The 65,887-nt window shown below is 48.6% G+C and overlaps 2 protein-coding genes across 4 annotated transcripts; one reads left to right on the forward strand and one right to left on the reverse strand.

The window, feature by feature from the left end:
- Window positions 1–2,386: 2,386 nt before the first annotated feature.
- Window positions 2,387–48,827, reverse strand: NET1 (neuroepithelial cell transforming 1). 3 transcript variants are annotated; one of them, XM_042051813.1, is made up of 12 exons: window positions 48,706–48,827; window positions 25,929–25,995; window positions 21,929–21,988; window positions 8,797–8,904; window positions 7,885–8,052; window positions 7,075–7,137; window positions 6,562–6,658; window positions 6,378–6,454; window positions 5,681–5,938; window positions 5,271–5,441; window positions 4,323–4,509; window positions 2,387–4,135 (listed from the first exon to the last, which is right to left on the reverse strand). In XM_042051813.1, exons 1-12 carry the CDS (start codon window positions 48,810–48,812, stop codon window positions 3,744–3,746), a joined length of 1,755 nt encoding a protein of 584 aa, XP_041907747.1. In that variant the 5' UTR covers window positions 48,813–48,827; the 3' UTR covers window positions 2,387–3,743. The 3 variants fall into 3 exon arrangements, with proteins under 3 accessions (XP_041907747.1, XP_041907755.1, XP_041907765.1); XM_042051821.1 differs by lacking the exon at window positions 48,706–48,827 and adding an exon at window positions 26,390–26,478; XM_042051831.1 differs by lacking the exons at window positions 21,929–21,988; window positions 25,929–25,995; window positions 48,706–48,827 and adding an exon at window positions 12,985–13,125.
- Window positions 48,828–59,163: 10,336 nt separating this feature from the next.
- On the forward strand, window positions 59,164–65,339 carry TUBAL3 (tubulin alpha like 3). The gene is made up of 4 exons (XM_042051954.1): window positions 59,164–59,212; window positions 61,905–62,148; window positions 63,281–63,429; window positions 63,935–65,339. Exons 1-4 carry the CDS (start codon window positions 59,210–59,212, stop codon window positions 64,916–64,918), a joined length of 1,380 nt encoding a protein of 459 aa, XP_041907888.1. The 5' UTR covers window positions 59,164–59,209; the 3' UTR covers window positions 64,919–65,339.
- The last annotated feature ends 548 nt before the right edge of the window (window positions 65,340–65,887 follow it).

The following is a 65,887-nucleotide window of genomic DNA, read 5'->3' on the forward strand; positions in this document are numbered from 1 at the left end:
CCATCCCATCCCATCCCATCCCATCCCATCCCATCCCATCCCATCCCATCCCCATGACCAGCACCCACTGTCATCACGCGTCACCTCTGCATCACCTCTCCATCACCAGCACCCATCCTATTCCCACAACCAGCACTGTCCCGTCCCATCCCATCCCATCCCATCCCATCCCATCCCATCCCATCCCATCCCATCCCGTCCCGTCCCCTCCATCTTTGGGAGAAGGTCAGAGCCTGCCCTTGATTTTAGCTCTGTTTAACTGTGCCTCATTTATCAGGATAAATATCCCAACAAAACTTCCTGCTGGCCCATAAAATCCCGTAATTTATGGCCTAATCCTATTTACAGCATCTGAGGGGGGCTGTGGGGTAGGACAGGGAAAGGGAGACCACCCTGGTGGGATCAGGAGCACGCAGCCGCCGCTCCCGGCTTTTTGGCAGCTCAATTTCCCGGGATGTCTCCACCTGGAGCTGGAAAAGTTGGTGCTTTGATGCAGGAGGGCCCCGTTAAAGCCTCACACGGAGTTTTCCAGGCGCGGTGTCTGGCTTTGAGGGGCCTAATCCAGGAATGGGGGAAAAACTCTCCCAGTCCAGAAGGTGAAATCTTCCAGCTGGATTCTCCCGAGGCGGCGCGGCTGTGAAGGCCAGCCCAGATGTGCACAGATGTGTCTGGGGTTGCAGCTGCAGACAGGGCAGGGGGGTGTGGGAGGGGGATGAATTCATGGAAAAAGGGAAAGTTGGAGGCGGGGAAGGAAACGGCTCCGACAGGGAAAGCTCTGTGGGGCCCCCCGTCCCTGCACGAGCCCAGATTGATCCCAGGAGCGTCTGTGGGGATGGGCAGGAATCTCCACAAATCCCGGCATAAACTACGCTGAGGTTTAGCGTGGAAAATGGGATTTTGGAGAGGATGAGCTCAGGGTTGATTCCAGAACGGCTGCAAGGGGCTCCAGGGGCTGTTGGAGTGAAATCTGGGAGTTGGTGGCTTGTGGTTTGCTTCACACTTTGCTTCCTTGGAGGTTCCCAAATCCAAGGGCAAACTGAAGGGCAGCTCCTAAAGCTGGAGCAAAGGGACCCTGATCCCAGATGTCCCCATGCTGGAGAAGAGGCTGGGACTGGGATGCTGGGAATTCTTGGAGAGGAATCTGCCCCACAGTGACCCTGCCTCTGATCCCGGCTCCGGGAAGGTGCCACCTGGAAACCCGGGAGGCGTCGGCTCCCAGGAGCTGGGTGGATCCCCGAAGGCAAACACGGATCCGGGGAGCTGCTGACCCAGGGCAGAGCTGCCACACATCCATGGGCACGGGCACAGGGATGGCACCACGCAGGATGCAGGAGCTCCTCAGGGCTCAGGTTCCCCCTCTGCCCTTGGGAATTTTATCCTGCTGTATCCCAGGGTTCCACACCCACGGGATAGGGGGGTCTTGGCTCGGCAGAGCGATGGAGAGAGCCGGCTGGGATCCCATGGAATTCAGCATGGGAGGAATCCAGGGGAAGCCTGGATTGTTTAGTCTGGAGAAGCGAGGGCTGAGACGGCTGCACATTCCTGCCGGAGGGATGGAGCAGGGACAGGAACCACCAGGAGTCAGGGAATTACTTCTAAGGGAAATTAAAGATTTTTGGCTGATTTGCCATTGGCTGCAGGATGAGGAGACAAAGATTCAGCCCAGCCTCACTCGGGGAGGGCAAGCAGACGATCCATGGGATTTCTTCTCCCTGTCACTGACACGTTTTTTGCAGGAGGAGCCATTTTTCTAGCTTCCCCCTGCTCGGGAAGGGCTGAATTCCCTCTGGATCAAATCAGCTTCACAGGTCAGAGCTCAGCTGTAGATCCTATCCCTAAAAACCCGAGCTGCTCCTTCCCTCCCGGGGGCCCAGCGACAGCCTGGAGCCGGGATCGCTCTCCCCGGGAGCTGTGGTGCCTGGACACCCTTGGACCAGGTGAAGCCACAGGTTTTTGGGAAAGCTGGGAAGACTGGATGGGTTTATCCTGGTACAACAACCAGGTGCTCCCTGGAAACTTCCCGGGAATCAGCCCAGCAGGATCCCCCTTCCCAAGGATCCTCAAGGATTTAACATTTCCTAAATGAGGACCCTTCCACTGCTGGGGGCGGATCATTTTCCGTGGGGGAGGAGAATCCCACTGCTCCCTTTTCCCAAGAAACTGAGGAGAATCCATAAACTGTCAGCTGCTGGCTCGTGTCCTGCCTGGATACAGTGGAATAACGACAGGACATGGAACCGGACAATGCTGGCTTGTCCTGCCTGGACATGCAGGAATCCCGGCAGGACAGGGGTTCCTCGGAGCAGATCCGCATTGATCCGGAGCCGACGGCAGCTCCCGAGCACGGACACGTCCCTCCCTCCCAGGCAGGACTCGGATGAGGAAGGAGAGAGGCCGTCAGGAATTTAATGGAACTTGGCACTGGAAACTGTACAACATTTACAGAGAACCACACGCTGTGTCTATGTACACCCTCTGCCCGTTCCCAAAGCTCCTGGCCGGACACGGGACAGGCACTGACAACCCCTGATGCGGAGTCACCGCTCCCCAGTCCTGGATGTCAGCTCACAGGGATTGCAGGATGCCACTCCCCAGTCCTGGATCTTAGGGATGGAAGGATCGCTGGTCAAGGATGGGGCCACCCCGTTGTGCTCAGAGCTGTCACCACTTTGTTTCCCAAGCTGGATCTTTCCCTGGATTTTTCCCTGGATCTTTGGACCACTAGGAGATGGCAGTGCTGCCCCTCTGAGTATTTACAACCACTCCCTCTCCCTCTCCTCTCCAACAATTCCTCTCCTCTACCTTTCTACCACATGCAAGAACCCCTTGGTTGCCTCCAAGTCCTGCTTCCCGTTGGGAAGCTTTTCATTTCCAAAAGGCAACAAAACCACGGAATCTACCTTCACTCCCTGCTATCCCCTCTACTCACTGCTCCCCAAACCCTTTTACAACGTGCCTACAACCTTCCTACACCCTGGAGTAAAGCAGTTCTCTTTCAGTAGTGTCTCCTTCCAGCCCATGGATTGCTCCAGGGTGACGTGAGGGACGGTTGGGACGTCACCCCTCGGAGCATGAAGGATCAAGTACTTGAAAGGAAATGCCAAGTCTGAGCAACAAAAATACAAAAATAAAAAACCAACCAAGCGAAGGAAACAAAAAATAACCCCAAAAGCCCAATCCCAAACTCAAAACAAAACTAATAAAAAAATTAAATAGTTGGCAGGATAGAAGAGCGAGACTGAGGAATGTACAAAGGACACGCAGAGATCAAAGATTCCAGTAGGTGAATTGAGAACCTGTTGAACTTGGGGTCTGCTTTTTTTAGGATTTTTTCCTCTTTAATCATGCAAATTTGCAGGAATTCCCAGAACCACACACCAGTGTGACTTCAGGTGTTGAGTCCTTTAAAGGACTTTTGCAGTGTTGATCAAAACTGCCTGCTGCTGCCCAAAATTCCACTTTATTTTTTTTCCAGCCTCCACCACGGCTGTGTGAAACTTTCAGGACCCCCGACTTGCTCTTCAGATCTGCCACAAGGGTTTTGGAAATCCCTCATGGATTTGAAGTGTAAAAACAGACCCCAGTTCAACAGTAATCGAACACCAGTAGCTGCCATTCCAATATAAACCCAGGATCTGATCCGCGGAGCGGCTCCGAAGGCGCTCCCGGTACAAAAATGTACACGGAATTATTTATAAATTAACAGTTTTCCCCCAGGGTGCCACTGGGGCTCCTCTTTTTCCTTACACCAGTGTTTCTTTCCGCTTCCCACTGAGCTGCTTCTCCCTGGATTTTCTGTGCCCAGATGAGGTTCTGTGGGATTTCACCCCTTTGGCTTCCTCCGAGTCCAGGACGGAGCCGCACTCGGCCGCGCTCTCATCCAGCTCCATCTCGGATATTCCCGACCGGCGCTTCTGGGCTGGGATGTTGGGCACGGAGGGGTTGTTCTCCTCCGACTCCTCGCTCAGCTCCGGCAGCTCCTTGAGCTCGGAGGCGGGAATGTTCCTCTGGAATGGGGCGATGGCGGTGCGGATGCAGTTCACCCACTGCTGCTTGTGGAAGACGTCGTTGGCCTGCAGCGTGTGGGACTGGCCCAGGCTGGGATCTTGGAAACGGACTCGGAAAATGTTTTTGGCTGGAGATAAACAGAGGGAAGAGCAGATCAGACCCGAGCTGATATTTACAGATTCCATTGGTAGGTTTGAAATCCCAACAAACCCCCCCCCTAATCCCAAAATCCAGCAGAGACACAAAGATGTCTCCTTATCCAAGCCCCAGCTGGAAGTTCATGGCCACCATGGATGAGATGGTTGGATCGATACCTTTATCAGAATTTCCAAAAGCTCCTCGGAAGGAGCCTCCCATTTTGACATCTCCATCCTGGAGGTCTTCAAGGAGCAGCTCCTGGACAGGGATGGGCTGGCGGTACACCTGGAACGCCTGGCGCTCGTTCCGGCTCACCGGCCGTGTCAGCACCAGGATGTCTTGGAAGAGGAAGACGTAGAGCTTCTGGAAGGGAAAACATTCCAATATGCACTCTGAATTCCATGAGGTCACACATCCTGTGGGATTCAAGGCCACCTTATCTGCAGTTTCACCCACAGTAACTTCTGGAGTCTCCTGTGACAATGCCAAGGTCTGGCGCACACCAGGGATTACATCAGCAGCTTTATTATTTTATGGATCCCTAGAAAGGGAATTATCATTCCCAGATGCAAGGGATAGGACTAGGAGCGATATCTTTCCTGAGAGCATGGAATGCCTCGTGCAGGAGTAAAACAGCCAAATGAAACAACAACAAAAAAACCCCAATCAACAAAGCAAACATGAAAAGATAGGAGGTTTAAATCAGGACAAAAGGCAGCAAAGCCTGGATCCAGTGTGTGGGAGAGAAACTCCAGGCAGCCCAGCCCAAAGCCAAACAGGCTTTTGCAGGAACCCTTTTGTTTGGAAAAGCCAGGGCTCCTAATGGGGAATGTCAGAGCACCTGGAAGTAAACAGAGGCAGGAAATCCCTCGGGATGGAGAGCACTTTCTATGGGCACTCCGTGCTAATTATTTTCCAGCTTCCCAAAGCCGACTGTGAAGCTGTCAGCAGGAAACTCTCCCTTACATCCCGAAATGAGGCTGCCACCAAGGGATTTCTACTCTGCTTTTTTATCCAACGTCTAAACTATCCCTAAGGATGGAAGCTCCCAGTCCCGCTCCAAGAGTTTAAACCAGCTCTGAGGGAAGGCTTGGGAATTAATGAGTAAAAAATGAGGGGCTTACATGTCCATTTTTATTCTTCAGCTCCCCGTGGCACAGCAAAGCTTTGCTGCCTTCAATCCTTGGATCCTTCTGCTTCTCATCCAGGTATTCCAGCTTGTCAATGTAATACTGGCACTCGGACTCGCCCTTCTTCAGGTTGATATCAGAGAGGACTCCTTGGATTATGGATATCTAAAAACCCAAACAAATGATTCAGAGTGATTAATTGCTTTCCTGCGTGACCTCTCCTCGTGCTCCTTCACAACTCCAAAGGATGCAATCCATACGGATTGATCCCTCACTTTCCCTCTCACAGATCTGTGCCCCCAAGAAAAACCCCCAGGGAAGTGCTGAGGGCTTAAGGAACATTTCTGGAGCTCCCAAATAAAATCCTTAGTCTGAACAAGCAGAAGGAAATCAGGAGTACTCACAGCTTCTTCCAGAATGTGGATATCGGGATGGTCTTTGGGAGTGTGCCTCAGGATCTCCTTGAGGAGCAGGGGGTATTTGACCAGGCGGCTCCGAGGGATGTCCAGGAAGCTCCAGAGGTCCAGCTTGCGGCTGAAGGGAGACTCCAGGCAGCGCTGCAGGAAATCCTGGACTCTCCTGTCCTGCTTCTTCTGATCCAGGAGTGCTTTGGCTGCCAGCTGATTGCTGCAGTAGCCTTTGTAGGCGTGGAGTCTTGGTAGCTGCAGGGAACAGAGGAGATTTAGGAGTCAGATTCCCTGTGGGAAAAGCAGATGTCACTACCAAGTCAAACTCACGAAATTCTACAGCCCTCACCGGGATGTTTTGCCCAATATAAAAAGCTAAGGAAGGATCTTGTGAGGAGAACAAGCACATGGAGCCTTTGAAGCTCCCAATGGTTTGGATTTGCAGGGATAACTCTCCTGGAATCACACTGGGACAAAGAGCCCAGGAGACACAGACGTTTCAACCATAAATCAGCACATCATTCCACGTCTCCGGGATGAAATCAGGGCCCATTCCAGCCACCAGAATCCCATTGTTCCCAGCATTGCCAGAATTTCCCTTCCAATCTTGAACTGAGCGCCACAAAAACCCCAGAGCTTTGCAAATTCCGGCTTTAAACGTTCTCTAAGCTCAGATTCCAAGTTCTGAACTCACCCACTTCACAAGGATGGGCCCAATCTGCTCCACTGTTCCATCTGGTTTCGTTGCTTCTCCCAAACTTGCCAGTAAGTCTGGAATGGAAACAGAGAAAGAGGAATTGCAGCAATGCCCCAGCGAGTAACAGGAGAAAGCAGAAGGGTGAAATCCTAGTGAGCACAAACCAGCCAGCTGCTCTTACCTTCGTGCAGAGGAATGTAGGAATCCAAGTCCCCAAAGATGTGGGTGAGCTCCTCCTCAGACATGATGGAGAGTTTCAGCATGGGATCGTGGTAGGCCTGTCAAATCAAATATATCCAAATCTATTCAAATCTCCCAGGCCCCAAAGCCGATGATTTACATCTGAGGGGATCTATCAGGTGCAGGAAGTGAAGCCAACACAAAGGGTAAAATTGATTTGATGCTACAAGATTCCCCTCCATGTGGTATGGAAGACTTAAACGAAAAGGATTTTCCTGCCTGAACTATTCCCAGCTGGGAGAGGGAGTCCCCAGGCAGTTCTGCACAATCCTTTTATGGCTGGGTTTGGTGCAATCACACCAGTGCTGTCCCAGTGCTCACGTCAGCTCTCTGGGCCAGCTTTCAAACTGGGGATTCTGGGGCTGATAAAGCTCCCACGTAATGCCTGCAGGTGCAAAGAAACCTCATTGTTCTCTGGAATGTCGTCACTGACTGCAGGGAAAATCCCACTCACCTTTCTGGCCAGCTTCAGGTCTTCAATGAGGTCCTGTTCTCCCCTGGACATTTCATATATGGCCTGGGAAGAAGGGGATAAAGCATCCTGAGTTACTTTTAATCCCAGTCTTTCTCAGGAAGAGCCTTCCAGCTCCCATAATGTACAGCCTGCCCTGAATAGGGCTTTGGCCACCCCAATCACTCGGTGGCACCTGGGCATGACAACCCTGAGTAAATCTGCTTTCCTAGCCCTGAGAAAGCAGCTTTGCTTCCAACTGTGTGAAAGCCCTGACACCCCTGCACAAGCCAAATTAAATATTAGAGCCTTTTAAATCACTGCTTTTACCCAGGCAAGGCTGAAAACACAAAACCCCGAAACCGCAGAGGTCAAATCCCAGGCGGCTTCCGGCGGCTTCTGTGTCGTCTCCAAAAGATTTGTCTAAGAACTCCAGGAAAAAGGCAAGCCAAGGCCTTGCTGTTTGGCTTCCAACCAATTGTCAGGAGCTTTAGGAGAAAGACAGCTGGCTCTGTGAGGAACCTGCCGTTGGGGCGGCTGCGGAGCAGCCAGCGGGGCCGGGGTTGGGATTTCAGGAATGCCGAGCACCCCCATGGAAAGTTTGGCATCTCTGAAGGGTCAGAGTGGGGAGGTAAATTCCCCAGTGACTCCAGAGAGGAATCCACCTTTTCCCATGTCTGCTGCAGACATAAATCTTAGCTTTAGGTGCATGGGAAGATGCAGCCCCCCCAAAGGTTGTTACTCCTTTCCCAGCCAGGGCAGACACAAAGCCAAGGCTGCCTCTCCCGACCCCGTTTTTTCATGGACAGCTACCTCCTGGCGCTTGATTTCTTTGGTGCTCAGGGATTCTTTCATGTTGACATCCAACATTTCAGACCAAAGGACACTGTTCCTTCTCTTGGGGGGAGTAGGAGCAGCAGATCTGCTGCAAGACTTCTGGGCACAGCCAGGGGATTTGCTGTCACTGCGAAGGGCAAACGACTGCAGGGATTTTAAAAAGAAAAATAAAAATATTAAAAACAAATGTGGAGAGCCAACATTTCAGAAGTATTACAGAATTATCCATCCCCCTCCCAATCCTTCATCCTCCTGGTTTGTCCACGCAGGAAAACACACCCAGACACTTTTCCTCAGATAAAGGAACACTTTAATCAAGCTGCTGAGAAAGGCCAGAGCTTGGCAAAGTTTTCCATGCCCCTCTCCCTGCTCTGATCCACTGGGGAGGAAGATGGGAAGGCAAAGCTTGGGTTTATTTCCAAGGTATGAGGAAGTAAATAAATGAGGATCATAATTCTCCCTATGAAGAGCTTAATCAGGAGCCACTTGAACTTTGCTCTGGTGTTCCGCAGAGTTCCTAAAAGCCAGATGTGGTCTTATCTGCAGGTGTGAGCACAGAGCTCCTTGGAAAACACTCCTGTGACAGTGCTGGGCAGCAAGGTCAGCTCGCATCATGCTGCAGCACACGTGTGCTGGGGCCTGGGACATTTTATCAGCTCTTTCTGTCTGTCTGAAGCAGTTTATTTTATTTACTGCTTAGCCTTGTTTTTCCACAGCAGTTTATACCTGTGAACTCCTGAGGCAGCACTTCTCATTCCCAAGGCCCAGGAAAGTTCACGGAGATTTTCAAGAGACGCCTCAAAATCCCATGGGGTGCCCCTTTTACCCCATCCAACCAATCCCTTCCCCAAATCTCCAGATCCGAGGAGCCAAAGGCTCTGTTTTTACCTGGATTGTCTGCCCAAAGCGCCGAACTGCCCCATTTCTGACAGGAGAGATCAGGTTTGCCAGGGAGGTGACTCGTGCTAAAGGCCGGACCCGTTTAGTGCTTGGCTCCTGCAAAGCAAAGCAGAGAACAAATTGTCCTGGCTCTGAAATTTCTCAGGCAGGTTTCAAAAGCACAAATCCACTTAAGGAGTGGCAAACGCAGCAAGGAGAGCGTTTGGAAGCAGCCATTCATCTTTAAAGGCTATAAATATTTGTCTGAACTTTAAGGCTGCAATTAAACCGCAGAGGTTTTGCCCAGTGTTAAAAGAGGTGAGAGAACATCAGTGAGAATTCAAAATAGGGCTCCAGCAGGGACTGTTATGCTTTGAACAGAAATAGATTAAAGTGTTCTCTGACACTCTGTGACAGCTAAAGATGGAGCTGGGATCTGCTTCTCCATTTTCTCATCTTTTCCTCTGGAGAAAGAATGTGTTTTTCCACTTTATTTTGGAGAGCAGAGCAGCAGTGGGAGCCCAGCACGGCCTCAGCAGCTCCTCTAACAAGCAGCAACCAACCACAAGCTGAACATTCCTGTGAGGGACATGCACACACGGAGCAGATAAAGCTTAAAACCTTCGGTTTACAAAGTTTCCTCCTCCTGCTGCACTTCCCCACCTCCTGCAATCGCTGTAATTTTTCTTACACCTTGTTTAGATTCGAAAGTTGGAGCTTCTGCTTTTCTCCACCACTAATCCCTGCCGGGAGCTCAAGTCTGTCCCGACCCAAACGCTGCCAAGAAAGAGGAAACGCCCCTGGAAGGCTCCTGCTGCTTCAGTTTTGAAAGTTCTGTTGGCAACTCGACGTGTTTGACATCAAAAATATTGTGTGGCGAGGGCTGGGCAGGAAAGGTGTGCACAGGGCTGGGAAGAGATGGGCTCGGAGTTAAGGCCTGGAAAAGGCTGGAGGATTGCCCTGGTGCTCCCAAACATCTGGCAGAGGGTTAGACATGACTCATCCTCATGAGACTGCTCAGCACGAAGCTCAGATCAGGAGGGGGAAGCAGCCTCCTTTTGGGTTCATCTCAGTTAAAATTGGTTAATTATTGAATTCCTACTCTTTCAAAAGGCAGAGACTGTGAAGGCTGCTGAGGACGAGCTCTGCGCTGTCTCCACCCCCAGCCCAGCTTGGTGGGCAAACCCTTTGCTCAAAAGTGACAAATGTTGAAAACAAAACCAGAAAAAAAAGGGGAACAGGAACACACGGAGCTGGATTCCAGTCATGAGGCTGAGGCAGCATAAAAGCTACGTATGTGCGAGATCCGATTTCAGCAACTCGACCCGAGGAGCGGCCCTGCCCACACGCGGCGTTGAGCAATAGAGGAGGAGGTGAGCTCACCCTGAGTTCAGCCTTCAAACTTGCAGGGGGGAACATGAAAAGAAACAATTTATGAGCCGTGCAGGAAGAAAAAAAACCTCTTGGCACAGCACAAAGCTGTGCTTGAAACGTTTGGGGAGTGTCAGAATTAGGAGGGTACCATAAAAATGGGGGAAAGCTGTACAAACGTCCTCGAATCACGGGATCCTCAGCTGGTTCTAAGTGGGACAGCAGGAACTTTTTCACTGAGCTCAAGACAGGGACAGTCAGGAAAAGGTTGGAAAGTTAGGCCAGGCTCAAAGACAACAAGGAAGCTTTAATTTATTGCAGATGTTTCTGAGTGGAAGAAAAGGGAGGTATTGACTTCTAGAAAGTCACGTATCAGTGCAGTAGGATAAAGGGACATGGGCCAAGAGGAGCTTAACAAAGTGCAGGACTGAGGCAGGGAAGATCCAGACACAAAGCCACCCACGGCTCTGGCAAGGCCAGGGATATAAATAGCCTGGAAAAGCAAAACGTGACACTGAAAATGAATAGCGAGAAACCCCAGGCCACGGCGAGGCTCGAACAGGTCACTGGTGAAGGGTCAGCGCTGCAGCTCTGCAGAGATCCAGTGTCAGGGCCGGAGCCCAGGGCCATGAGGGAATGTGGGAATGCCTTCCCTGCACATCTGTGCCCGCTTGAAGCGACACATGCACGTGCCCAAGGGCTGGCAGGAGGAATTCCTGAACTCAGCTTAGCAAAAGGCCGTTTTTCCTCTCTTAAAGGAGAAAAAAAAAATTCCCACTTTGTGTCTGAGTGCTCCTCAGACATGGCTCGACTGCCAAAAAAAAAAAAAAGCATCTGGTTCTTCTCCTGAGTGCTGTCGTTTGAAGCAGAGCAGGGAGGAGGAAAATAAAATCCCTGTGCTTGGAAGCTCCCCCTTTGCTGAGCTCTGTGTTCCAGCCCGGGGTCATGTACTCCCCTTCCAGCCCGGTGTAAGCCGAGACTCCGGGCAGTTCATACTGCGGATAACTCGGGCTCAGGAGGGTTTTTTTTAGCTCTGGACTTGCAAACAATGACTCTCCTGTCTCCACGCCGTCTTCCTTACAGGAGCCAGATTACAATAAAGTCTGGGAGGTTTCTGTAACAAGCCAGGGGTGTTACAGCACCCCCAGATAATTAAAACCCCAGCGGGGTCAACAGTTCCATCAGGAATTTTTTTTTTTCCAGAGGACTCTTTATTAAAAGTGAATTAATACATCACGAGCACAGCCACTAAAGCTGATTTTGTGCCAGGCGAGATTTCACACTCCTGGAATTCCTTCAAGTGTTTCTAAGTGCAGGTTAACTCATGAAAAGATTGCACCTTGCTCGAAAGAAAACCGGGCTTTACTTTTGAGCAAGCTTTTCTTGCAGCAGCAGCAGCAGCACGCCCACAACCTTTCTCCCGTGCTGGGTAATAATTAGTGGTTTTTACAAGGATCCTTCCTCACTCGAGTGCAATGTCCTCCACCGGCCCCACACCAGCACGCACGAACTCGGTGACCAATGGCAAAACCACGCGCGGCCAAACTTTTCCTACTGAGCCAATTCAGCAAAAAGGCGATTTTAGTCAGCAGCCTGAATAATTCCTGCCAGAAATCACCAGCACCTGACCACCTCGATGGAAGATTCACACACAAGGGGCTTGCTGAGTTTCAAGATGAACAATCAGACTTCGGCTCCACACTTCTCCCAAATCCAACAGCCCATTCCCGACTAAGGGACACCCACTGGTAACTCCAGTGCCTCTTGAAGCGGCTCCGAGTGAGAAGTGTTGGCTCAGGCGATTAAGAATTAAGAGGCCATTTACTCCCCTCCCAGAGATCTGGTTTATGTTATTTCTCCCCCCAACATCTGGTTTCCCTTTTGCACAATGAGATTGCCCAAGTTTGGCTGTTGCAAATCCAGGATTTGCAGGGGTTGGTGACTCGGCGCTGAGCCCTCAAACCTCAGCGACGTCTGGAGACGCCTTGTTTTTTTTTTTTAACTTTTCCACCTCATCTCGCCACTAATCTCGGCAATAAACCCAGCCCAAGGCAGCCGGGCCCTACCTGGCTGCTGAACTTTTGCTCCTGTCGCAGCAGGAGGCTTGGGAACACCTACCAGGAGCGCAATTATTACCATCTGCATAACAACACGCGATAAAAATAACAATACTTCAATAAAACAAACCAGCCCTCAAAAGCCCGACAAACCCCACGAGGGGTTTTTTTTTCGGTTCAAGCAGCAAACAAGCATCTAATTAGGAGAAATCCTGTCAGTGGAAAGAGCGCTGAGAGACACAGGCGATTTTTTAATGAAAACAGGAGAAGTTTTAATGAAAAACCAGCTGGGAGAAGCGGGGTCAGGTGAAGCACCGAGACTGGTTTTGGCTCACTTTTTGGGGGCCATGAATATATATATATACACACATATATAAATAAATACACACCGACATATATATAATGGATATATATGTATATAAAGAAGATATATACATATACATGAACTCATATATATAGTTTTTTTTAATAGCTGGGTGAGGCGCCGAGATTGTTTCTGGCTGCCTGGTCCCACTCTTCGGGGGCTATGAACTTAAATATATTGCATATATTAAAAAAAAAAAAGCATATAAAATATATGTATACATATATATGGACTTAAATATATATATATATATAAAATTTATTTTAAATCGCTGGCTGCCCCGCGCTCTGCCCGGCTCGCCGCCTCCCCTCAGACGCGGAGAGCGGGAAGCTGAGGGGGCTGAGGGGATTCCCCCTCCCCACTCTCCCCTCAAATAAATCCCGGTTTTCCCCCTCTCCCGCTCACCTCCTGCTCCCTGAAGTGCTGGTTCTGCGCGTCGATGACCCGGATAGTCCTTTTGATGGGCAGCAGCCCGCCGAGCTCGTCGTGCGCCACCATGGCCGCAGGCGCCCCCGACCCTCCCTCAGCCCGCGCTCATCGCGCTCTGCGCCCGCCGCGCGCCGCCCGCCCAACCGCACCGCAGGGGCGGGCCCAGCGCACAGACCCCGCCCCCTCCGTGCCAAGCCACGCCCCCGCGGGTGCCCGGGGCACTCCCGACCGTCCCGGAGCCCCAAATTCTTCCACACCTCTCCCAAAAAACCCTCTCCCAAAAAACCTTCCTGCGCCTGTGCTCAGATCTGGCAGGCACATCTGGGCTCCTCAGGACAGGAGGGAGCTGGAGCTGCTGGAGCGGGGCCAGAGGAGGGGTGTGAGGATGGTTTAGGGCTGGAGCAGCTCCGTGCCCAGGAGGGGCTGAGGGAGCTGGGGCTGTTCGGCCCCGGGAGGGGACACGGCTGAGGGGGCCTCGCCCACGGTCCCGATGTCCAAAGGGAGGCTGCCAAAGGACGGAGCGGGCTCTGCTCCGGGGGTGGCACCAGAGGGACGGGCAGGGAACGATCCCAGGGAGCTCCCCCTGGACATGGGGCAGAACTTCTGCCCTGGGCAGTGCCCGAGCCCTGAGCAGAGACCAGAGAGGGGTGCAGTGTCCTCGCTGGGGATATTCCAGAGCCACCGGCACACTTCCCTGTGCCCTGTGCTCTGGGATGGCCCCGCTAGAGCAGGGAGTGGGACCAGGGGATTCCCTGGGATCCCTTCCAACCTCACCCATCCTGGGATCCTGTGAAAAACGGGACCTCCAAGAGACTCTGTTGCAAGGGAGGCAAGAGGGCTGTTCCATCATACAAAGCAAATGTGTTTCTTTGGGTTTTTTTCCCCATTTTTAGTGTTTTTTCCTGGCACTTACAGCGTGGTGGGACAAGCTCCTCCTCACGGCGGCTCTCACTGCCAACGCTGGAGCATATAACCTTTGCTGCTGCAAAATGTTTAAAAAAATAATAATTCTTGTCTAGACCTGTGCTTTTAAGTCTGCTCTGAGCTTTAAAGTTGTGCTGGCACAGCTCTGGTAGCCAGGGGCTGGGCTGAGCCTCTCCCCCTCTTCTCCCAGCAGAGCCTGTCCCGGCAGGCCCGGCTGGAGATGCAAAGGGTTTGGATTTTCTGTTTGTTTGTTCAAGTCCTTTTATTCCTGGCACTGCTACAGATCTCTGAAATAAAAGCTTTCCTGTGCTGGTAAAAATAAATGGAGTTGATTTGGCTGCTTACCTGTTCTAACCAAGCTGCTGCTTCGAGGAGATAAATTTGGGGTGGATTCCAGCTGTGGGACAGCGGAAGGTTTGCAAACAGCATTTTTTGGAATCATGAGGAGGAGGGGGAGAAGGAGGAAAGTCCTGCTGTCCCCTCCCCTGAATTTTTAATTTTTGGCTTTGTTTGCTTCTCTCAGCAAATCTGCACCCACTTAACCTCTGCCATGCAAGAGCAGGACATTGAGGATTCTCAGAAATTCAGGATACACCGAGTTTCTATCCGTTTGCTGAAAGGACAGACTGTGACTGTTTCAGACACAAAAATCCTTTCCTGGATTACTGAAATCCACTATTTTTAACACCAAAGTGACGCTGACTCTGGGGAGGAGCAGCCAAACCCTCCCCTGAGTCTGATTATTTTTTTTTAGGGAGCATCAAACCCATTTCTCCTAAAATCCAAACTCTGAGCCTTGTTAAACTTGGCCTAAAGATTCAGGAGCACTGGGAGCTCATCTCTTCCCAAGGGGATGGAAAAAAGGCCAACTAAAAATAGGGGATGAACACCCAGGAGCTGTGAGGGGAGGCGTGAACAGTCACGCACACCAAGGTGCCACTGAAACGCTTCTGGCAGCACCAGGACGTGATGTCCCATGTCCCAGAGCTCCTCATGCTCCCGTCTGAGCTGTTTGGTGACGTGGGTGTTAAATTGTCCTCCTTCCCCAGCCCTCGGGGAAGGGCCCACGTGGTTCAGCCACAGGTGATCCCTGACTTTCTGGTGACACTTTGGGAGGTGACGAATTCGTGGTGATGCAAGGCCCAGGTGAGGTCATGGTGAGGAAACATCCCTGGCCTGATGGAACAGAGCTCCAGGGCTGCTGGCTCTGGGCCAGGCAAAGGGATTTGTGTCCTGGAAAATGCCCTTCCTTTGGAGAAAGGGGTGGGCAAGGCCTTAGAGCCACAAATTCCCTAAGGGCAGCAGTTCCCAGCTGGCCCAGTTTGGAACGGGATGGCTTCTGTGTGGCAGCTGTATCTGTACAGGTCATCAACGGCATTTGGGGAAAAATCCATTCTGAGTGCTGGAGATAAGCACCATAAACTCATCCCAAAGGATGGACATGAGCACCATAAATCCATCCCAAGGGATGGAGATGATCACCATAAACCCATCCCAGAGGATGGAGATGAGCACCGTAAATCCATCCTGAGTGGTGGAGACGATCACCATAAACCCATCCCAAGGGATGGGAATGATTGCCAAAAATCCATTCCAAGTGATGAAGATAAACACCAAAAATCCACCCTAAGTCGTGGAGATGATGGCCACAAATCCATCCTGAGTGATGGAGATAATGACCATAAACCCATCCCAAGGGATGGAATTATTGCAAAAACCCATCCCCAATGATGAAGATAAACACCACAAATCCATCCTGAGTGGTGGACATGATCATCATAAATCCACCCTGAGTAAAGGAGATGATCACCATAAATGCATCCCGAGTGGTAGAGACGATCACCATAAACCCATCCCAAGGGATGGACATGAGCACCATAAATCCATCCCAAGGGCTGGAGATGAACTCACAGGGATGGCAATAAACCTGGAGAAGCCTGTAGCCAGCCAGGTTGGAATGTGACCATGGACAGGCACAATGACCCTTTCCCAGGATCACATTCTCGGGATGCCCTGTGTGGCCACGAAGCAGCTCCGGGCACGCTCCGATACCTCCACGTTCCTCACCTGCTCCACTTCTGCCATGGAAGAGGGAATATCTTTAAGTTACTCAAGGTCATTGGGATGCAAACCCATCCCGAACAAGGCTGTGGAACGTGGGAACCCTCTGACAGAAGCCAAAATACGGGAAAAGGAAGGAGAATTGTGCCTTGGGCAGCAGGAGCAACACACCAGATTGAAGGATTTCCCTAGAAACCCTGCGCTGCAATTCCAGCTTCCCTCCAACTCAGCACGCATCCTTCTATCCAAGACATCTCCCTGTGCCTTCCCAGTGCTCCCTTCCCCCTCTGCCCTGCCTCCAACCTCTTCCCTGCCTTCCCTGCCCCTCCAGCCTCTCTGGAGCCTCAGGAACGCAGCTGGGCAGGCCATGGATACCAGACCAGTTCTTGTGCTCTCCTGCCAGGGGGCATCCATAGCATTCCTGCCCTGGATTCACATGGAGATTCTCACTTCCAGGAGCAAAATCCCTCAGTGGCTCCTATCCTGTTATCAAATCAGGGAGCAGGGAAGAGTTGGAGTGACAGGGAACCACCCAATCCTCGTTGTTTTCCTCTTATTTTTAGGCTGGGATTTCATTCCCACAGAGCTGTTTTCCTTGAATCCTGGGCAGCCTCGTACCTGTGACATTCCTTGCTCCTGGAAATTATTCCTGGAAGGGCTGCCACCAAATAAAACTCCTCCCTGGGGTATTGCCGTGCCATTTGGTTATTTCAGCCCCAACGCATCATCCAGTTAATTTTAGATTAACGAGAGATGAATCCCGAAGAAAACGTGCACCCAAATTCCGGTGTGCGATTCCAGGCTGATGGAAGTTTTCTGGGATAAAAACACTCACTTGTTGAGGTGACACCTAGCATCTGGCTCGTGCCAGGGGCTGCCAAGTGTGGTCGTGCAGGAATGTTGTCCCCAACAGCTGAAAATGCCCCCAGCACCTGTGTCCAGGGTGGACACACATGAGCTGATCCTGCCTTTTCTCTTGGAAAAACTCAAGGAAATGATGTGATGGAGCCACAGCAGCCATAAAAATCCCAGCAGGATTGGGATTTTCAGCCTATCATCAAATGGAGAATCCTTATGGCACCCTGGTCTGGCCATGCTACCAATGCCAACCATTCCCAGGAAACCCTGGGATTGCTCCATTTGATCCCTAACCCTGCAGAGGGACAGGAACCAGGAATCAAAGAGCTCAGTTGTAGCCCTGGCTGGGGAGGAGGAGATTTGAGCTGGGGCACTACAGAGCCTGCAGGCAGGAGGGTATTCCTCAGTGGGCAGCTTTCCCAGTTTTCCCAGATCCTGGGATGTGCCTGACATCTGGATTCAATTCCCTCAAAGCAAGGACCTGCGACGTTTTAATCCCGTCGGCGGCTGCAAGTCTCGGGGAGAACGAAAGCATCCAGTGCATCCCCATATTCCTTTCCATGCCCAGTTTGAAATCCCATTTCCTGGGCACTGCCATGCACCTAAAGCCGCACTTTCCCGCTATTTTTACTGGGATATATTTAGTGGAAGACGCAGAAGAGTCGAGGACGGGATAAATAGGATTTTCCACTCCAGGCTTTTCCCATACATGTTCAGTGGGACCCCTACACGAGGTTGTTTACTGGCCATGAGCTGTGTTTAACATTCCACTCCTGGATATTTATATTCCGAGCCAAATTCAGAGCAGGATTCTGGAAAATGAGCAAAAGTAGGCGATGACCCAACCAGAGACCATTGGGGTCATCCCAAAACTTTAGGAGCCGCTCCGGAATCCAGCGTTTATTTGGGATGGTGACTATAATTAGCTGCCACTCAACTCCTTTAAACAGCCACAAAAAAATCAACTCTGATTTTCCTGAAATCCATCCTCGAACGTTTTGGAACTCTCTGGAGGAAAGGTAAAATCCACCTTTGAACATTTTGCAATGAGTTGCCTCGACCTTCCCTGCTCGGGGCAGAAAAGCAATTTCCATCTTATGAATATGAATGAGAGAGCAGCAAACATGGATCAGCCAATCCAGGGATATCATTAAACACAACATCTCTTTTTTTTTTTTTCCGGGGATTAATGGAGCAAGAAGCTCCAGTCGAGTCCAGCTCCCGTGCCAAGGGTTGTTTGTTGGAGCTGATGCTGTTGGGATCAAAGTCTATTTTCAAACACAGATTTGTAACTTATGCACAGGCACGTTCCTGCAGGAATCAGACACGCCAAGAAAATTCCCATAAAAGTCCTTCGGGAAGAGGGAGGGAGGAGGGAAGAACTGGTTTGGTTGTTTCTTTACAGCTTGGGGGGATGTTTGAGTAAGAGGAGATCTCTTCTTGCATTGTTTGGGAAGGATTTTTAGGCTGGGTTATCCCTGCCTGAAGCCAAGGTTTTTTGGGAGGAATGAGAAGGTTTTTGGGGGAATGAGATGGTTTTTGGGAGGAATGGGAAGGTTTTTGGGGGAAGGAGATGGTTTTTGGGGGGAATGAGAAGGTTTTTGGGGGAAGGAGATGGTTTTTGGGGGGAATGAGAAGGTTTTTGGGGGGAATGAGAAGGTTTTTGGGAGGAATGAGAAAGTTTTTGGGGGAAGGAGGAGGTTTTTGGGGGAATGAGAAGGTTTTTGGGGGAAGGACGAGGTTTTTGGGGGAAGGACGAGGTTTTTGGGGGAATGAGAAGGTTTTTGGGAGGAATGAGAAGGTTTGGGAGGAATGAGAAGGTTTTGGGGGAAGGAGAAGGTTTTGGGGAGGACTGAGAAGGTTTTGGGGAGGAATGAGAAGGTTTTTGGGGGAATGAGAAGGTTTTTGGGGGAATGAGAAGGTTTTTGGGAGAATGTGAAGGTTTTTGGGGGGAATGACAAGGTTTTGGAGGAATTAATAAGTTTTGGGGAGGAATGACAAGGTTTTGGGAGGAATGACAAGATTTTTGGGAGGATTCTGTCCATGGAATGACACTTCAAGTGGTCTGGAGTGGCAAGAATCCACACACAAGGATTTTCTCCCCCTCTCCTCTCCTTTTTCAAGCAATTTTTCACGTGATAAATAAAATTAAATCAGTGTTTTCTGCCTTGCCTGCAGCTGTTGTCCCCATCAGCTTGATCCTCACATCCTTTTCCTTTTTCCCTGCTAGGGCATTGGGATGAGATGGATTTAAGGTCCCTTCCAACCCAAACCATTCCATGATTCTGCTGCCCAAACTTGGCCAACTCCAGGGCTGGTTTGGGCTGAAATCCCCCTCCCAAATGTGAGGGACACTTGGAGAAGACACAGCTTGGGGAGGGAGGGGGGGGTCAGAAAAAGGATCCTCGCTAAGACCTTGCAGGAATCCCTAAAGCCTTACAAGGACAACCCTGCAAGAGAAAACCTCATCCAGACGGATTTTTGCTCATTACTCAGCCTGGCTTCGTTTTGCCTCGGGTGAAATTGAGTCTCTCCCCTGTCAGACACTGCCTGGTATTTATTTAGTTGCTAACAACCATCAGGATCCACACACACCCCTTCAAAAACACCCTCCTGCTTCCTCCCTGACTCAGCCACACCTCACACCGCCCTGGGGGCGATTTGGAATCGCCAACAGTCCCAAATTTACCTGAAATGCAGAAATAATTCAGCTTTAAAGTAGGAAAACCTGAGATTCCTGTCCTGCATTCCCATGTTTCTGTCTATAGTCAATTATCAATTACATCCTAGTACAGCTCCAGGCTTGATCCCAAGAGAAAATTCCTTATTTTCTCCCCAAAGAAGGCACAAGAGAAGAGGCTGAGGGGAAGGTTGGAACTTCCCACTCAGATTTTGGGAATGGTTGGAAGGTTTTAGGTTGCACCTCAAAGCAGAAGCCTCCAAGATCTGCTGGATCTGGTTGGGTTTTGAGTAAAAAAGCAAATAAATCAATCAAAATAAAGGCATGGATGATTTCCCTGGCCACTCCACATCCCACATTCCCAGCGTATGGAATAATCTGGGTACGGCAGCTCTAAAAAGCATTAAAGGATTGCTGAAGCTTTTCAGAAGAACAGATCCCAATTAACTGAAAATCCAACGATCCCTTCCCCTCACCTTCATTTTAAAAGCATTTTGGGTAGGGTGGCAAATTTGGGATGAGTTTTATCAGCACAATTATGGCTGGGAAGGCTGTGAATGAATTCTTTCGGCAAAACTCTTCCACCATCACAAGTGGGAGGACAAAACATCAGCTTGTCAGCTGAGCTAAATCTGCTGGGGGAGAGACTGCGGAGCTGAAATCCCATTTTTTGCTGCAGAGTTAGAGAGAAAAACCCTGAAAAATCAGTTTTTCTGGGGCTAAAAAAATCTATGGTCTGCTCAGAATATTATTGAATTATTGGGATTTTCTCCTGGGACTTTATTTCAGCTGGGATGAAGCCAAACTTTAGGTTTTGGGTTCATCCTGATTAAGCACAGACAGAGGAAAGAACAATTTGGACACAGCTCAATGAGGCTCACAAGTGCTGCTGATGGACTGGGAAGGCTGACAGGAATATTTGACCGCGGTGCTTTTGAAAGTTTAAAAAAACCTGGAGAGTTGGGATGAGAAAGCCTGGAAATCACAATTCCATCAGCACCATTCATGTGTTTTAATAAAAAATTGGAGGCTGTTTGCTGGGTGTGCCTCAAAATCCCACGAGTCCAGCAGAGCCTGACCCCTTTTAAGGAACAAGTTGAAAAGTCGGGTGAAAGAAAAGCTGAACTTTAAGCCCAGGGATTTCCCTTTTTCCCTTGGAAGATTTCTGTTAGAATGACTGTTGATATTTTAGTTTCACGACTGCTTTGTGGGAGAAACCATAACTCAGGGAATTTTTTTCTCCACATGAAAAGGTTGTCCAATTAAAAAAAAATAAAGAAAATAAGAAAATCCTCTTCCCTGAGGGCAGATTTTCTTGTCTGAACATTCCCATCTGAACCCAGAATTCCCTCAGGAACAAAACAATCCTAGAAAAAAAACCAGGTTCAGAGGGTTTTTGGGAGGAATGAGAAGGTTTTTGGGGGAATGAGAAGGTTTTTGGGAGGAATGAGAAGGTTTTTGGGGGAATGAGAAGGTTTTGGGGAGGAATGAGAAGGTTTTCGGGGGAATGAGAAGGTTTTTGGGGGAATGAGAAGGTTTTTGGGAGGAAAAAAAACAGGTTCAGAGGGTCACTGCCTGTTTTTTGCTCTCCTCCCATCCTGGAATTTCAGGGATGGTCCGACCTGGAACAGATCCAGGCTGGAGAGGTCAAATTCCAGTTTTGGCCTGGGCACCCATGGAAAGCATCCAGCAACGCCAGGTGAAGGGGAGGCTGATGAATAATTCATAAATGCAAATGAGGTGACATCAAGCAGGATGCTCTGGTCATGAGGTCACACAGGAAATGCCCCACTAGCAAATTGGTTTTAATCTCAGTCTAATAAACCTTAAACCCCACTTAGTTAAGCCTCAACTAAAGAGGTGTTACACAGGAAAACTCCTTTTTCTCTTCCTTCCCCTCTCCAGAGAAGGGAGCTCAGGCCAGGCGAACAGCAGGAAGGAGTTTCTCCTTCAGAAAAGCAGGAAAAGCTTCACCTCAGCTCTGTAAATCCCTTTAATCCCCAGCTTTAAGGACAGTTTCCCACCCAGCCAGTCCAGCTCGTTCTCACCCCCACCCAGGGCACTGAAATCAAACAAAAACAACATTTGAAGAGGCTTTGCACACTTTGGCTTCCTGGCCCTTGGAAATGCTGGTTTTGGGGGGTAAAGCACATTTATTTCACACACCATCCAGGAATTGCAATTGCGAGGATTGAGGCAGGAGCAGCAGCCGTGTCAGAGCAGGGCTCAGCCCACCCCAGAGGTGTTTGTGAGAGCAAACACAGCTGGGCACGGCCCCGAGCAGCTGCTGCAACGCAAACACAGCCAAACAAATCCAGCGTTTGCCAGCCGCCGGCAGGAATTGCCAAAGGAGGGGATTACACAACGCAGGGGATGCTGTAAAGTGATTTTCAGTACCTTAAAGTCGAGGCTGTTCAGGCTGACGACGTCATCGTCCTTCTCTCGGCGCTTCCTCTTCTGCGAGAAATGAAACACAAGGATGGGTTTGGGCTCAGAAATTTAACTTTGAAAGGAAGCAATGTGGAGATATTTCCTTTCTTTACAGCCCCGGCTAAGGGTGATAACTCAAAAGTGAAAAGTTCAAGGCAAATGCAAAGTGGGTTTTGTTATTTAAGGAAGTTTTTCACCTGATGGATACCTGGCAATTAAATTATTTGTCTGGAAGTTTCTTTCCCTGCACTCCCGTAATTGTGGTTGGGAATTAAATCTTAGGGAGGAAGTGGCAGCAGGGACCACTGGGAAACGATTTGGGATTCATTTAAGGTCATAAAAATCACGGGATAATTTGGATTGAAAGGGATTTTCAAGGTCATCCAGTTCCAACCTCAGCACCTCCCACTATTCCAGGCTGCTCCAAGCCCTGTCCAGCCTGGCCTTGGACACTTCCAGGGATCCAGAAATTCCTGGATTTTGTTTTTAATTTTTTTTTTTGATTTAGGAGGTCCCTGCCTGTGTGTGAGGGCTTTGGGATCACCCATTCCTTTGGGCATGGCCGTAGCCGCAGAATTCCTGCTGGGAATGCAAGGGGCTAAAAAAACGAGGCTTTTTGTGGGAGAAAGATGAAGTTTTTGGCTTGGGAATTCTCAGCTCTTTTCCCTTCCCAAGGAGAGCACGAGTGGAATCATGATCAAAGAATTTTCCCACTATTTCTGCAATATCTGGAATATTCTTTTATTATCATCCCGATGATGGAAAATCAGTTGTGGCCTCATCCTGGCCAGCCTGAAGCTGGAAAATCCACGGCTCACGAGTCACTCGTGGAACAAGGAGCGGATTTTTATCGCGAGTTGGACCCTTTTCCCTTTCCCAACGAGTCAACTTCATCCCCTCCATAAGGAAAAAAGAAATCATTTTGGATTTTTATGTCGGTCCCCACGTTATCAATTCGAGTCCAGACACGGATGGAGGTGAGAGGAGGAGCAGCCTCCCCCTGCAGCTGCAGACTCTGAAGTTCAAGTTTCAATTCTGGTGCCCTCCCACTGCAGCACTTTGGCCTCTTGGCAGGAGCAAAGGTGCAATTCCTGTTTTCTGAGCATTTAAAAAAGTGTTCAAGCACTGAAAGAGGCTTTCAGTGATGACAGAGCTCTGTTGGAGCTGCAATTTGGAAGTTATTCGAATAAAAATATTCATTAAAATTCGTTTTAAATGTTTTAAACCAGCCCAGTTTCCACATTCCTTTGAGAGTTTGCTGCTGCTGAGCTGCTTTGGAGGACCCTCAAACCCCCTTTTTGTGTTTAATTCTCCTTTTTTAGGGGGTTTTTAGGCTTTTACTTTTTTTTTTCCTGTCCTCACCATGCTATTATTTAATAATAAATATTACATTTTTGTGATTAATTCTCCTTTTTTAGGGGGTTTTTAGGCTTTAACTCTTTTATTTTGCCTGTTCACACCATGCTATTAGTTAATATTAAATACTAAATTTTTGTGTTTATTTCTCCTTTTTTAGAGGGTTTTTAGGCTATAATTTTTTTTTGCCTGTCCACACCATGCTCTTAGTTAATATTAAATATTAAATAAGATTTAATTCTTGAAATGGTGCTGTTTAACAGAAGTTCATTTACTAATCCCTCATATTTTGGGGTTTTTTTTTTCAGTTTGGGTGCTGTGTTTTTTTCCTCAGCTCCAAGTGGATCCAGGGATAAAGTTCACTCACTAATTCCTGATATTTTGGAGGTGTTTTTTTTTGCAGTTTGCGTGCTGTGGTTTTTTCCTAAGTGGATTCAAGCAGAAAATTCCTCAACGATTTCAGTTTCTCTGGGTTTTTTTCTGAGTTTGCAAGGATGAGATCCCAGCTCTGGCACGTGAATCCCTTCCCTGCCGGATTTGCTAAAGCAGAGAGGAAAAAATTCCCACATCAGACCCTTATTTCCCATATTTCTGACTCTGTCCTTTTCCAACAGAACCTCTGGGAGCCTGGAGGACAAAAGCAATCACAACCCTTTGTTTTTCCTTAGCATCAGTGAAATATCCAGGCTTGGCTTTTTATGCTCTGGCCACACCTTTCCAGGTGATTTTTCCCAGATGGAAAACGAGGATTTCAGGAATTCTTTAAGAGAAGAAAAGCTGCAATAGAGACACTCCCACCCCTTTTTGGGATTTATTGGTTCCTTATGGGGTGGAGGATTTGAGGTCTTTACCATAAAGCTCCAGCCCAAACCCCGACACAAAGGGGAGGCCAAACCCGTTGTTTTCCAGCTGGCGAGACTCGGAATTCCATTGGCTGCATCCCCATTTCCTTCACCCAATTTAGTTCTGGACAAAATCTTAGACATTGCACTCCAGAGCCAGCTGGGTCATTCCTGGGCTGTGCCAGATTCCAGGGAAAACGCCTCAAATCCAGAGGTTTGGAGCCACGGGATGGAAAAGCAACTGAAAAGTGCTGCTTGCTCCCATTGCTGTAATGATCCCGCTCATTCCCCTTCTCCCAGCCCCCAAATCGTGGGGAAAAAATTCCTTTTCCCAAAGTTATTCAAGTGGAAAAACCTTCAGGTCCAATTTAAGGGTTTTGTGGAGCAGAATTTTAAATAAAAATGTTGCTCAGGAGGGGAAATGTAAAATATTTTGGGATTTTATTTTGAGCAGGGCTGCTCATGGCATTTAAGGATTCCAAGGGAAGCTCCAGGAATGCTTTTGGAAGGATGGATTTGGATTTTAATTGGAAAACAAGTCCAGTGTTTTTCTCTCCTCCTTATTTTTTTTTTTGCCTCAATCCAGGATATTTTGGTTTTGAGGGATCAGCCTGGTTTTTGGTGCTTTTTTGCCCACCTGGAATCAGAAACCCCAATGAGGTTTTAGGATCATTAAATCCACCAAAGCTCCAGTGCCTGTTTCCCAGAAATAAATCCTCAAAAAGGAAAGGGAATGAAGGAAAACATTCCATGAGGAATTTTGCTTCCAGTCAGAGCAAGTTTAAACCCAAACTGAATTAGATTTTTCTCAGAATTATGTAGAACAAGCACTGGTCATTCCCTTAAATTCCATCCCACTTTGGAGGGCATGGAAAAGCCTGGCTTAGTCTGACTTTTCCCAAGGCCAGGATTTTTTTTTTCCAACCTTTTGGCCAAACAGCTGCACAAACTCTGGCATGAAAAGAGGATTTTTGGGACTGGCAGAGGAATATTTGGTGGTTTTAGGGCAAAAAACCCCCCCCTTTTAATTTGTGTTGTTGGAGCACAGAATTTTCAGATTTGAAGAAATCTCATTTTTAAGGCTTTGTAATATTTCCAAAGCTGGGTTTAAAGGAGTTAAAAGTTTCCAAAATTCAGCAAAACTCAAATTTACAAGGGATTGTGCTTTTGGTTGTGCTGGCAGCTGGATCAGCTCCTCCCAAAATTCCAGGGGTTGGGTTTGGGAAGGGAAATCTTCCAGGTTTGCTGACTGAGGATGGGATCACCACATCCAAGGGCAGCAACGAGCTTTAGGATGGGACAGGATCTGGAATTCCTTAAAACCCTCAGTGCTTCAAGGACAGACTTCCTAAAGCACCAATTCCAAAGGGAAACCTTTCCCTACCCGCTCTAGGGCTTGGGATAACAAAGGATGGAAAAACCAGAGTACAAGGCCTACAGCAAGAAACCCAAAAATTTGCTCTGAGGAGCTTCTCCACACCAATAAAATGCAGATTTTTTTTTTTTTTTTCCCATTTAAGGAATTTAAAAAAAAAACCCCTCATTTTATTTCCACACCTTGCCAGGGCTAAAACATGTCAGAAAATAGGGAATTTAGCAAGGAAAACACAGTGTCCAGAACCTCCTGCCTTCCTTAATCCCTGGGTGCAAGAAGCAGCCTCTGGATGAGCTCAGAAGCCTGGGAAGCTCAGGAATTCCACAGAGGAATGTGTTGATTTTCCCAGGAACCTTCACCTGGGGATTCCTGCTTTTCCAGCTGTTTCACTCACCAGGGTGAAATCCCAGTGTGGGCCTGGAGTCAGGAATGTGAAGGAGCTGCCCCGTCTCAGAGGGTACCTGTGAGCAGAAAAAAAAAATAATAGCATTAATTAATTAATTAATTAAATAGTTCCTAGGCTGCTGCAGCATTGAGAAATTCCATGTTTTCCACTGGATCAAACACCAGCAGCTCCCAGCACAGCAAAAACAAGGAATGGGGGAGTTTTTGGGAAGGAGGAAGCCAAAGGATTGCCAGCGTTCCCCAGCAAAATTTGGTATTTTGGATTCAAAATCCTGATTTTCTGCAATATAAAGAGGCTCTGAGCAAAAACTTCCCACTGGGAATTGCAGGCTGCTCTTTTTGATGATCCCAAAAGCTCCAAAAAAGAAGGAAAGAACAGCAATAATACAAAGTAATCATAATTTACAGCCAGGTTAACGAAGGTGGAGTGAAAGGAGGCAACAACAGCACCTTTGACAAGGCAGCCTTGGAGCTTCCCATGAAATTCCAGCCAGGAATTGAGCTGGGGGCTTTCCTGGAGTCATTCCCTACCCAAGGAAGTTGAAGGACGCACAAAGGGCCGTTTGTAATCCCAGCTTTGAACAGGGCTGAGCCCGAGCGGAGCCGTTCTTTGAACCAGCCCCACTTGAGCAAACAAATTCCACTTCCAACTTTCACTGTCTGCTGGCTTTCAGGAATTTTTCCAGCCATAATTTTTTTTTACAGCTTATTCCAGCTGTAAAATGGAGGAGTTTTTGTCTCTTGTTGAGTTTCTGGAGGTGGATTTTTCATCCCAAATGGGCCAAATAATATTTTCCACTGTTTTTTTTTTTTTTTTGGGGGGGGGGGGGGTGGGGGGAGATTCCCTCTTTGCTGTCTGGGATCTCCTTCATCCTGAGATCCCACAGGATTATCAAGAATTTGGGAATAACAGAGGGCTGCAAATCCTTTGGATTTCAGGGATTTGCTCAGGCATTCCTGCAAATTCACCTCACGGGGTGTTCAGTGTCAGCTTCTCCCTGTGGGAAGAGAAATCCCATTTGTCTGGAAAAGGCTTGGACAGGGTGGGGAAGTCTGGATTGGGATTTGGCAAATCTAAATCCAGCACCCAGAAAATCCTTTCTGTACAACACAGAACGAGAGAAATATCGTGTGAAGGAATAAAAAAATGCTCTTGGTGACGAGGTGAATGTTCAACGTGGCAGCTGAGGCCTGTCCCAGTGAGTTTGGCAGCACTTTTCCTCCAGAATTCCATGGTTTTGCTGCTCCTTTGCTTTTCATCCGCCTGTTAACACCCAGGATGCGATTTTGCTTCAAATTCAACGTTGAGAAGAAATCTAAAGAAGCTGAGCTGGTTCTGTGCTCATCCCTCTGGGAAGGATCAGTGTCCAGGCAGGTTTTTTGGGATGAATCGAAACTCCTGTGGCACCTGGAACCAAAATGCCAAGATTTCTACTCGCTTCATTCCCAAATTATGGGGAAGGAATGTGTCTGATCCATGTAAAAAACTGAAGCAAAAGGACCATAAGCACAAATTCCAGCTTATTTAAAACCAGAGGAAGCTTTTCCTTGGATCACACAACCGCCAGGTACTTTGGGATCAGCCTTTGGACACCATCCCTGCGGCTGTGACGCTGCTCCAGGAAGGGAAGTGGCATTTCCAAGAGCTGCATTCCACAGAAACTTCTGGAAGGGAACATTCTGCAGGATTTAGAAGAGTACATTCTGCTCAGGAAGAAAATCTGGGAATAGGATTTCTTTGGAATTTAAAATAGAGCCATTTTTTTTCCTCAGGAGAACGAAAAATCCCAACGTTTCACCTGAGGAAATTTAGGCGTTTGATGAAATCTTCCTTGATTAGAGATGGAAAGATAAAGAGAATTAATGGTCTGCCAGCTGTGCCATGCACAGCTCCAAAGGCAGAAGGGATGGAGCCTCAGACTCTCAGGAAGGAAGGAATTTGAATTCTGGGATGAAGAATATCCCAGGAATCTTCAGTTCCAACCCCAGCAGCAGCCAAATCGTGGCCTGGAAGCCCCAGGAGGCTGGAAAACCATTCGAAGAAGCTCCCAATCATCAATATCAGGATGATACAGCCACTATTCTTCCATGAATAAAAAATGACCATGAGAGGAATTAATCTGGGAACTTCATCATTTTTAGTTGGAGGGAGGAGGTGTCTGATGGGATTAAGGTTCAAAAATCCCCACAGTTCTTCCAGTCGTCCACATGAGCTGGAGAGAAATTCCTCCATCTCAAACTCCAGCACCTGAACGTTGTCCCTTGGTCACTCAGCTGAGGAGGAAATGCAGTTAATCCTTCCCAGAAAAGGTGTGGAATATTGGAATACTGGAATTTAAAAGTTCCCTTCAGTCCTCAAACCCCAAACCCCGATTTTCTGATACACCTGAGCCTGTCCAGGCAGAGGATTCTGTTCCAGAGCAGCTGCTCCTTCCTCCTCCTCATTTAGGAGGCACCGGAGTGATCAGAGGGATGGGGCAGCTCTGCTGGGAGGAAAGGCTGGAGAATTGGGAATGTTCAGCCTGGAGAAGCTTTAGGGTGACCTAACTGTGGCCTTCCAGGGGGAAGGGAGCTAAAAAAAGATGGAGAGGGACTTTGGACAAGGCATGGAGGGACAGACTGGAGCCCCTCTGCTCTGGAGCCAGGCTGGGAGAGCTGGGAATGTTCCCCTGGAGAAGGGAAGGATCCAGGGAGAGCTGAGAGCCCCTTGCAGGGCCTAAAGGGGCTCCAGGAGAGCTGCAGAGGGACTGGGGCCAAGGCATGGAGGGACAGGAGCCAGGGAATGGCTTCCCAGTGCCAGAGGGCAGGGCTGGATGGGAGATTGGGAATTGGGAATTGCTGGCTGGGAGGGTGGGCAGGGGCTGGAATGGAATTCCCAGAGCAGCTGGGGCTGCCCCTGGATCCCTGGAAGTGTCCAAGGCCAGGCTGGACATTGGGGCTGGAGCAGCCTGGCACAGTGGGAGGTGTCCCTGCCATGGCAGGAACTGGATGATCCTTAGGGTCCCTTCCCACCCAAACCATTGCATGATTCCATGATTTTCTCTTCAATAGTTTAATTAGAGAAGTCAAATGAGAAGAGAGCGAAGCAGAAATGATGACGATGATGATGATGATGATGATGATGCTGCTGCTGATGCTGAAGCCCCATTCCAGCCCTGAGCACCAGGCGAGTGGCACCAGGCTTGAGTTGGTTTTTCTCTGGCCCTTCCGAAGCCCAACTGAGTCACCTGCCCGATCCCACGTGGATTCTGTGCTCAGGGGTGACTCAGGATTGCTCAGGGGGCATCCCTTGCACAGATCTGAAGCCAGTCCAGGTGAGTTAAAGGTCACGGAGGACCTGGAACGATCCTGGAAGTTTTCCCTGCACAAATCAACGTGAGGAGAAGCAGAGCTGAGCAGTGCTCAAAACACTCTGTGATGGATTGGAACCCAGAGTGGCCTGGCTGAAATATTTTAGGATCTGAAGGGAGCAAAATAAAGCGTCCAGCTGGTGCCAGCAGCTGGCTGGAGTTAATGGCTCTGTTTACTGGGAAGCTGTTCCAGGAGCCCTGCTGTCACTGTCACCTGAACAGGCTCAGGTTGTCGGGTTGCTTCCTTGGAAAAGCTCCGTGAAGAGTCTGCAGCCGAATTTCTGTGTTTGAGGCGGGATGAGCAGACAGAGACTCTCTCCTTCTCTCAGCAGGCTCAGGAGGAGCAGAAAGTGTTAATTAGGGCAGGCTGATTCATATCCCAGAGGGATTCAGAAGTTCAGGGTTACGAAGGGCAATGACGGGAAGGCACAAAAATAAGTTTGGAGATGTAAAACACTGCGGCAAAAACAAATCCCTCCAAACTCGGGGCAGGGAAGGGCAACCTTGGTGAGCCTGGACAGAAAAGAACAAACATTTCTGTTTTGGTGCCCTCTGTTTGCTTCAAGAAATGAATGTTCCAGGCTTTTTACCAGCAAATAATGTCACTGCCAAGAGTAAATCTTTCCAGAGGTTGCCACGCTGATGATCCGTAGGGAATATTTTTAACCTCAAAATAGAGAATTCCAGTTGGATTTTCAAGTTCCAGGCTTAGAAAAGCAGCTCCTAATGCTGAGAGAGAAGCCCTGAACACAAAACCTGTTTGGCAACATAGCAAAGGAGGAGATGTGGCCCCAATAATCTTAATAGAGGAAGTTTGGGTAATTAATAGATAAGAAATCGATAAAGGCGAGCGGGCAGCTCGATTGTTTCGCTTTGAAAGCAGAGTAGGAAACGGTCATTGTTCCCCACCTTCCTTGAATAAACAGCAGGATCCTCTTGCCAGGATCCTATGGAAGCACTCACAGCACTCAGCACTTGGCCAAATTTGTCCTGGGAATTTCGCTCCGAGAGGTTGATGATTTACCTCGGAGCTGCACACGCTGTGGAGTTCAACAGTGCTGCAAAAACACCCCTAAATCTTAAAGCTATTTGTCAAAAAAACAGCAAATCTTTTTGTCAAGGATGACATTGCTCTTTATCTTCTCATCGCTTGTCTTCACCAGATAAAGGTGGGGGTTTTTGTACGTTGATTTTTGCTGTTTTTTTTTAAAAAAGGAGGGGGGAAAAAAAGCCATAAATGAGATTTTGGGGACAGCAAGAATCCTAAAGAACCCACAAAGGGCGTGCTAGAGGAGCTCCCATTAGTCAGAGGGTGAAGCACAGCAGAGCTTCACTCAGCAGCTCTGAGTAAATTCCCACTAATGTCGTTTTTCTCCCTTTTTCCTGTAAATCAGCACTGCCCAGTCAGCATCATTCGACAGCCTGCCCCCTTTTTTTTTTTTCTTCCTTATTTTTGATGATTTCTCCAGGAAACTGCAGAAACGCTTTGATCTGACAGGACTCTGAGCTTTTTGAAAGTTCCAAAATACATTCTTCAGGCTGGGCAGCAATTTTGTGTTTCCGTCCCCTCTGACTTCCAACCTCCTTTTATTTTTTAAAATCTTTTTTGGTGATTTCAGAGCAAACTGTTCGTAAATATCAACCAGTTTTAGGATGGTGAACAGAGCAGGAATAGATTAAAATTTGGGTTTTTTTCCCCAAACAATCAGGCTACACGGGTGAATCCTGCTTGGAATGACAAGAACAGGAAAGCTCCACAAAGAGTCTTTTGAATTTTAATTTAAAGCTTTTCTGCAGGGGGAGCTTAAAAAAAAAAAAAAAAAAAGGATTTTCAACTTGTTAGAGTTGATATTTCCACTCCACCAATATCCAGAGGCTTTGGAAGAGGCCTCCCAAGCACTGTGCAAACAAAGCCTGACTCAGGGCACTTAGGCTGGGCTTGTCACGGTTCCTTATCTTGAAAAGCTCCAGGGGAAAAGTTTTGCTTGAAGAAATCTCTATTGACAGACATTTGAAATATAGAAAAGCAAGAGAGAAGAACTCAATATTTCAATGGCTCCCAGGAAAAGTGGTGTTGGTGAACCCAGGCTGGAGTTCAAGCTCCCAAAAGGAAGCGGGATCCTTCCAGCCTTAATTCTATTGGGAGCACAGGAATGCCGGGTGGCTCCCTGGAAAACTGGTTTGAAAACTGCAATAATAACTTGCAGGGTAATTCCAATCTAGGAATTCCAGCAGGCTCAGCTTTCCAACAGCCAAGCCATGGAAAACCAGGGAGTTAAAGAGGGAAACGCTTCCAAGCAGGAATGGGATTGAGCAGCGCTCCCAGGGAGCTGAGAACTGCCTGTACCTTTCTGGAATTGCCATTATTTTGTTCTTTTCTCTTGGAACAAGCTCTGCCTCTCAAAGGAAGTGCCTTCAGACACTCTGGGCAGGTTGGAATTCGAGAGAGAACATTGGATTTGTGTTTAGTTTTATGGGATTCAGCACAGACTGGCCAGGAAGAGCGATTTTCCATGGCAGGAGTGTTTGCTCTTGGCAGCGATTGGAATATCCCAGCTCTTGGTCTGAAGCAGCAATCACTGAGCTCGAGATAAGCCCCGAGGAGATTAACCAGGCACTGATATCCCTGAATAATCACCCTCCTGACCTCCCCACTAACGGGCTCTCCACTGCCAGCACAGCAGCGCTTCCAGCTGAGGATTCAGGGATATCTTCCCACCACACACTTCCCTTCTGATCCCAATGTTTTCCTCCCAGTTTGCCTTCACACTTCCCTCCCCGCTGTGCTCCAAGTAAATCCAAAGCTCCCTGTTAAGCTTGACAGGCAGAGCTTTCCATAGGGGAAAAAGATCTTTTCAGTAGGACACTCAAGGCTCCTCTTTCCCCTCGTCTCAATCCCTTTCCACCTGCTCAGATTATTCCAATGTTTGTGCTTCAGCTGATGCAGAGCAGCTCAGCAGTGACATGAACCAGGTAACAAAGGTCCTTTGTGGGATTATTTGTCCAAGGGCTATTCCAGGGGACTAATTTATGGCCCAGCTCTGCAAACATTGGCACTAGCAGCATGATGTGAACCTGAGCTGGGGAATCTGGGATAGGTCTGCAGCTGCACAGCCCATCTGTAACTGCCATTGTGCACCAGAAATATCCCAGAAATCTCGGGCTCCTGAGAAAAGCCAGAAATCCTGGAGGCCTGGAGCAGTCCATGAATCCATGGCCAAGCTGAAGGACGGAAGCATCACTGGGCAGGAGATGTTGGAAGGACCTTAAAGATCACCCAGTGCCACTCCCTGCCATGGGCAGGGACATTTTCACTATCCCAGCTTGCTCCAAGCCCTGTCCAACCTGGCCTTGGACACTTCCAGGCATCCTGGGGCAGCCACAACCTCTGTTCCAGGATCTCACCACCCTCACAGTAAAGAATTCCTTCCTAATACTTAACCTAAATTTCCCCTTTAATTAGCACCCCTCACTCCTTGTCCCATCACTACAGCCCTGAACCTCCTTGTGTCTCAGAGCATCCCCAGCTCTTCCCTCAGCAAACATCTGCCTCCATCCATGCTTTGCTTTGGAATATGGCAGGAATAAACTCTCCTCTCCACACAGGCAGGGCTGTACAAAGACAACTGCATCCCCAAGCAGGTAAGAGAGGCTGATGGCAAGAATCCATCACTGGAAAGATGAAAACTTTCTCCTTGAATAAGAGAAAAATGAAAGCTGCTGACAGGAGGAGACATCATCTGCTCCATGAGTAAGCACATTCCGTGGATCTGCCCACTCCCAGGAGCTATTTGTGCTCTCCTTTCCAGGGCTGTGATGCAAACACTGAGGAGGAGGAGGAGGAGGAGGAGGGGGCTGAGGAAGAAGCACTGCAGCTGCTGACAAAATATTTTGCTGCTCAGCAGCCACGCGAGGGCCGGCCCTGCTGCAGGAGCAGCCCTGGCACAGGAGATGCTGAGCCCAGGATGCCCCCCCAGCTCCCAAAGCACAAATTTGGGTGCACCAGGCCCTTGTCAATCAGCCCTGAACAAGGAGCTTGGGGATAATCCCCATCATTAAACCCCAGCACCAGAAATAAAACCCCACGGACATCACCACATGCCAAACCTCAGCTCCCCTTTTCCAGCGTGTGGCCAGGCAGGGGCTCATCTCATCTGTCACCCCCGGCTGGGAGCAGCTGTCCAGGCTCCCCTGTCACTCCTGCAGGGACGGTGACACCTCCAGCCAAGCATTTGGAGCTGCCCTGAGGCGCCTCTCTTGCTGCAGGGGCTATAAAGGAACCCTGGGTGAGGTTCAGATTTAAGCAATCGGCTTTTAGGTGAAATTAATCTTGCTTTAGGAGACAGCAGCTCCTGAAATTTCTAGACATAAGGTTCATAAATACATGTTTGCCTCACTTGCTCGTGTCATCCTAGCTGGACATTGATAGCAGGTACTTGTAAAGGCTTAGAATAAAGCCTGACTAAAGATTGCTCGAAATAGTTCCCAAGCTCTTCAGCAATTTTGGTCCCAAGGTCAGGAGGGAGTTCTGTGGTCCAGAAAAGCCACCAGCAGCACAAATCAAATCAAATCAAAATCAAAGCAGATTTATCAATGCAGAGATGTTAGAAAATGCCATGAAGGAAGGTTTAGGAATCTGGAGGGTATCCAAGGAGGAAAGAGAAAGGAAGCAAATGTCGTCAACAGAAATCCCTGCAGGAAAGCGCTGTCCCATAGAGACTGGATTTGGAGATAAGGAATCTTCATGGGGTTTTTATGGAGCAAAGTGAAGCTCTCTGGATGCTTTAATGAACCACTGACTCTTTCAGATTAACTTTACCTGACTTTTTTCATTCCCACAAAATCAGGCTCTCCAGGGCTCCATGTGAACGTTTGAATTTCCGAACGTTTCCAGCCAGGGAGCAAAAGGCTCCGAGTTCAGCTGGAATCAGTGGGATTTAAACATCCCTGAGTGTCACCCCCGTGAGCCCCTTCCCCTGTAATCCCTATTTTGAGCATTCCCTGGGGAGAGTGGTCTGGCCAGAGGAATTCCAAGTGCCCAGAAGCCCTGGGAGCGAGCTCCATAGCCCTGCCAGCCGAGGAAGACCACGCTGCTTCAAATCCAGACAACTATTTTGAGTTCTTGTGGGAACCAAGCTCGATCCAATAAATATCAGGAGTTATCACAAGAGAACCCACAGGAAAACACACACTGAGTGCTGACAGACACAAACTTTCCCCTTTTTTCGCTCGGATTTGAAATAATCCGAGGCAGCATTTTTCCTACTGCTCTGCAGAAGCCATAAAATTCTGTGGGACTGAGGTGGGGGAGGTCAAATCCTTTTCTCCTGCCCATTTCAGTGGTGGGAACACCCTGAAGAAACAACTGAGCTGCAGGACTCCTGCCAAAAGCTGTCCTGGTGCAAGGTCTGTGTGGGATCAGGATGAGACTGGACAAAGATTGGAAAAGGGGATACAGTTGATAAAGGTGTCAGATAAAGCTGAAAACTCCAGAAGCGGTGGAGACTGGGACAGTGCAGGAAAAAGGAGCCTCGTAAACGTCAGCCTTGTCCTGTTTAGCACCCAAATCAATGCTGGGAACAGCACCTGGAGCAGAGGGAGCCTTGTTCTTAGGGAATTTCACCTCCCTGGCTTCAGCAGGGCTATAAAAAGCTGCCCTGCATTGCAGGCTGAGGGGATTAGCACTTATCCCACAGGAGAAAAAAGAAACGGGGCCAGGGGTAGATTTGGGCAGGAGAAGCAGTCTGGGAATGACGGATGAGAAAATGGAGCTGTAAGGAAAGGAGAAAAGGAGAAAAAGAATAATCAGAAAAGAGCAGGGAGGCAGGAAATGGCTGCAGGGTGGAGCTGGGGAATGTAATGTCTGCACAATTTAAGGGGAAAATGGAAGAGAAACAGGCCTGGGTGGGTGGTAAAGCAGCACTGAGTGACTTCATATTTTAAATATTTAAACATTACAAGGAGCTGAAGGTGTACTTTGCTCTCACAAAAGAGTTTGTTTAATGCTTTTACTTTTTGAGGCACGCTCCCTTTCATTCTTGCCTTGCTGAATGCAAAAAAAGTAAACACATTTTGAGCTGATAGGCCAGGCAGTGCTGGCAGCAGCACCAAAGTGACCTGGGCTCAGGTGACACAGGCCAGGGGCCACCCCAGGAGAGCTCATTTGCCCCAGCAGGGTTTGCTTTGTTTGATTTATTCATTTAAAGCACTTGAATTGTGCACCTTGTGCTAAGGCAAGATAACTGCTCCCTCTCTCCAGGCTGTTTTAACCTTGAACCACCTCCCTTCTTCAGGAGTTTGGAGACTGCAGATTCCTGGATCCTCTTCTCCTGCAGCACTTCAGCTTTGAACTTCGGGAGAGCTTCAGCCAAAGGTGTTGGGATCTGTGTCTGAGCTAAAGCTGCAGTCACAGAACCCCAAAATAAAGCCCCATCAGTGTTTTATGGCCCTCCCTGCCCCTGTGTGTGTGTTTGGATACCTCCTGATGGTCCTGTTGAGAGCCTCCTCTCCTTCCTGATGGGAAAGCAAGAGAGGAAAACCAGCTCTCCAAGATTTGGTTCAAGTCCTGGATGACATTTTCCAGTCTGAGATCCCTTCTTTTCCCCCAATCTGGCCAATTTGCACATGGATGGTGGTAGGGATCAGCTTTGACTCAGGCTAGAAGCCAAATTCTCCTTGTGGGGATGAAAATCTTGGATATTATTTGGTTATCTGCCCACGGAGGTTTTGGAGGCAGGAGCACATAAGGGACAAAGAAAAGAAAGGCCTGCAAAGAGGAAAAAAAAGAGCTTGAAACTCAGACAAAACAAGAGCAAAGGATTAAGAAATCCCGGAAAATGCAGCAGACGAGGAACTGCTGCCTCCAGGGAGAATTTTATGGAGCCTGGCAGGGAAAAGCAGTTCAGGGGCCAAGGCAGACAGATGAGAAAACACGAGGAAAAAAGGAGGAGAGTTCAGAGCCTCTCATCTCTTTCCATGGGAGAAGTATAAATACACCTGAAGTTTGTTTACAGAGAGCAATAAAAAAGTTTTAATAAAAGCCTTCTAGTAATTTGCAGTTCTTACAACAAACAAACCACCCCCCCCACAAAATAAATCCCCCAGTGCAGGGGGAAACAGCAGCTTTTTTTATTTAGAGAGGAGAAAGTCTGCTAGATACAGCCACAGGAAAAGCATTATTAAATCTGCCTCAGCTCAAGCAGTGGTTACTCACGTTCAGGAGAACATTCCTGGCCAGTTAGTAGGAAAATTAATCTGTCTGTTCTAAAGATTATTCACAGAACAATTCCTGACACGAGCAAAATGGATTTAAGTTGCAGAACAACCTCAAAGCTGCCCCCTGATGTGGATGAGTGACAGTGCAACAGCCCCACTGCGTGTGACTGCAGCGTGCAAGGAGATTATCAGCACCAAATCCAAAGGAACGATCTAAAAAGCCGAGGGGGAGACCCAGGAATCAGCTGGAACAACAACAGCAACACAAAACCTTACACATGTAAAGCCGGTTGGGAAAACAGAGCTTGATTCAGAGATAAAACCATTGCACTGTCAACATTGGCGATCTCAGCACTGCACTGCAGCCAGCAGCACCTTCCCCAAGCGCTGATAACAACACCGACTCCTTATCCCCGATCCAACTCCCCCAGGGAACGGGAGGTGACACCAACGGCAGCTGCAGCCTCGGAGGGGTGGCCAGAGGTTGGGCTGGGCTGTGGTTTCGGGGATTGTGCTGGAAGTCAGCACTTGGCCTTGGTTTTGAGCTGGTGTTGAGCTGAGTTTCCAGCTCTGGAATCAGCAATGTCCAAGGAATACAGCAATATCCAAGGTCGCTGCTGCCAGGATCACTGGGCAACGTGCAAAGTTCCATGGAACAAAGAGCAAGGTCATTTGTGAAGGAATTGGGAGTGCAGGTCATTAATTAATTAATGCTTTGTAGTGCTGTGGGTAAAGTTTTTCAACCAGTTCAGAATAAAATGGTTTGGGTTGGAAGGGATCTTAAAAAATTCCTCCAGTGCCACCCCCTGCCATGGGCAGGGACACCTCCCACTATCCCAGGTTGCTCCAAGCCCCAATGTCCAGCCTGGCCTTGGACATTCCAGGGATCCAGGGGCAGCCACAGCTGCTCTGGGCAAACGGAAGAGGAGTTTAAGGGAGTCATGAACACAACTGGCATTAAAAAAATCCCCCCCCCCAGGAATGAAATCATTCAGACTCACTGGAAAACCTCTTGTGCAGAGGTTTAAACTGAGCCAAGCTCTGTAACTGATCCTTCTCCCTGAGCCAGACATGGAGCAGTTCCAAAGTCTGAAGACCTTTCTGGGTGTGTGGGAGGGAAATCAGCTTAATTGCACCTTTATGTAATCAACTTTTGTGGTCTCTCTGATGCTGAGGATTCACAGATTCGAGGCTCTCAGAAACCACCCAGACAACTTTGCACAAGAGCTTTTAAGTGAAGACACAGGTGATGAACACTCCCAGCCCACCCACGTGCTGAGAGCCCGGAGCATCCTGGACACCTTCACCTGCTTTGCTTCCCTGCTCCCTCGTTTTGGTCTTTTTTTTCCCCCCTCCCCAGGTGACCTTGGAGTTGAAAAGGTTCAGGAAAGGGACACGGCAGCAGCCAGTGTGGTATGGAAGGAGATTTAGACCAGATTGGACAGGGCTTGGAGCAACCTGGGATTGTGGAAGGTGTCCCATGGTAGGGGGTGGAATGAGATGAGCTTTAGGGTCCTTTCCAACCCAAATCCTTCTGTGATTCCATAAATATTACTTAAAAGGAAAAACAGTCACACCTTGAAGTACTGAAGGAATTACTTCCTTTCAACCTTGCTGCATTTGACTCAGTAAAACGAAATTAATCCCAACTGATCAATTATTGTAAATATGAAGCTCAAAGCAGGAGTGGAATTCCAACTCTGACGTTGCGTCCTGGGCTGGAACTGAAAGGAAAAGCTCTGATTCCCAATCCAGTGGTGACACCTAGAGGGAAAGGAAGGATTTCACTGCCTGCGTGGCAGCTCCCGAAGGGAATGAAAGGGGAATTGTAAAGCTGTGCCTGAGCCAGAAGTGGCTCTGGAGTCCTTTAGTTCATCCTCTGGAGTTCCCTCACGAGGACACAGCAAGGAGAAAGTGCTCCAGGAGAAAACAGAGGGGAAAAGGGAGAAGCCTGAGCCTCTTCCCAAGGGTGCTGGGAGGCCTCTGCCTTCCCATGAACTCCTGTGGGATGAGTGGGACGCAAACCTTGGAACCTCTGGAATAACGCCCAGGAAGGGGAATCTTGTTTAAACCTTTCCCATTAAACCTCCCCTGCATTCCCCACACTCAAGGATGGATCTCCACGTGGCTTTTTGGGGTTTTTAAGCTCTTCTCTCCCAGCTTTGCACAGCGTGGAGGAACTGTTCCACCTCAGCCACGGAGACATCAGAGAGAGACTCCAAGCCCATCCCAGCTCCACAGGAATCCAGCCTGGTGCTGTTTATCCTTGGAATCGCCTGCTAAAACCTGCAGGAAAACTTTGGCTGGAGTTGTTCCTACACCTCCACACAAGGTGGGGCCCAGCTGGATTTGCAATTCCAACAATATTTTTGGCTCGATGCCTTTTTATTTTGTTGTTGTTTGTTGTTCAGTCTGGGTTTTCTTTGGCTTCACCAAAATAAAGGCTGAGAATAAAGGGGAGCAGAGAAACCACCCAAATGGGGCAGGGGTGGTGCTTGGAGGACTTCTAAATGTGTTTTATTCCCATTTTCAGAGCCTAAATCCTTCTTTTCAGAACTCCTTGACAAGCACAGGGTGCTGCTGAAGGAGAAAGAAATCTCCTTGTTCACCTGGGATCCATCCAAAGTCTGAGAGTCTGGCCTGGAATAATCTGGGTTGGTTTTTTTTTTCCCCCTCACTCTTAAAATTACTGGGAGAGCCTCACCTCACTTTAATTTCTGGGCACACTTCAAAGTAACCCAAAATAAAACTGCTGTGATCAAACCTTGCCTTCCTGTCCAGTTGCAGCTAAAGCTGAAGCTTTGGGCAGATAATTAATCCCAATTATGGCAGCACCTTTAATGAGCTGCTTCCCTCCTCACCAGGATGTGGGAAGTGTGGGACCACCGCAGTTAAAGAGATTTCCTGGCATTCCAGGTGTGGAGAAACCCCGGAATTATTTCTATTTCTCACAGCAAAGGGCTGAAGTTCCCCAGCTGAACCAACCAAGCTGCGAATTTGAAGTTAAAAGAAGAAGGAATGGATTTAGACATGTAAATATTCCATGGAACTGCAGCTGCTTTCCAGGAAATTTGTATAAAAATATGGGAATAGAAAAGCTGGGAAGAAGGGGGATGGGCAGTTAAGAGGACAAACTCGATGACCTTTTAAAAACTGACCCTTCCTTCCCAGTCCTGTTATCCCAATAATTTCTGGGAATAATTCTTCCTTCCATATATTATTGCCTTATCTCTGTTTTCCTTTCTCGGGCATTTGGAAATTTTCCTTCAATTTTTGTGGTTTGGTGCTCCCCAGATCCCAAATTTCCTGCTGTTCTTCTCAGGTGAGAGCAGCGAGGCAGAAATGAAAGTGTGAAATACTCTGACAGGAAAGGAAAAGGAAGGGAAAAGGGAAAAAAAGCCCCAGAAAATGCAAAAAGTGATGGAAGTCAAATAGGGGTGAAGTTTTTCCAGTATCCAGAGGGGAAATCCTTGCAAATCAGCCAAGATGGGAACATCCCATGGCAGTCAAATTGCCTGGCACTGGAAATTAATCCAGTTTATGGTAAATAGTGGAATATTCTGGTAAAATCAGGGAATTTACTGGGAATTTTGCTATCAGTCCCAGTGAGTTTCACCTACACTTTGCTTTTATATCTCAGTTCTGTTTTAAAAGATTTTTTTTTCAGTGAAAAACCCACCAAGAAAAGAAATGCAAATCAGAAATGAAACAGTAACAGCAACTTCTGAGTACCAAATTGAGAAATTGGGTGGTTCCACATTTATAAATGTAAGATTTCAACTCTGTTTTTTTACCAAGATTCCTCTCTCATTCCTGAATTTCCAGTCACTGACTCCCAAATTTATTCCCACAGACAGCACCATCCACTAGAACTGCCAAGAGATACCACTGCCATCATTATCATCTCACAAAATATATAAATAAATATATATTTTAAATTAATTACTCCCAACTCTTTCTCCAAGTCTCCAGCAAAGATGAGCCCTTATTGAGGGGCTTATTAATTTAGTTATTATTACTTATTAAATATTTATTTAATTTAGAAATCGAAATTTTATTTATAAAAATCAATAAATAATAAAAATAAATAATAAAACCAATTACATTTATTTTATAAAAATTATTTACATTTAAAAATTTATAAAAATGTATTTGAAAATTTATAAAAATGTATTAAAAATTTTAAAATTTACTTATAAAAATGTATCTGAAAAATTTAAAAATTATTAATAAAAATGTATTTGAAATTAAAAAATATTAATAAAAATTTATTTTAAAATTTTAAAATTATTTATAAAACTTTATTTAAAATTTAAACATTTATTTTAAATTTTAATATTTATGTATAAAAAATTATTTAATTTATAAAATTAAGTCAGGCAAGGACTGAGGAAATCTTCCAGGCAATAAAAATTCTCCTCCTTATCCCAAATATTTTAAAAGAAGATATTGGTGAAACAACCCCCTCTAATATTAAAAAAAAAGTAAAATTGAAGTAAAACATCACCCTCCTGAAGACACGAGGAAGATCAAGAGGAATTTTGCATTTCTCTTGTCCTTGTGTTAAAGAAACTGCCCCTGGGAAGTGGAAGGGAAGCTTGGCACATCTATTATTTCATAGGAGCTGCAGGGAATTTTAGAGCTGGGAATCCACTTTGGATTTCTGGAAAATGGTCATTTGCTCACATTCTGTTCCCAAAAATTAAATCTGGAGGAAGAAGGAATATTTTGAAATCCTATAGGTTGGGTTTTACTTGGCATAACTTTGGGGGGACAAAGAAAAGTGAAACCTGAAGAAATTAAGGAAAAATTTGCTAATCCAAGCCCAAGTGAAGCCTTGAGGTCAGGGGTGATGTCGGGTGGGAACGGAGCATTCCTCAGGGAGAAGTTCTGCCCTGGCCAGAGCAGCAGGATTTTAGGGATTGGGTGTTTTTCCTTGGCTTTTCCCTGCAAAAGCAGCAAGGCCCATTCCATAAAGCTCGTGTGCACACATTCCATAGGAACAGGAATAATGGGAATATTGAAGGTATAAAGCTCTGACATGGGAAAAGCGTGACCCAGCAGCAGAAGCTGAAGTTGTCCCACAAGTTTTCCATCGGTGGAACAGCAGCACAATCTCGTGCTTTTCCCATCGTGCTGAACAAAGTGCGGAATTCCTCCTCCTCTCTTCCCACCCTTTATTTCTCCCCAGTGTTCCCTTCACAAAGTCATCGGTGCCACGCTGCGGTGACTCTGCTGTCTCCAAAATAACCCCAATTCCACCCCCCTGTGCAGGAGGTCACCCACTGCAGCCTCTCCCTGACAGGTAATTCCACAGGTTAACAGCAATCCTGCCCCTTCCTGCCAAATCCGGGGCTCCATAAATCATCTCCAGGGAGAGCAGAAGGGTTGGAGGCTGGCACTTCTCAACCCTTCAGAAATTTGCTCCGCTGTGTTTACCAGAATTGGTTTTCCCTCCTTATGTGTTGATCCAGGGGGAGTTAAGACCCCTTCAAAGAGGGCAAATGACAGGAATTGATGGAATATTTAAAATTCCAAGCAGTTCCAAGGCTTTTGTGAAGTCAGGGAAGCAGTCACACCTTCAGGCTAGACCAGAGCAGGATCCTGACGATGTGAAACGCTCTCTCCACATTCCCAGATGGTTAAAAGTCAATTTTTACAATTCCTTTTTATCCAGTAGGGAGATGAGTGCAGGGCTGTCATTTCTGGAGTAGAGGAAAGGATTAAATAAAAAAACCCAGGTATTTGGCAAGAAAAGATGGAGCCTTGAAACTCAGCTCATGGTTTGGTTAAGCCAGGCCTGTCTCTCTGGTTTATTCCTGATTTAAAGTCAGGAAAACTCCTGCACACTTCCTTGGCAAACCATATACAAAATAATTCCTAGTCCTCCCTAGAACAGATATTTTCTGCACCCTCCAGACAACGTGGGAGGATCCCTGGATATTCTCTCACTTTCCTGATTGCAGGGAAATGATTCCCATCATTTGGAATCAGCCAGTTCTCCGGGATTATGAGGATGAGTTGCTTTTCCTTAACTTTTCCCTGCAAAAGCAGCAAGGCCCAGGCCATAAAGCTCCTGTGCACATGGGAATCTTTTTATGAGACCATTGATTTTCATCTCTTTCCACAGCAAATTCCAGGAGATTTGAGATCAGAACCAGCAGCTGTCAGACTTGCTCAGGGGATCTGGGAATGTGTTTAGGCTGGGAGAGCATGAGGAAAACCTTTGGTAGGCTCTGTTTTGGGAACACCTCTGAGCTCCATTCCTGTCCAAGCATAAGTTTTCATATCATTTGTTGGTTTGGAAAGAATATTTAACAATCTGCCCCAGACACCAGGAGAGCAATACCCAGCTCTGCTGCGAGTACTTTTGATGAAGGAATTTTTTAATAACTATTGCAGCTCCTCACAAGAAAAAATGAGGAAAAATCTTCTCTGGGTTTTTATTTCACTGGATTAAAAAAGCACTGAAGGGCTCATTCTTATCATCAAGGGACCATTTTTACAGGAGAGATGCTCTCCTTATTTTTTGACATCCCAAATTCATCCCCTTTTTGAGGTTTTATCTGAAGGACCCATTCTGCAAAGCACCTGTGACTGAAAATATTAATTAAAGCAGCACAAACTGGGCTTAAGATACTGGATGTTGAGGGTAATGATTTGTGAGGGAAGATAATTATTTGCTAAGTGTAGCTTGACTTCTGTTTTACAAGACAATAATGAGCAGTCTATCATCAGCATGAAGTAATTAAAAGCCTGGTGTTAAGACAATCAACATTCACACCCAGGGATGTCGAGTGCTGAAAGGTTTTAATCGCTGGCTGCTGGCACTTGCCGTGGAGGTCGGGAAAGCTGCAGCACGAATTAAAAACAACGAGATTTTACAGGTATTTTCTTCCTCCCACCCTCATCTCATCTTTCCTATGAGAAAATCCATTGTTTTCCAGCATCTCCAAGCACTGAGAATAGAAGAGATTCCATAGGCACTACCAGCTTTTCCTAGAGATCCTTGTTCAGAGGCCACCAGAAGGACATGAAATTATACTTCAGCTTGGTTTGTTAATTCTGCCTGTGTTTTAACACATTTCACACACCTAACAAAACCCAGGAATTATTTCCAGAGCAGCTGACACCTTCTTTGTCCTTTGGAGAAAAATACCAGGTATGAGACAGTTCTGCACTAAGAATTGCGAAAAGGTGCTCTGGAGTTCAGTAAAATCAGGATTTCATTCCAGTTAATAGGATTTTAATAAACCCTGGCACTCAAAACGTAGGGAAAGAGACAAGTGACCTTAAAATGTTTCATTGAACATCTATTCTATAGCACTAGAAAATGTCACAAGATCACAGCCAAATCCACTCAGTTTTAGGAATAATTTCTTCCCAGCCCTCTTCCAGCTGCTGGAACATTGTGGAACTCCTGTGCCAAGGACAGCTGGGGAGAAGCCCAAGGAACAAAGGACACAAGTGGGGTTTTAACCCCTAAAAAACCAAACACTTATTTGATTTTTTAAAAAATATTCCTAAAGTATCAATAGTCTTTTCCAGTAATTTCAGGCCAAAATATGGATTTATAATTTGGGATACTCTCATCTCCCAGGAATTGTTTGAGGCCTCTGGAAGGACAACTGCCTGCAGTGCTTGTGTATAAACCTCACACTCAGAGCCAGACACTCACAAGCTGCTTTTGGAAAAAAACCACCCCACTGGTAATTGGAGTCTCTGGACATTTCCTGCAAGCTTGGAGCTTCCAATTATGCTCAAATGATGCATTTTAATAACCACCTTCTTCAGGGGAGGAAAAGTTTCCATTTGGGTGAACTTTGAAGTGATAATGGCAAGGAAAAGTGAGTGTTTGTACTCTTCATTAGGCTCTCAGCAGCCCTAGAAAGTCTGCTGGAACAGAGCTTTAATCCCAGCCAAGATCAAGAGCAAACAAACATTCACTGCAGAAAAGCCGTAATTAAGGAGAAGAAAGGCAAGAGAAGCATCAGCATCAAAAGCACTTGGCCCTCACAGCAGTGTTGGGTCAGCGGCCAACAAACAACTGCCTTTAATGGGATAAATGTGGAAAGGGAATAAATCAAAGACGATTGAGTTTATTGCAGATTGTGCAGGTGATCAGGGAAGATTTTTAAATATATTTAATTATATAATTCAGGAAGGACTCTTTCTCTTGAGATGCCTCTTTAAAGCCAATCCTGCTCCTGAATGGACAACAAATTCCTTGCTGCTGCTCCCGAAACAAAGCTCTCCCTGACAAAGCTCCTGCACGGGCTGGGAAGGGTTTTGTTTCACATTAAACCTCTCAGCGTCTGCAGGCTGCCACCAAAAAATTCCAGCTTTCTCCCTTCCTCATCCCTGCAAGCCTTATCCAGCAATCCCACAGCCACAGGGAAAGGTGGAAGAGTAAAATTTGACTTTTTTATAGGTTCAAAAGCAAGGAAACTCCCCAGTTCCCCTTGCAGCCACAGTGGGGCTGGAGGGTTTGGGGACCCCACGGCCCACCCTGGGCAGCAGTTCAAGGTTGAGAACCTGGGAGAAAAATCCATCCCCTCTTTTCTCCGGCTCCTTCGGCAGCCTCGTGGTTGATCCCACCAGGAGGAGCTGCCTGGCCTGGCTCTCTCAGCTCCCCCCATTTATAACTGAGCACCTTTTCCACCTCCCACCCTACTGTGCCTACGTAAAACCACTTTTAATCCTTCTATCCAAAGCCAGACAGTTAATTGGGATTAATCTCATCGGAGTAACTACTGAGTTGATGTTTGCAGGTGTCAGAGAGAGCAGTCGGCTCTGGAGAGAGATAAAAAACAACTTCATGAGCTCCGGGTCTGCCTGGGGTTGGAGTGTTCCTTTTCCCAGCTGGAAGGAGCTATTCTCCAGGCAAAATGCAAGTGGGGGTCAGACAAAGTGTCTGGAGAGAGGCCTCAGCTTTATTTCCACGTTTTACCCCAGAAGGGAGCCCTGGGCTCTGGCTTCACCTGGATTCACCTCCAGATTAGATAAACCGGGAAGTTGGGATCGAGATTAGAGAGCAAACAAACAAATCCCAAAACAAAGGGTCTTTTATCTGTCCCAGATAAAGTTTTTTGTCATTTTTTTGGTCCTATCCTTGCAGCCAGAGATGGAGGGGGGACAAGGTTGAGAGAAAAACACTCATCCACTCGTTGTGCTGCCAGATTCTGGGAAAAATTCTGGAAAAAGAGGGAATGTCTCCCTGGGAAAGCCATTCCTTATTTTCCCTTCAGCACTGCCGACTCTGCAGGTTCCTCTCCTTCACCAGAGCAATTACCTCTCACTTTTCTACCTGAAACCCGATGCAAGAGCTGCAGGTGCATTGCCGGGGGGGGAAAGGGATAAATAGAAAATTAGAAGATGTGCAAACCATCCCCAGCTGAGGGCAAACATGCCCTGTTCAGAACTGGGTGAAGTCACCGTCTCCAGCACGCTCTCAACCATCTCCTCCCTTTTTAGACACCACAGACAAGAGGCTGCCTACAAATACCCTGCCCCAAGCACAGCCCTTCCCACCTCCCTCTCTCTTGGGGAAGCGCCAGGAATCCTCCAGCAGCATCACAGGAGTGAAACTTGATGCTTTGTGTGCAAGTCAAAGTAACACTTAAAAATACCCCACTGAAGCAGCAGATTCGAGACGCTCAGGAATGTTGTAGCCCTGAGAATGCAAGGGAACAACAGCAACAGGACAAGCTAATAAAGGGGATTACCTCGCCCTCCAACACTGCTGGATGGATTTGGGGAATCCAGAGGCTCCCAGGGCTCTGGTTGTGCCTCGGCTGAGATTTGACCAAACTCGGGCTGCCCAAATCTAGTGTCAGGTTACAGGGCTGGGGACAAAAGCTCCTTCATGGATGTGTGCACACACACTCACAGCGCTGAGGCAAGTGAAGAGGGGACTGAGGTCATTTGTTGTGCATATATTGAATATATTTATGGCTTAGCAGGGAGTGGAGGCCTTTGCTTAAATCCCAGTCAGACCCTTGAACATAAGGCACAGATCTTGCACATTTGGCTAAAGTTTAAAATCCAACTGCTTCCAGGTTTTGGTCTATTTTTTTTTAATTTAAAAAACCAAACAAAAAACCAAACCCAACAAAAACCACACCCTCTGTCTCAGTTTGCCACTTCCCCAACAGCTGCAAGGATTAAACAGTTTCAGTTCTGTTATTGGTGGTTTGCAGCAGGAAGGTTGGGGAAGCAAGTAGCTCAAATGATGCCAGTCGGGATTTGTGAGATCCCATCTGGATATTGGGAGCAGCTCTGGGCTTCCCAGCACGAGGAAAAGCAACTGGAACAAAAAGATGCCCAGGATTAATAAAGGGACTGAGAGCAGAGGTCTCAGCCTGGGTGAGGTAAAAAGGGATTTAAGTAAGGTAAAAACAGATTTTAGTGCTGTCTACACGATCTAAAAAGGAGCTAAAACCAGAAACAGACCCTTCCACTTGCACAAGCTGCAGCATGGAAATTTTCCAGTAAATACAAGGACAAACTTCCCCCCCCCCAGTGAGGGTGGTCAAGCTGTGAGAGGTAAGAAAATCCCTGTCCTTGGAGGTTTTTAGAGCTCACCCCGCCAATGCCAACCTGACCTATATTTGAAGTTGGGCTGGAGACCTCCCAGAGTTGCTGCCAGTTAAACTTTTTTATTATTTTAAACAAGCTTCAAGCAGCAGCATCTCAAGCCTCTGCATCACCAGACCACAGAGGTGCTGAGCTGGCATCACTTTGCTGGTGAGTGTCCAGATGAAGGGCTAAAACCTGTAATTCTTATCTGCATAAATTCCTGCCTGAGCTTCATCCCAAATTTCCTTGGCCTCTCCCACACAAACAAGCCTCACACAGCAATGCTCGACCATCCCAAACCACCAAGGCCTTCAATTAGGCTCTGCTTTTCAAGTGTGCTAATTAGGGAGCTACAGTTTGATTTTCAGGAGCACATTTCTATAAAAACATGTATTTTTCAAAGCCTCTTAAACCCTTCTGCCACCCAGAACTCACACAATGCTTGCAAGAACCCAAACGCATCAATGTTTACTTTGCTTTCATTGCCTAATTAAGAACATCCACTGCAGCCCCTGGGGAATTTCTCCGGCGTTTCAAAACAAAGGACTGCTCCACTCACCTTCCTCTCGCTCATTTCCACGGAAAAATGAGGCTGGAGGAAGAGCAGGAGCATCTCTCACCCCTCCAAGCCAAGCTGGGACGCAAAGGCTGATTCCTGACCACACCCAGGAGTAAATTTCTGTCCAAACACAGCATCTGGAGGTAGAAACTCTCTGTGCTGAGGTAACTAAAGCCACTTTTGTCTGATATAAGCAGTTTCTACATCACCTGCATGCGTGGAGAAGTCATTTCTTAACCCTAAGTGCAGCAGAAAACCCAAACTTCTGCTGATCTGGCTTTGCCACATCTGAGTCAGCAGGGGATGGGTCACTCAGGGGTCAGCTGCTGATAAATTCTAAACACACCCAGGTAACATTTTGGGGTCAACATAGATAAGCTGAACTTCAGGGTAAATTATTTCCTGAGTTTCTTTCAGGGTGTGACCTTGGGAAAAGTCTCCCAAGTTCAATACATCAGAATAACAGTAGCAGACATCTCACACAGGTGTTTAAAAATCAGAATAGAGGCAGGGCTGATGCTGAGGCGGACCTTATGCCCAGGAGAGGGAGGTGATCCAGTGCCCTGGCACAGGGTGCCCAGAGAAGCTGTGGCTGCCCTGGATCCCTGGAAGTGCCCAAGGCCAGTTTGGAGCACTCAGGGATAGTGGAAGGTGTCCCTGCCCATGGCAGGGGTGACACTGGATGATCCTTAAGGTCCATTCCAACCCTTTAAAATTCCGTGATAGGAGCAGCTATCTTCATTAGGGGACAGGCAGGGAAAGCTGTTATAGCTTGAGGAAAGACGCGTCCATCTCATGAGGCAGAAAGGCAAAGGATTCTCCCACTGCCCCCAGGAGAGGAATTCTCCTTAGGAGATGGGATGAGGGTCCCGTCCAGCGGACAGGAGGGAATTTCCCTGGAAAATCCCCTCACAACCGGCCGGGCGTCCCTTCACAAGGCAGTAAGGAAGCTGAAGGGACCCTCCTTACACAGGAGGCCGGCGGGGTCTCCTCTGAGGGCACACACGCCCCGCGGGTCACCCTCAGCCCCTCACGGGAGGACGCGGGGGGATCACGACTCCTACCGGCTGCAGGAGGCGGCCACACCGGGGGTTCCGCCCGCCGGGGGCGAGATGCTGGCCCTGCTCCGTCTCCGCCCAGGGGGTTTCTGGCCCAGGGGCTCTGCCTCCATGGGGATGGGGACTGAGAACGGGGCTGGCAGCGGCGACAGCGGCGGCGCCTCAGCTCGGGGAGAAATGGCGGCGGCGGCGGTTTGAAAATGGCGGCGGTGGCGGCGCTGGCCAATCAGGAGCCGCGGGGGCGTGGCCAGAGGGCGGCGAGGGCTGTGAGGGCGGCGGGGGGCGCAGCGCCCCCTGGCGGAGCGCGCAGTGGGAGCGCCCCCGCTGTGGGGAAACCGAGGCACAGGGAGAGCAGCGCCCTCCGCGTCCCGGTATTCCAGGGAATCGCAGGGTTATTGAGGCTGGAAGAGACCTCTGAGACCATCGAGTCCCAGCTGTGGCCGAGCACCACCTTGTCAACCAGACCTGAGCACTGAGTGCCATGTCCTGTCGTTCCTTAAACATCTCCGGGGATGGTGAGTCCACCACTGCCCTGGGCAGCCGCTTCCAATGTTTAATCCATGGAGGAATTATCCCAGTATCCAGCCTGCCCCTCCCCTGGCCCAGCCTGAGGCCGTTCCCTCTCTCCTGTCCCTGTTCCCTGGCAGCAGAGCCCGACCCCCCCGGCTGCCCCCTCCTGTCAGGGACTTGTGCAGAGCCACAAGGTCCCCCCTGAGCCTCCTTTGCTCCAGCCTGAGCCCCTTTCCAGCTCCCTCAGCCACTCCAGCCCCTTCCCAGCTCCGTTCCCTGCCCTGGACACGCTCCAGCCCCTCCATGTCCTTCCTGAGCTGAGGAGCCCAGAACCGGACACAGCACTCGAGGTGTGGCCTCAGCAGTGCCCAGCACAGGGGCAGAATCACTTCCCTAATCCTGCTGGCCACTCTATTCCTGGGTAAAATCCAGGTGCCATCGGCCTCTTGCCCATCTGAGCACACCTGGATTCAGGTCCTTTCCCAGCTTTGCAGCCCCTCTGCCCCCAGCCTGGAGCATTCCATGGGGTTGTTGTGGTCAAAGTGTAGAACCCGGCACCTGGTCTTGTTGAACCTCCAATCCATCCATTCCCACCTCCATCTGTGATCATCACCTGAGGGAACGGCTGGAGCTGTGCCAGGCGAGGTTTAGGCTGGATTTTAGGAAAAGTTTCTTCCCACAGAGGCTGCTGGGGCACTGAGCAGGCTCCCCAGGGAATGGGTGCATTCCCAAGGCTGCTCCGGGAGTGTTTGGACAGCACTCCCAGACACAGGGTGGGATTTTGGGGTGTCTGTGCAGGAATTGGACTGGATGATCCTTGTGGGCCCTTCCAGCTCAGGATATTCTGTGATCCTTCCCTGTTCCATCCTTCCCTTCAGCCTTTTCTCCTTCCTGAGCACGAGTCCAGCACCCCACAGCCCCGGGAAGAGGAGCAACAGACTCACCCTGTCAGAAAGAGGCAAAAAATCAGCAAAATTTTGGAGGAGAAACAGTTCCTTTGTAAAAAAAGGAAAAATTACACCTCAGAAATCAGCTCAAATCCCAAAAACTTACCTCAGACACCCGTCTCAAAACACACCCCAGGGATTTAATGGCGTGTGGGTGTCCCCTGGATGCAACCATGGGACTGAGGCAGTGGCTTCCCTCACGGAGCATCCTGCCTGGAATCTGTCATCCTGATCCATGTCCTGGCACAAAACCACTGCCTAAACTGTTTGTAGCGAGGTTTTTGATTCTGATAGAGCTGGAAAGAAGCAGCTGCTTTGGCCAGACAGACCAGCAAATCCCCAAATCCTGCCTGGAAAAGCCATCAGGAGCCCCCACTGTTCCATCCCACGTCAGGGCCAAGTGGTGCTTCCAGTGGGTGAATTTTTGGATACTGTCAGGTGAAGGGATCAGCTGGAAATCTGTCCCACTTGGCTGAGATTTGGATTTTCCTCCATTTCAGCCTTTTCCCTCTGAAAAGTGGCAGGGATGAGGAGGGGATGGAGTCTCCCCCCCCATGGGTTGACACCCCCAACCATCCCTATAACGGAGGGTGGCTTTTCACTGCTTATAAATTGGGGATATCTCCTCTGGAGTGCAGATCTGCCTTTGGGCCAGATAGATTTGGCAAAAAAATCTCCTTTTAGCAACTCTCGACACCCCAGACAGCAGTGTGCTGGAACAGCCTTTTGCACTTGATCAGGTTCATTGGGTTGAGCTCAGCTTCTGGGCAGCCCTTGGATGAAATTCTTTGAAACCCATTAAATTCTGCTTGAAACCCATTAAAAACCCCCACAAATGCACAAAGCATTTCGCTTTCTTGGCTGTATTTAAGCAGAGAATCACAAGTGGATTCTTCAGAGATGCTAAACCCACACGCTCGGCTCTTGAAGTGGGACCTTGATTCAGACGAGGAGGTGCCCCCCTCTTTAAGCTGCCAAAAGGTTTCACATAACCAGATGTGAGAGCAAGGATTTAAAGGTTTTTGAAGGAATTCGTGCTGCTTTTTTTTGGGAAAAGACACCATTGGGATGGCAGAGGGAGCATTCCTGGGGCACCAGGCTTTCCCTCAGCAGCGTGTGCCAGAGGACTCGGACTCAGCACGGAAATGATGCCAAAGAAAAGGGAATTAATTTTGCTTCTTTTATTCCAGTGCAGACTTAATGTGCCCAAACTGTGAAGTTTCCACTCGGGTTCAAACCTAAACACTTCAGCAAAGCTGTGTTGCCTCGCTCAGCATTTCATACTCATAAATATTCACCCACTTCATCTCCACCAGCCAAATTCCTTCCCTCCTTCCCAGTCCCTTTGCACAGCTGAGACCTGCCTTAAACTGGATTAAGCTTAAGTTGATTTCTGCATCAACCATCCCCAAACTTCTGTGTCCTCCTGCTTTGGAAACGGGAAAATTTTCCAAACCTCCTGTTCTTTGCATTCAGCTGCACCCCCGAGCTCTGAATCCCCCCCTGTGCAGCAGGCAGCGAGCCATGGAATTTGGGAATGGCTTTTCCATCAGCTTGGAGAACGCACAGACATCGAGAGGGGTGTGGGAGAGGCCTTCTCTGCTGAAATCATCATTTGGGAGGTCAGGAGGGCGAAGCAGATCCGAGGATGGCATCACCAGGGATTTTCTCTTGGAGAAGTCGATGCCAAAGGCTCTGTTAAACCAAGGATGAGATGGGAGAGGACAACATCCTCAGCAGGTCCAGTCATGGAATCATGGAGTGGCTGGGTTGGGAGGGACCTTTAGGATCATCCAGTGCCACCCCTGCTGTGGGCAGGGACACCTTTCACCATCCCACATTCTCCAACCTGGCCTTGGACACTTCCAGGGATCCAGGGGCAGCCACAGCTTCTCTGGGAATTCCAGCCCAGCCCCTCCCCACCCTCCCAGCCAGGAATCCCTTCCCAATCTCCCATCCAGCCCTGCCCTCTGGCACTGGGAAGCCATTCCCTGTGTCCTGTTCCTCCAGCCTTTGTCCCCAGTCCCTCTCCATCTTTCTCAGCTCCCTTCAGGTCCTGGAAGGCCACAATGAGGTCACCCCAAAGCTTCTCCTCTCCAGGCTGAATCCCAGCTCTCCCAGCCTGGCTCCCAGCAGAGTCCTGGGACCTCCTCTGGACTCTGTCCAACATCTCCAGCTCCTTCCTGTGCTGGGACCAGAGCTGGAGGCAGCTCTGCAGGTGGGGCCTCACCTGAGTCAAGCAGTGGGATGCTGGGAATCCAGGATGATTCCTTTTCCATCCTCAAGCTGTTTCCCAGAGCCACAGCTTGGACGTGAATGACCAGGAACCCTTCCATGACCCACGAGTCAACAATAGAAGGGTTTCAATCCAAACATCTCTTAGATTTCCACCACTTTTTGGTGTCTCCAGCGGTTGTGTGTTTAGATTGGATATTAGGAAAAGTTTTTTCATGGAAAGCATTGGAACAGTGGATTCCCCATCCTTGCAAGTGTCCAAAAAATGTCTGGATGTGGCACTTGAGGATGTGGATTAATGGTGGACATGGTGGAGGTGGAGGAAAAGTTGAACTTTCCCAACCTTAACGATTCTATCCCGTGATTTTTTTGTCTCTCCAAGCTTTTCCCGGTTTCCATTCCCTGTGGAGAGGAGCAGGTATCATTCCCAAGGGGATCCCCGGCTTTCCTCCATCCTTCATCCTCAAGGGCAGCAAAGGTTTTATTCCTTTTGCCCTCTGGGCTTTCTCCTCCCCTCTCTGTTGACCTCAAGGTTTGCCTGGTTAGGATTATTCCCTTTGGGAAAGACCATTTGGATTAGGCAGGGATTAGTAACACGTGCACTAAGGACTTGTGGTTAGTTCATCAGGCTTAATTAGGCCAAGCTTAAAGCACGCCCCATTGACACTGATCTCTTCCAGGGCTCAAAGCATGAAGTTATTTGGTAGAATTTGGCCACGTTGCTCATTTAAGCTTGACTTCCATCATCTGGAGCGTCTTGGAATTTCCAGGGCCATAAAACCTCAGGCCAGAAACTCCACATGATGCGGGGGAGGTGTCACCATGAGGATTTTAAAAACCCCGAACCACCTCCAACCTGCTTTGTGTTTTCATCTAGGAAGAAAACAAAACCCCAAACAACCCGAAAGTAGTGCCCTAAACCCCGAATGGGAGTGGCAACCTGCATTCCAAGGAATCAGCAAGTGTTCGGGAAGGTCACAACGTGCCAGGAATTCTGCCAGGTGAGCAACTCAGGGAATGTTCCAGAGCTCTTCCGTGGGATTCAGAGATACCCGAGCTGCTGCTCTGAGCCTCAAGTGATGAATTTCTAAACGGCCCAGAATTGATTTTTTTTATGGATTAAAAAAATTTAAGGAAATTAATTTGGACAATCCGGGTCATTCGGTTCCTCCCTCCTCATTCCTTGAATCTTCCGTAGCTGGGAATTGCTTGAGTTCTGTCATAGCCACAGAGCTTCAAACCACTTTGGATGATCCCGAACTAGAGAAGGGGAAGGAAAATGTGTTTTGCTTTTAAATCTTCCAAATGAGGCTGAGTGACAGCTTTCATCATTGTCCAGAACTTGGGATCATTGGAAAAGCAGGACTGGGAGTGATTGGAATTGTCAGCTCTGTCCGTGGCAATGGGAAAAGCTCCTGCTCCCAAATCCAGCTCCAAATAATTGGAATTGTCAGGCAGCTCCTGGGTTTGTCCATGGAAATGGGAAAAGCTCCTGCTCCCAAATCCAGCTGCTTGGAATTGGAATTGTCAGGCAGCTCCTGGGTTTGTCCATGGAAATGGGAAAAGCTCCTGCTCCCAAATTCTCCTTGGCTAAGCAGAAACAGGTCCCTGGCTACACCATCCCGATGCCCTTTTGACCCTGCTGGGAATTTCCTCCAGCAGCTTCCAAACATCCCCTTTCCATTAGGGAGTGGGAGAACGTGCAGGAATGAGATCCCTGGACACTGAAATGCCTTTCTGCCTTTCCAGCCACGCAGCAGAACTCAGATCACCGCGCTTCTTAATTAATAAAATAATTCCAATTAAGCTGAAATTGAGTTACTGTAAAACTCTGGATGCAAACTTCCCTCAAAGCAGCTTTGGTAGCTCTGACATTAAACACGGAGCAATCGTGGAATATCCCAAGTTGGAATGGACTCACCGGGATCATCCAGTCCAACTCCTGGCCTTGCACAGACACCCCAAAATCCCACCCTGTGCACCCCTGGGAGGGGTGTCCAAATGCTCCTGGAGCAGCCTTGGGAATGTGCCCATTCCCTGAGAGCCTGCTCAGTGCCCCAGCACCCTCTGTGGGATGAACCTTTCCCTAAAATCCAGCCTCAGCCTTCCCTGGCACAGCTGCATTCCCTGGAGTTCTTAAGGCTGAGTTAAACTGCTCGTAATTTGCCCAGAGATTTTCCCAATCCCGTTTTTACATGGATATTTCCACATCCGGACAGGTGGGAAGGAAAAGTCTCTTTCTGTCAAGGGTCCATAAACAGCGGGAATTTGATGATTTGGGGTCCTGCTGGACAAATTCAACCCCAAATTCCCTGAGAGCTGATGCTGATGGCTGGGAAATGCACTGAGGTTCATGGAATCGTGGAATTCCAGGATGGTTTGTCTTGGGAAGGACCTTAAAGCCCATCCACTATCCCAGGTTGCTCCAAGCCTTATCCAACCCAGCCTGGGACATTCCAGGGATGGGATATGGAGCACGTGGAAACCACAGGCAGTTCTCCAGGTCCCTGAGCGGAATAAAAACCAGGAAAGAGATTCCAAGGAATGTTTTCTACATTTTCCCAACATTTTACACTTCTCCAAGCAGCTCTGACTGGGAGACAAATCTTTACCTGACTCCCTAAAACTCATTAAGGAATTTTAATCCATCTTTTTCCGAATTATTTTAAAAGGAATCTTTTCCTTAAAGCGTTTCCCTGATTCCTTTGAAATTAAAGGGAGAAGAATTAGGAATAAATAAAAATACATCCTCGTGCCCTCGCTGTTGCTACAGCTGGTTCCCATTTATTTTTTTTGGGAATGCAGAGGGAAAGCACAGCTGTGGAGATGCAAACAAAGGGGTGGCTCTGAGGCAGAGCTGTTTGGGGGGAATTCTGCTGGAATTGTGTCCCGCAATTCCAGTCCAGTCGAGCGGGACAGGATGGATCCGCCAGGGGTTTTATTTGGGATGAGAAATGAGGGGGGAAATTGGATTGTCCGAACCTCCCGCCCTGATGGAAATTTTCATGATTTTTTGCAGGACAATAAAGAACATCCAGATTCCAGCTGATGCCCAAATGGTTTCTTTTAAAACATGTTTTAATTATTTAATAATGATTATTAGATCAATGATATGGATTTCTTTTTGCGGTGAGGTTAATGGTTTTTCTTTCGGGAGCGCAGCCGGATCACCCCACTGCTTCAGCCTGGGAGGATGTGTTTGCAGGTGAAGTTTGGCTGAAGGAAAATGTGCAAAAATTGGCAAAAATCGGCAAAAAATGGGCAAAAGCAAAAAGCAAAAATGAGAAAAAAAATTAGAAAAAAGTCAGAAAAAATGAGCAAAAAATCAGGAAAAACTCAGCAGAAAATCAGCAAAAATTAGCAAAAAAAAGGAGCAATAACTGAGAAAAAACCAGCAAAAATGAGCAAAAAATCAGCAAAAAAAGAGCAAGAAAGGGAGCAAAAATCATCAAAAGATCAGCAAAAATGAGCAAAAATCAGAAAAAAACCCAGCAAAAATGAGCAAAACATCAGCAAAATGGGCAAAAAACCAGCAAAAAATCAGCAAAACCAAGAAAAAAATCAGCAAAAGCTCAGCAGAAAAGTCAGCAAAAATTAGCAAAAAAATCAGCAAAAATTGAGAAGAAACCAGAAAAAATGAGCAAAAAATCAGCAAAAAATGAGCAAAAAAAGGAGCAAAAATCAAAAAAAAAAATCAACAAAAATGAAAAAAAAAAAAAAAAGAGCAAGAAAAGAGAAAAAATCAGCAAAAAATGAGGAAAAAAGGGAGCAAAAATGAGCAAAAATCGTCAAAAAAATCAGCAAAAATGAGCAAAAAACAGCAAAAAAATCAGCAAAAATGAGTAAAAAAAGAGAAAAAAAAGGAGAAAAAAATCAGCAAAAAATGAGAAAAAATCAGCAAAAACGAGCAATAAACGAGCAAAAACCAGCAAAAAACCAGCAAAAATGAGCAAAAAAGGGTCCAAAAACCAGCACAAAATCAGGAAAAATGAGCGAAAATCAGGAAAAAAAAAAAGAGTGAAAAACGAGAAAAAAAATCAACAAAAATGAGAAAAAACCTGCCAAAAATCAGCAAAATACATGGATTTTTCCCTTCTTGGATCCTTCATGTGGAGCAGGACGGGATGACACCACGGCCAAGCACGGAGGGGCAGAAAACCAACCTGTGCTTGGCCAGAAACAGGGAAACCCTGGAGATCCTTGGGAATTCTTGGAGAAATCATCCCTGCTTATCAGGAAGAGATGCCTGGGCCGAGCTTGGGGCCTCACTGGGTGGGACCTAAGGGACAAACTCTCCGGAGCATTTCCCTGCCATCCTAAATTAGGGAAGCAGCCCAAAGGATTGGTTGGATCCACGAGTGGGATCAGCCTGGAGATCCCTGGGATTGTTGTTCCAGCAGGGAATCCACTTGAAAAGACACCAAATGCCTTTAGGGGGATGAGGGTGTGGGAAGCTGGCAGATTTCCTTCCCAGGGAAAACAAAAAGGGATCATGAGAGGCAGCGGCTGGAAGCTGATTTCAGGGAAATTCGCCTCTGAAATGGAGCAGATTTAAGCAGGTGAACAATTAAAGATGGGAACAAATCATTGCTGGAATTGCAGTTTGGAAATGCCTGAATCCCCGTTTTTTCAGCTCGGCCAACACGTGGAAAAATCCCACATTTGGCTGAGCCTGAAGCAAAGGGAATTTTTTCCCCCCAACTTTTTTTTTTCCCGGCCCCCCAAAATTTTCCGTCTACCCCAAAAATGAACATTAAATCCAATATTTTCTCTTCCCAGGGCCAAAATCTTTGGATTTTGAATTCCTCAGCAGCTTGGTGAGTCCAGCATTCATCTCCAGACCCTAATCCAGAATGTTTTGGGACATCCTCTGGGATAAGGATTTATCCCAGGGAATAGAACAGAAGCCGGTGCCCGACCACACGGAGGGGACAGCAACACGAAGAGCCAGCAGGGAATATTTAGGATTTGGGAGTGGGAAGGAGGCAGCAGCTGTGAGGTCTGGCTATAAAAAGCTCCTCTGGGGGGGTGGTCTCTGGTTGATCCCGTTCTAAATCCGGCCTGGAGCTGAAATCCCAGGAAAGTTCTCTCTGCCACCACCAGCTCCCGCAATTCCCTCTTTTGCTTCCCATTTCCCAAGAGAAAAAAAAAAAAAACAACCCAAAATTTTGGACTCAGAGTTGCCCAACAGGACATAATTTAGTGAATAAAGCACTCGAATTCCTCGTTTTCTCTTTTCTCCAGATTCTTTTTGGGAAGAAAAGATCTTGTTTGGGGCACTTTTTTTTTTTTTTTTTGGTTTAGGGCAGGAAAAGGAAAAGCTGCTCTCCCAATCCACCTTTATTCCCAGCAGGAATTTGGGTGCTGCCAGCAGTGTTTGCATGGAGCTGGAGCTGCCAACAGAACCTGCCTGAGCCGATTTTGGCTGAATTCCCTCACTTCCCAAGCTGTGTGCCCAACCTGCTCGGCTTGAATTCCCAAAATCCCAGGGGAATGCTCTCAGGGATGCTTTGGAGAGCTCTTCCATAGCTTTGTCCATCCAGGAGAAACAGATAAATAGCCACCACGCTCCAGGCTCTGCTGAGCTGGCAATCCAAAAGGAAACAAAAATTCCCCAAGGAAATTCTCCCTTTGGAAATGTAGGAGATATTCCTGAAGTCGGGAAATCCAGGTCCTTTTTGAGAGGGTTCATCTTGCCCCTAAAATCCCTTGAGGTCTCCTTGGGTTACTGGAGGGCCTTCCACAGGTTTGGGATGCATCCAAGGATGAAAATTCCCCCAAATCTTTATGCTCCTGCTCCAAATTCTCTCCAAATTTCTGGTGAGTTGAAAGCTCTTCCTCTTCTCAAGGATCAAATCCCATCCTGCTGCATTCCCCACTCCAAATCCCAGCTCCAGAGATTTGCTCCAGTTTCCCTGTGTGTGTTTTATACTGGGAAGCCCAAACTGGATCCAGTAAGAAAAGAGGATCCCAAACAATGCTGAACAGAGGGAAAACTTCCTGCACTGCACTTCCCAGTGCTCCTGATCCCATTTGGGACATCCTTGAATCCCCCAATCCCAGAGCTGTTGAGGTGTTGGAATTGTGGATGGACCAAAGAAAAGTTCGGGAATTTTTAATGGGAGATGAAGAGATAAATAAGGGAATTAGGAAAGAAGTTACCACAGCCACCCAGACACTGCTGGGATCCAGAAAATCCCACAGAAATGGGGCCAAAACTGACTCCCAATCCTTGGCAGGAGGGAAAAATGAATCCTTAAGGAAAACAGAAGGGGCTGAGCCTACACCTGAATATCCCAGAGCTGCAAAACCCAGCAGATTCCCATGAAAGTCATGGATAATATGGGAAGAAAAAAGGACCAAAAATGGCAGGGTTGTGTCTAAAAATTGACAAAATAAAGAATATCCGTGGCAGCACTGGGAATAACGATAAAGGGAGATTATTCCCTCTGGATAAAACGAATTATGTGGGAACATACAAAGTTTTCCAGCCTCGCCTTATTTAAAACCAACTCGAGCTAAACCCAAACTTTAAAATCAACTTTTTTTCCCCCCTCCGCTCAGTTAAAACCCTTAAAAAAAAAAAAAAGCAAAAAAATCACATTACACCGCCCTTAATCAGAGAAATCCCACGAGCTGGGCGGGATTTGATCCCGATTTTTTTTCGGGATGGAAGGAAAAGGAGCTCTGCTCCTTTAAGCTTGCAGAAAGCTTCTTTATATTCAGGTGGAGTCAAAGCTTCCTGGGCTATAAAGTTGCAGGGAGAGGCAGGGGCAGCAGCTGTTTTGCTTAGATCTAAGCCAGGCTCCAGCCTCACCATGGTAAGAGCATGTCTCGTCTCTCAATTCCCAATATTTCCCACTTTTCCGAGGGCTCTGAGCTCCGGATTCCCTTCTTTGCCCTCTCCTTTCTCCCGGGGGATGCTCCTTCGGAGCAGCTTTGTGGAATCGCTCGGTACCTTCTGGGTTATTGATTCAGGCTTTGCTCCTTATAAGGGAAAAATGAGGGATGTGCTTGGAGCGGCCTCTCGGTGCTTTTCCCTCGGAGTTTGCAGCTCCTGAGGTGGGGTCTGGAAAGTTGGGAACCTCTTTTCAAAGTTGGGGTTTCTTTCTTTTTTTTTTTTTTGGGGGGGGGGGGCGGCGCCATCAACAAATCTCGACTCAACTCCATTACGGATTAAAATTTAAATTTTTGATCCTGCTGCCCCTTTCCCCCCAAATTTAACATTCCCAATGTGCTGCAACAAGCACAACCTTTAGGATTTTTTTTTTTTTTTTTTTTTGGTTTTTCCTTAGGAATGAGCTGCCATGTTGCCTTTGTCTGCTCTAAACTTTTAGAATTAGATATTAAATGGATAAAATCCACCTTTCCTTGTAGTTTTTTGCATGGAATCCCCGCTCCAAAGAGTTTGCAGCTGGGAAGCTGAAGTGGGTTGAGCTGGAGAACTAAAAAACAAAATAATCTGCAATCCTGAGCATTCCTGGCTGATCCAGCTGAAACTTTTTGGGAAAGAGGATCCCAACTGGCAGCTTTTGGTGGATGCAAAGGAGCAACTCGGTGGAAAAATCTGCTGGTTGCAAATGGGAGAAAACTTCAAAGTGGCTCCCAGGGATCCAGCTTTGAACTTTTCCTTTAATCTGTGGAATTCTGGTCTGGCCTGGCTGTAAAAGAGTTAAATATTTACATGGTGTTCCCGATGGGAAAATCAGCTGGACAACAATAGGCTGCCTATAGCCAGAGTCTGTAAAAGGCAGTTGAGCTGGATGCAAATGTTGGAAAGCTGGGAGCTCCAAAAAACCCCCTCTGGAATATATGAGAAGTGAGGGAAAACTTCCAATAAACCGCTGCACTTTTTTCCCTTGCGGCAGCTCCCGCTTTTTATTTCTCATTTCTGCTTCCCTTTGTTCCCAGTCGCTGAGCTCTGGGCTGCGAATTCCAGTGCTCCCTGTGCAGCAGGTGCTGGGAATGGGGTTTTGGGAGCGGAGCAGCTGTCCCAGGGAAGAGCTGGGAAGCGGCTGCGGCGCTGAGCACAGAAAACTGGGATGGGGAACTATTGCAACCACGCTGCTGGGAGGGCTGCGCCCGGGGCAGCCAGCATTGCCCACATAGTGCAAATATCAGCGGGAGAGCAGGAATGGGATCCCCGATCCCGGCAGCCCCCGATCCCGGCAGCCCCCGATCCCGGCAGCCCCCGATCCCGGCAGCCCCCGATCCCGGCAGTCCCCGATCCCGAGAGCTCCCGATCCCTGCAGCCCGTGATCCCGGCAGCCTCTGATCCCTGCACCTCCCGATCCCGAGAGCTCCCGATCCCGGCAGCCCGTGATCCCGGCAGCCTCCACACCCCGCAGAACTCGGGGGCTCAGCCCACACTGGGATTTGGGCGGATTTAGGCTGCTCTGGATAAAGGGTTGGTGTCTCTGTGTCCCAGGAATGGTCCAGCCTTGCCTTGCCTTATCCTGGATGTGTGGTGGCCTTTGGAGTTGCTTGAGGGATGGGAAAATCTTGGCACATCCGTGCTTGGAGGACGAGATGGAGAAGTTGTGTTGAGTCCTTTTCCTGCCACAAGTGGTTGGTGCCCAGGGATGTCCAGCTGGAGTCTTCTGGAGACTCCCTGGATGGTCGTGCATTCTCTGGAGATTTGGGATCAGCTGTTCCCACCATCCCAGGATGTTCCCACCACCCCCCTCTAAGCTTGGCTTACCTGTGGAGACCCCAGCTCTGGGTGAGATAAGACCTGAGCCAATGGATGCCACAAATAATGGGATCAGCGGCACTCCTTGTCATTCCCAGGTGGGATCAGCTCCCTTTCCCGGTGATCCCTTGGGAAGCAGCACTGCCCCATGCCGGGCACGGCAATAATTGGGATTCTCGGCTTGGGAGCTGGGACGGGAGGCTCTGTCCTGGCTTTGATCTCGGGGTGCTGGAAGCAGCAGATGCCAATTACCCAGGGAAGCACATCCAGCAGAAGTGCCCAGGGAGTGTCCGGGAGACGCCGGCCCCTGCGGCGCTTCCCTGGAGTCCCAGGCTGCTGGAGATGACCTGGATAAATCAGGACTCGGAGCCGCTCCCGGGAGGCAGCCGGGCCTCGTTCTGCCCCGGGGCAATCCCTGTTTTCTCCAGCCTCTTTCCTGCTGTGGCTCCAGCTTGGCTTAGGGTTTTCCAAGCTTGGCTTCTCCTTGAGTTTTTTTCGGGGCCAAGAGCCTGGAGCTGCTGTTCCTGATATCCCATCGGGATGTGGGGGATTGACGGCGGCTCCGAGGAGCCGGCGCTGCTCAGCTGCTTCCTGCCCCAGCATGGAGCCATCAGCTCCTTCCTTCCTCCTTCCCTGGGCTGGGAGAGCCTTTCCCAGGAATGCTGCCCCGCAGATCCCGGTTTGATCCCGGCTCCAGCTGCCCGCGGTGGGCGGAAGCCGCCTGTTTCCCTCATCATCCCCAGCCTGGCTCCAAGGAGAGCTGTGGGGGCTGGAATCCCCGATCCGCAGGATGTCTAAAACTGCCCGTTTCCCTTTTCCAGAGGGAGTGCATTTCCATCCACATCGGGCAGGCCGGAGTGCAGATGGGCAATGCCTGCTGGGAGCTCTACTGCCTGGAGCACGGCATCCAGGCCGATGGGACCATTCCTGGCTCCAAGCAGGTGAAATCCATGGATCCCAACTCCGAGCAAGTGGATTCCTCGTTCGAGACCTTCTTCTGTGAGACAGCATCTGGCAAACACGTGCCCCGGGCGGTGTTCATAGACTTGGAGCCCACTGTCATTGGTAAAACCAGGATTCTGGGTGTGGTGCCATCATTATCCATGGCTCCCGAGCCTTCTTCCATGGGGTCCTGTTGCTCCCACTCCTCTGCTCCGGTCCAGCCTTTGAAAGCTGATGGAATTTACACTTCCAAAGGGACCGGGAGGGACAAATCCGTGGTTGTCACTGAGTTGGCTTTGTTGTTCCCCCCCCTTTTGGGACCTTCAGCAGGTGGAAAGGGACCTGGATTTATCAGCCTTGGTGGTCCTGGCCTGAATTCCACCATCCCACGGCCAGATGTGGCACAGCTGGTCCTGATGCCACCCCCAAAGCACCTTGGGGCAGAGGGGCACCACACATTCCGTGGTTTTGTGGGAGCTGGCCCTCCTCTTTGGCCACCTTGATCCCGGAGATCTTTTCCAACATGATTGATTCTAAAAGATTTCCCCTTCTCCTTCCAGCTCCCTCGGGGATCTCTGGGTGTTTGACCAAATTGTGGCACCTCAGTTTGAGGTGTCTTCCTAGAAAATCAATTTTTCTTTGGAAATGACTCCCAATCCAACCACCTCCTTCTGCCTTCCAGGCTTCTCTTTCTGTCTTTCCATCTGGGATGTGACTCAGTGGCTCTAATGAAAGGACTGCAGACCTTTGTTTGGGTGCTGCTTAATTTTTAGACACCTCATTAAGGTCTTAAATGGAGAACTTAATGAGTGAGCCAGGAGATGATGAAACGTGTCTGATATTGGGATGGAGAGGATTTCAAAACCCTCTGGAGCTGGGTCAGGCAGAAATGTCAACACTGGAGGCTTTGTCTGTCTCCGTTCTGTGCTGGAGAGCAGAGGATGGAGGTGGAGCTTCCAGACTCCTCCAGGTGCTTTGGAACGAGCTGCCCGTGGTAACCAATCCCACAAAAACGCTGGAATTGCGGTGTCCTCGCTCGTTAAACCAGATTAATTTAGGATTTCAGGGTAGCTGTGCGGTGAAGATGGAGTTATGGTAGGACAAGTTAATTCCTACCCCTTCCATTATTCCCACAATGCTTCCCAAACCACGCCATGACCTCCTGGTGGGCATTCCATGGATTTTGCTCTTGTCATGCTTCACCCAGAACCTTCCTCTGTGTTCTGCTCTCCCTGATTTCTCCTCCTCCGTGCAGATGAGATCCGGACCGGGACCTACCACGGGCTCTTCCACCCGGAGCAGCTCATCAGTGGCAAGGAAGACGCCGCCAACAACTACGCCCGCGGCCACTACACCATTGGCAAGGAGATCATCGACACCGTGCTCAGCAGGATTCGCAAAATGGTGAGGGGAAAGCACCAGATTTGGGTTTAAAAGAACACATTTTGGACCATACAATTAAAGTTGGGGTTTGGAGTAGAAGTGTTAAAATAAAAAAGTCTTAAATGAAAAAAATATCTTTAGGCGAGGTCTGAGGGTTGTTGCTGCTGTTGGGATTTGGTCTGGGGCTCGGGAAAGGCCCCGGATTTGTGTGTTTGCCCTAAACCCAGATAATTATCGTTAAAACTGGGCTTAAGATGCTCAGTGAGTGCTCTGAGCAGAATTTCGTGCTGTATTACTTGGGATGGTTATCCCAGTCCTTACAGGGATAAATGTCCAATATTCTCGGGATAGTTATCCCAGTCCTTACAGGGATAAATGTCCAATATTCTTGGGATAGTTATCCCAGTCCTTACAGGGATAAATGTCCAGTATTGGGATGGTTATCCCAGTCCTTACAGGGATAAATGTCCATTTTCCTGGGCTAGTTTTCCAGTCCTTGGGATAAATATCCAATGTTCTGCTGCAGGCTGACCAGTGCAGTGGACTCCAAGGCTTCCTGGTCTTCCACAGCTTTGGAGGAGGCACCGGCTCTGGCTTCACCTCGCTCCTCATGGAGCGCCTCTCCGTGGAGTACAGCAAGAAATCCAAGCTGGAATTCTCAGTGTACCCGGCCCCGCAGGTGTCCACAGCTGTGGTGGAGCCCTACAACTCCATCCTCACCACCCACACCACGCTGGAGCACTCGGACTGCTCCTTCATGGTGGACAACGAGGCCATCTACGACATCTGCCACCGCAACCTGGACATCGAGCGCCCCACCTACACCAACCTCAACCGCCTCATCGGGCAGATCGTGTCCTCCGTCACCGCCTCGCTGAGGTTCAACGGGGCCCTCAACGTTGACCTGATCGAATTCCAGACCAACCTGGTGCCGTACCCGCGCATCCACTTCCCGCTCACCACCTACGCCCCCATCATCTCGGCGGAGAAGGCCTACCACGAGCAGCTCTCCGTGCCGGAGATCACCAACGCCTGCTTCGAGTTCTCCAACCAGATGGTCAAGTGCGACCCTCGCCGGGGCAAGTACATGGCGTGCTGCCTGCTGTACCGCGGCGACGTCGTCCCCAAGGACGTCAACGCCGCCATCGCCGCCATCAAGACGCGCCGCTCCATCCAGTTCGTGGACTGGTGCCCCACCGGTTTCAAGGTGGGCATCAACTACCAGCCACCCACCGTGGTGCCCGGGGGGGACCTGGCCAAGGTGCAGCGCGCCGTGTGCATGCTGAGCAACACCACGGCCATCGCCGAGGCCTGGGCCCGTCTGGACCACAAGTTTGACCTGATGTACGCCAAGAGGGCCTTCGTGCACTGGTACGTGGGGGAGGGCATGGAGGAGGGGGAGTTCTCCGAGGCCAGGGAGGACCTGGCGGCCCTGGAGAAGGATTATGAGGAGGTCGGAAGGGACTCGGCAGATGGAGAGGAGGATGAGGGTGATGAGGATGAGTATTGACAAACTGCGGCCTGGTCTTGACCTCAGCTGGAATCCAAACCTTCTGTGCCAAGGTCCCGAGGGCCTGGAGGTGCCGAAGGATCGGCCTGGACCTCGATGCCACTGTTTGATGTATTAAACCTTCCCTGCTTGCATAGTTTGGGCTCCCAGAGCTCCTCTGTAGCCTGGGTGCCTTGAGCTTTATCCCACTGCTGTTTATTGATGAGTGAAGCTGAATAGGGCCTGACTTAAGCCTGACATCCTGCCTAGCCAGGAGATCCCGGTTCCTAATCCAGGGAACGTTGCAAGCTGCCCGCTTTGGCTGGAATGGCAAACTCTCGCTCTGGCTTTTCCTTGTAAAAGCACTTCTGGATTAGAAACGTGCCTGTAACCTTCTGTGCACCTGGCTTTTTGTATATGAATAAAGACTTTTTTTTCCTTAGCTCTGAATTCCTTGGATTCAGCCGGCGTGGTTGTGTGGGGAGGTTCCTGCTCCCAGGTGTCCTGAGGAGAAGAGCAAATGCTGATAAGGGTGTGCTGTGAGAGCCATCAGCCCTGATTGTTGTTGTGAGGGAAGTGTCCTATATCCTGTGGGAATTCCTGCCTGGAGCTGGATGCTGCTCTGCTCCCCTCCCAGAGCAGGCAGGGAATTCCCTGGCTGGGATCAGGGAATCACTTGGAGTAGTGGGGAGCACTTTGTGGTGGGGTTTGGCCTCCTCACCATCTTTGGTGAGGCTCAGGCATTGCCTGGTGGTTGGGGATTTGGGAAATATTCCCCAAATGCTGAGGATTTGGGAAATATTCCCCAAATGCTGCGTGGGTAGGGCCACCCAGGAATGGGGAGAGGGTCCTGTGTCAGATACTTTGGAGCAGGAGGTGGAAGGATCCCAGAAGCTCTTTGGTGGCCCTACAAGGCCAGGGTTGGTGACAGCAGGACCAGGTTGGAGGTGGCCCCCCAGGAAGGTCCAGGTCCCTTGAGCCACCCCAAAG

The sequence above is a fragment of the Corvus kubaryi genome, unplaced genomic scaffold (assembly GCF_017639235.1).
Source record: "Corvus kubaryi isolate FWS band 111438036 unplaced genomic scaffold, C.kubaryi_AGA036_p1.0 135, whole genome shotgun sequence".
Lineage (NCBI taxonomy): Eukaryota > Metazoa > Chordata > Aves > Passeriformes > Corvidae > Corvus > Corvus kubaryi.

What these genes read in the sequence shown, in the direction of transcription:
- NET1 (XM_042051813.1), bottom strand. Translation starts at nt 48,812, where the DNA reads ATGGAGGCAGAGCCCCTGGGCCAGAAACCCCCTGGGCGGAGACGGAGC. An exon ending in GTGGCCGCCTCCTGCAGCCG is followed by an intron (nt 25,996 to 48,705) that starts GTAGGAGTCGTG and finishes TTCTGCTCACAG; the next exon opens with GTACCCTCTGAGACGGGGCA. An exon ending in TGAAGAATAAAAATGGACAT is followed by an intron (nt 4,510 to 5,270) that starts GTAAGCCCCTCA and finishes TTTCCCTTCCAG; the next exon opens with AAGCTCTACGTCTTCCTCTT.
- TUBAL3 (XM_042051954.1), top strand. An exon ending in CTTGGAGCCCACTGTCATTG is followed by an intron (nt 62,149 to 63,280) that starts GTAAAACCAGGA and finishes TCCTCCGTGCAG; the next exon opens with ATGAGATCCGGACCGGGACC. An exon ending in TCAGCAGGATTCGCAAAATG is followed by an intron (nt 63,430 to 63,934) that starts GTGAGGGGAAAG and finishes GTTCTGCTGCAG; the next exon opens with GCTGACCAGTGCAGTGGACT.